The following is a 72,089-nucleotide window of genomic DNA, read 5'->3' on the forward strand; positions in this document are numbered from 1 at the left end:
AAAACTCAATTACAAATTTTTAACTTATAAAGACTTAATTAAAATTTTGACAAATTATAAAGTCAAACAAAATAATTAAGTTTTTTTTTGTTAAAAAAATTAAAATCACTATTTAGTGGAAATGAGTATTTTAAAAAGGGCAATCTAAGAAACTAAAGGTGCATCTAGTTTGTATTTTTTTGTTTTTATTTTTAATATTTTATATTTTTTGAATTTTGTAAAAAAAAAATAAAAAAATAAAATTTATTTTTTATTTTCACATCATTTTTTTTTTACAAAATTCAAAAAACAGTAAAAATAAAAACAAAAACAAAAAGTAAAAAATGCAAACCAAATACACCTTAAATTTGACATCAAAACGAGTTTATCTCCCTTTCTAATATCATCTAAGTGAAAAGATTTGAAGTACTACTACACTATAACATTCTAATAATTTAAAATGTGATACTTTTTCAAGGTGATAATTTAAATTACCAATAATTTTATGGATAAAAAAAATACTAAACATTTAGCAGAAATAGAAGGGCTAAAAGAGTTGAATTAATAATTTTTCTTTTTTCCTTCACTTCTTTTCCACTCAGTATATATGATGAAATAAAAGACCAGAGACATTATGAGCATGCATATTGACAAAGAGAGAGTACTAAATCCAGGTTGTGAATGAGTCCATGAGAAGAGTGTAATAATTATGAAATGTGAACAATTAATCGAGTTAATTTGTCCTAAGAATCTTTCTTTTGTGGTCCACCATGTGAAACTCTGGAGTCATCAAATCTTTGAGGCACACTCAATTTGTTTTAAAATAAAGATAAGTGCTATAAGGAAATTCGTTAATACAACATCATAAGAAAAAAAAATCTTAAAAGGTTGAGTTATTTTGAGATTCTTATACTCTTATGAGGAGGAAAATGAACATGTAAGGACCTATGTTTTTTACATAATTAAAAATTAAAATAATTAATATGTAGTAGAATAGATCAAAATTTATTTATTTATTTTTTTGAAAGATATTAAAATGGTCTTTTTTTTTGGGTCAGAACAAAATAGTCTTAAAAAAGACATACAAGTTCTTGTAGTTTTGTTTGATTCAACAAAACTGACATATTGAAATTTTGGTCTGATTGGCCAACTTAATGGGCCTGAATATAATCAAATTTGAGGAATATCTTGGTTGGGTTAAACTATAGTGCCCACTCACCAAAAACAAAATATGTATGCCCAATTTTCTTTTCAGACCACACTTGTTTTTTATATGAGCTAACCAAAAAGAAAACAAATGGGGAATTAGCTTCAAACAAATTGCTCCAACTATATATCAAGATAAAAAAAAAGGTGCTAACGCCAATAAGTCAAATAATTAGTTCATCCATCCGTTTAAATAAGTGTTGAAGATTCAAATCTCGCGTCTTATATATGTATAATTTATTAGTCAACGACAAATTTTTAAATTGAATTTAAATCCACGAGTTTTGTCTTTAACCTGCAAGATTGAGAGATATTATGAAAAAAATCTTTATCTTCTTTTTCCAACACACTTTATTTGTTCTAGTTTAATTTTTTAGCATAGGTGCCATATATTTGCATGTAGTACATACATCTAGATTTGTGATTATCCTTAAAGACTTGTTAAGAAGAGTTTAAATTCCTTCTGCAACATTAATTTTCCTTTGAAAAATATTTGGGTTGGCATCAATTGTAGAAAGATCAAAGAATTACAATAATTTAGATTAGAATCTAGATTAAAAGTAGGCCTTGATTGAACAATGTGAGAGAGAAACAGAACATACTTTATAAAAATATAGATACATTTCTCTTATAAATATCTTTTAATAGATGAGTATGAAAAAAAGAATTAAACCCTAAATAAGTGTATAGATCTATGAATTATTATTATTATTATTATTATTATTATTATTATTATTATTATTATTATTTACATGGGATGAGAGTTGAGAATATAAATACATAATTAATTAACTTTATAATGCACATCTAAGTCAAAGATTAATAAACTCTTGATGTAATTTTTTAGGGCTAATTATATATATAAAATGGTATTTTGGAAGTAAAATCAGACTGATCTTTTTTATATATAATAGTGGAATATATATTTAGAGAATTGAGATATAAAGTTGTGGTAAAATTTGTTATTTTAGATGGTAAGAATATATAGAGATTTATTTTTTTTAAATTTATTCTTCGAATACTATAAATAATAAAAGGCTTAATACTGAAAGAGCCTAGTAGCGGAAACGATATAAATGTCCAACACAAGAACAATATGGAAGCACTCACAACACAAAATGGCAGTAACTATAACAAGCAAATATAGCAAATAAAGCAATAACAAGAACACACCAAGATTTTAACGTGGAAAACCCCCTCAATGTGAGAGATAAAAACCACGGGTCATCCAGATCAATGAAATAGCTCCACTATAATCAAATGAGGTACAAGAGAGTCTCAAACAAAGCACAAAAACGTGCATATAACCAGCCAAAACATCAATGCACCAAAGCTCACAAATAATAGGCAAGAAGATGAAATATACCCAAAAAATAGAGCTAATGTCGAAGCCAATTTCTCCCTCTGCAGATCTCCAATTAAAATCTCCACCATTCAGAATGAAGAACAAGATGTGAAAAATCTACAGTTTAAATTTTATGTCGATCCAACGGTGAAAGAATGAGAAACTGCCATTCCGAAATTTCTGCTCTGTGTAAAAACGGGAAACCTAATTTCTCTCTTGCGAAACCAATTTCTCCTACTGCAAACATCCAATCAACATCTCCACCGACCAGAATGAATAAAAAAACGATAGGAACACGCATTTTAAATTTCAAGCCGATCCAACGGTGAACAACTGAGAAACTGCCATTTGAAATTTACTGCTTTGGGCAAAAACGGAAATTCTGTTTTCCCTCCTCTCTCTCACTTGGTGGCTATTATCTCTTTCTCTCAAAAGACCTCAAAAACTGAATTAAGGTTGTGACACTAGGGTGAAAGAATATACCCCTAAAATGTTAAACTTGAGTCTCACAAAAGAGAAAAAAAAAACCCAACAAATACATATTTAGTGTTTACTATTTTTAATTTTAATATTTCTTAGACTGTTATTGATTTAAACATCATAATCTTTTATAAATATACTCTCATTCTAGTAAAGATGTTAACTTAGAATAGAAAAATTTACTGAAATCTCATGTCTCGATCCAATAAATTTATGTTTTACTATTATAAAAATAATTAGAGAATTTTTTCTAAGGTTATTCTTCGAACACTATAAATAATAAAAGGCTTAATACATATCTAATATCTTTTAGACTATTACTAATTTGAATATCAAAATTTTTTATAAGTATACTCTCATTCTAATAGAAATGTTAACCTAGAACAAAAAGATCTACTAAAATTTTATGTCACGATCCAATAAATTTATGTTTTACTATTATGAAAAATAATTCTAATTTCACCTCCAAAATAAAAAGAAATTTATTGCACATTATTCTAATGTGAAATTTACTGAAAAATATAATAAAATAAAATAATTTGTAACAATTTATTTTTTTGTCAAATAAATTGGATAACTTTTGAATAATTCACAATCTTAAGTATTACAGAGACTTATTATATTTTTTTATTGTTCAGTTGTAACCAGTAAAATTTAAATTCAAAACCTTTATATAAAAAAAAGAAACCATACTATTTCAACTATAACTCATTGGCTGTAAGAATTTACTTAATTATGTACTTCTAAAGTTATACTAATATACTATCATTATTTTTTCTTCATTTTAAAGTATTTAAATCCAAAAGATCCCAACAACTAACAACACTTCTCTCTGATATCTGAAACTGCAAGCTTGTTATAAAAAAAAAAAAAAAAAAAGACCCAATCCACTCTTATGAATGCCTAAGCAAACATAAAGGACCCAATTCTACCAACCTCAACCAGAAACCCTAATACACATACACCTAACATATTAATATCTAAAAAATTGAAAATAAATCAAGAAACAACCTCTGTCTACGGTTAATTTTTTTATATATTAAAAAAATTTGGGTGTAATACTTAATCATTGGATTTTATGGTGTTTTTTAAAATTGTGGGAACAGTACAATACGCCCCCCTTGTATTGTATATTTTAATTTAAAATATACAATACAAGGGGGGCGTATTGTACTGTTCCCACAATTTCGAAAAACACCATAAAATCCAATGATTAAGTATTACACCAAGATTATACCAATACGTAACAAAAAAAATCTCTGTCTACCGTCTCCCATTATAAAATATATAAATTTACATTAGCTACATTATTTTTATTAGATATACTATGGTGGTTAATATAATTAAGGAGTTGATAGTTAGTTCGTTGATCACTAATTTTAATTTGTTTTCTCCACAATTAATATTCAAAATCAAACTTAAAAATACTTCAAATGCAACATATATCTCTCTTTATATAATGGTAATTTTGTTCAATGTGATAGGTAATATGATAATTTTGGAATGATTGTCTTTTTTTATAAAAAAGGATAATGTGAAGCATGAGATGAGTCACATGCACAGCTGGTAAAAAGAATAATACACATGATATATAATATGATATGATTTTTAATTTATGAGGGGACGGTGGTTGGCGGCATTTTGCCTTCTCACCCCTTGTCTCTTAATATACCCAACATATATATAATTTATATTTTTTATAGACATAAATTTAACAAAAAGAAAATTATTTCGATATTCTTTAAAAATTAGAGAATAAAATATTTTATTTCCGTATTATTATATAAATGGTATATTTTTAATCACTTTTAACATATAAGATAATTATATATTTAATTAATTTAGAATATAATTAAAATTAGAGTAATTATAAACCTTTAATAAAACACGTATTAAATTACAGGATATTCTAAAATTAAATATGTTTCTCAAGTTTTATAGTCATACGAGAATAGAAATAGTTAATATTATTAATTATCTAAAGTTTAATTTAAACATCATAACTTTTAGATATGCATGCATAGAATTAGAATTATTAAACAATAATATATGAGAGAGGATAATAAAAACTGCTAACTTTTAAGAGATATCAGGAGAGTAATTATCTTGGACATATTTTTTTCGACATATATACTCAATTACTTAAATAAAAATTAATAAAATAGATAAATAATAAATATATTTTTGATAAAACTAAGAAAGTTTAGAGCAATTTACGTATACAAATTGAATAAAAGAATTGTTTACTCAAATGTAATAATACAGATTTTATTACTTGTATATCCTGAACAAGTTTATGTAATCCGTAAAACCCTCCCATGTTTTACAAATTGTATATAAACCGTGAAAGCCTCCCACAGTTTATGAAAGAATCACACTATAAAAAAATCGTAGTTCCTTACTACGGATTATAAAAAAGAGAGCTTGAACATAAACCGTATCAGCCTCCCACGGCTTATGAAGAGATCGCATTAAACAAAAATCTTTGCTCAATACAATGGTTTATGAACAAGAGACAAGCACACATCAACCGTAGTAAATTTGTGTCAAAGTTTTGTGCATGTTATATATATTCCTTAGTTATAATATCTTAGATGTAAAAAATATAGGATTACATATTTGTTGACGGTATCTTTAGAAATGTAAAATGAAAGTAAATAAGAGAGTGGAGCTATCAGCACTTTTATTATAGTGATTTGTTTGGAGATTATTATTATTATTATTATTATTATTATTATTATTATTATTATTATTATTATTAGAGAAAATATAAAACAAAGATAAGAAATAAAAAATGTGAAATTTCAATTATGAATAAAAATATATATGCTCAAGCTGTATGTTTATACTATTTTTTATATTATAGTTAATCATATTAATATTGCAAGTTTTATATTATAGTTAGTTTTGTGTCAAGAACTTGCCTGTCAAATTCTCATTCTGGTTGTTGTACTAGTGCTTTTGACGGTGTGCTTAGATCGGGACTTTGGAGTCAGTTATTTTCTGAGGTGTTTTTTTTTTATTGAAGTTTTCATCGGCAATCTCCATTCTTGTATGTTCTGGGTCCATTACGTGTTGAGCCTTTTGTCCTTGTCAACCTCTGGGCTCCGTGAGGCATCTTTCTCTATAGATGGTAATGTAACTGCTTTATGTGCTCGATCTCTAATAACTTGTAATTTTTTTATCTTGTTGACTTTATTTGTAGTTTACAGTAATGGATACACTGAATGCAAATTATCATTATAATGATTCACCTTTGAAAAATTAATTATGTTTCGTTTCGTGTATTATTTTTGGATTGGCTATTGGTTATTTTAATAATTTAACGCAATTGAGTGGATGAACATATAAAGAATAAAAGAGTTGTCATATTTTATTATAAATTCAGGTTTTTTTTTAAAAAAAAATTGTTACTCGACATTTGGCAGCGGTTTTAAATCCGCTGCTATATTCATGAGAGGATTAGTAAACGTATGGCATTTTGCAGCGGTTGACAACCGCTGCAATCTCCCTTAAATCATATTTTCACGATTTTGTAGCGGATGAAACCGCTGCAAAATACCATCTAGCAGCGGTTATACCAGCGGTTACTAATAGCCGCTGCTAAGGGTTTAGCTGCACACTATCTTTCAGCGGATTTATCAACAGCTGCTATCCGTTTGGCAGCGGTTAAAAACCGCTGCTAATCCTGTACATAACCGCTGTTATCTGCCGGATGTGGTGTACTGCAAGAGCAAGACTGGGATTGAAATCCATCGAGATCGAAGCAAATGCGCGATGAAATAAGTGATTAGATGGCAGCGTGAGTGAGATTTGGATGTGAAGAGGGAGAGATTTTGATTTTGTGACCTAAAAAGTTTGTTTGTTACTGTAAATGTGAATAAATCATTAGGAATAGATAACATTTAAAAAAAATTGTGTATTTAGTAACATTTTAACATAAATATTACTTAAGATGTAATTTTGTTATCATTACTAACATTTTAATAAATGTTAAGAGATAAATGTTACTAAATGTTTATAATGTAGTAGTGACTAAAGCAACCCAATTTAATTTTTTCAACTTCTATTATAAATATATTTAAAAAATGATATATTAAATTTATGTTTAGTAGAGAAAATTCTCTCTAGAATAAAGTTTACTCTTACCCTTTACTCCAACAAGCAAAATCACGAGTTAAATATTATAAAGTTAAATTATCTTAACTTATAAGATCGTATTATTATTTAAAATGTTAAGAACATGACTTTAATAGTTTTTATGAATATAATTTTAAAATTTTATTTAAAATTTATATACACAATAATATTACTATACATATTACAAATTTTATATCTATCAAAAATAAAATTTTTAAAGAGTTAATAAATGAGAAGTATCTTATTTTATGAACTAACTTTTAGAGTTGAATTAATTTCACTTCATCTCAATTCTAATATAGTATCCAAACCTATCCAATCTAAAGTTTGAAATTCAATCTTTGTTGACTTAAAAAAAATTAAACATAAGACAAAAAAAAGTCTATGTAAATTTTAGGTTAAATTACACAGTTGGTCCCTACACTTTTAGTAAAATTATAAATTGTTTCTTACACTTTAAATTTTTGTAATTAGGTTCCTAAACAAAATTAAATTTATAATTTAGTCTCCATCGTTCAAAAAGTGTTTGATTTAATAGAATATTCTCAACATATTTTCTATTTAATAGAATATTCTCAGCATATTCTGAGAATATTTTGTTAAATCAACATTTTTGAACAGTGAAGACTAAATTGTAAATTTTAATTCTCTTTAGAGATCCAATTACAAATTTTTAAAGTGTATAGACTAATTTATAATTTTATTGAAAGAGTAGGAACCAACTATATAATTTAACCTAAATTTTACGCAAACCTAAAAGAGACTCTTAGGTGAGAGAACTTGTTAAAAATATAATCATTTATACCTTCTCTTATTAGTTTAAATTTTTGAAATGAGTAATTTTATAAAAGTATAATTGATCGATAATAACATAAAAATGTAACAAAAAATTTATTTTAAATCTTCAAATATTTTGTTCCATGAGGATTTTATTTTTCGTAGGTAACAAATGACTTAAAATTGTCATTGTTAATATGCCAATCATGCATAAACATCGTTTTGAATATCATTTGTTTTACTTTACTCTATCAACAAAGAGGTTTTAATTTGCAAATCATGATGATGTGTTTCCAGAAAGAGAATTGCTTTTAGTGATGATTTCAGAATTTATATGGCAATTATTATTATGTGCTAATGTCCCTTTTTAAGTTGGTGTAAAATCGTTGTTATAAATGTTTTCAAATGACCCGCGTATGAAGAATATTTCTCATTTGCCTTTCTTTGACTTAAAGCAACGAATCGAAAGTTCCTTCACTATAACTATTCGAAGCCAGTTTAAATTTTGACCATTTTGTTTAGAATAAAATAATAAAATAAAAAATTAAAAACTATTCATGTTTATTTTCTAAACGAGGAGGTGTTAATTAAAATATGTATAAATAAATTCCAAAATGAAAAAAGAGACTATAATAAATAGTTGAGAATAAATTTTTTTCTTTACTAATAATCAACCAATAATTTTATAAAAATAATTTTTGTTTTTCTCTCTACAATGACAAATTAACGACATAAGCATGAAGTAATATATTTGCTTTTTCTCTTTCTCTCTGTAAAGCAGTTTTGATGTCCTCTCTCTCTCATCTGAAGATAAAAAAATTGTAAGGATGGTTGTCGTCGTTGGCTCGCTGCTGCAACCAATTTACAAGGCAGAGAAAAATATAGGTATTTGTTGGGTTTTTTTTCTCTCCTTTGTGAGGCTCAAGTCCAACATTTTGGGGGTGTATTCTTGCACCCTAGTGTCACAACCCCAATTCAATTTTTTGAGGTTTTTTGAAAGAGAGAGAATAGCCACCAAGTGAGAGAGAAGAGGGAAAAACAGAATTTCCGTTTTTGTCCAAAGCAGTAAATTTTAAATGACAGTTTCTCAGTTGTTCACCGTTGGATCGACTTGGAATTTAAACTGCATGTTCTTATCATCTAGTTCTTCATTCTGATCGGTGGAGATGTTGATTGGAGGTTTTCAGTAGGAGAAATTGGTTTCGCAAGAGAGAAATTAGGTTTCCCGTTTTTACACAGAGCAGAAATTTTAGAACGGCAGATTCTCATTCTTTCACCGTTGGATCGACGTGAAATTTGAACTGTAGATTCTTCACATCTTGTTCTTCATTCTGATAATTAGAGGTCTACAGAGGGAGAAATCGGCTTCGACATCAGCTCTATTTTTTGGGTATATTTCATCTTCTTGCCTATTATTTGTGAGCTTTGGTGCATTGATGTTTTGGCTGGTTATATGCACGTTTTTGTGCTTTGTTTGAGACTCTCTTGTACCTCATTTGATTATAGTGGAGCTATTTCATTGGTCTGGACGACCCGTGGTTTTTACCTCTCACATTGAGGGGGTTTTTCACGTTAAAATCTTGGTGTGTTCTTGTTATTGCTTTACTTGCTATATTTGCTTGTTATAGTTGCTGCCATATTGTGTTGTGAGTGCCTCCATATTGTTCTTGTGTTGGACATTTGTGTCGTTTCCGCTGCTAGGCTCTTTCATACTGGCATTAGAGCTTGTTGGTATTTTTCTGGGCTTGTAATTCTGTGAACAATGGAAGCTAATACTAATACTAGTAGGATGATCACTCTTAATGGTCCTAATTATGATTTGTGGAAGTCAAAGATGGAAGATTTGCTTTATGTCAAAAATTTTCATCAACCAGTTTTTGGTACAGAGAAGCCTAATGATAAGTCTGATGATGATTGGATTTTGTTGCATAGACAAGTCTGTGGATATATTAGGCAGTGGGTTGACGATAATGTGTTGAACCATATTATTGGAGAGACACATGCTCGAACCCTTTGGATTAAGCTTGAACAGTTGTATGCTCGAAAAACTGGGAATAACAAGATGTTTTTGATCAAGCAGTTGTTGGCTTTGAAGTATACAGATGGGACATCAATGACAAATCACTTGAATAATTTCCAAGGAATTATGAATCAGTTATCTTTCATGGGCATCAAGTTTGATGAAGAGGTTCAAGGATTGTTACTTCTTGGCTCCTTACCAGACTCGTGGAAAATTCTCAGAATGTCATTGTCCAATTCTGCTCCTGATGGTGTAATCTCTATGGATCTTGCCAAGAGCAGTGTTTTGAATGAAGATATGAGAAGAAAGTCACAAGGTACATCGACTACACATTCAGATGTTCTTGTTTCTGAGTCTAGGGGGAGAAGCAAAAGTCGAGGTCCTAAAGGTAGAGATCAAAGCAGAAGCAAGTCTCGAGAAAAGTATAAGAATATTGAGTGTCATCATTGTGGTCAAAAGGGACATGTGAAGAGATTTTGTTGGCAGCTAAAGAAGGAGAAAGCCAAGGCAAGTAAAGATAAGAGCACAAATAAAGATGATGGTAGCAAGGAAGACAAGGTTAATGTAACTCATGATGATTTTCTTGTTGTTGAGGAGTTTGAATCTGTTAACCTTGTTGATAATAGCACTAGTTGGGTGATTGATAGTGGTGCTTCTATTCATGTTACATCTAGGAGGGATTTGTTTACATCTTATACTCCTGGTGATTTTGGTGATGTGAAAATGGCTCATCAAGGTGTTGCAAAATGTGCTGGTGTTGGATAGGTTTGCTTAGAAACCTCCAACGGTACCAAGTTGACTTTGAAGCGTGTGAAGCATGTTCTAGATATTCGATTGAACTTACTTTCTGTTGGTAAGTTGTGTGATGAAGACTTGGATAGCTCATTTTCTCGTGATAGTTGGAAGCTCACCAAGGGTTCCATGGTTGTTGCTAGAAGTACAAGACACTCTACTCTTTATTTAACTCAAGCAAAGATTATGAAAGATGTTGTTATTGCTGCTGAGTTTGTTGATGAAACTGATTTATAGCATAAGAGATTATGTCATATGAGTGAGAAAGGCATGAATATGTTATCCAAGAAGAATCTTTTATCTGGTTGTAAGGTTGCTTTGCAAAAGTGCAATCATTGTTTTGCTGGAAAACAAAACAGGGTCTCTTTTAAGAGCCATCCACCTTCAAGGAAGGCGGAGATACTTGACTTGGTGCATTCTGATGTATGTGGGCCGATGAAGACAAGAACACTTGGAGGGTCTATCTATTTTGTAATCTGTATTGATGATCATTCTAGAAAATTATGGGTTTACACTTTGAAGACCAAAGATCAAGTTTTGAATGTGTTCAAGCAATTTCAAGCTTCTGTTGAAAGAGAAACTGGGAAGAAGTTGAAATGCATTCGTACTGACAATGGTGGTGAGTACTCAGGTCCATTTGATACTTATTGTAAAGAGCATGGTATAAGACATCAGAAGACTCCTCCAAAGACTCCTCAGTTGAATGGCTTGGCTGAAAGGATGAACAGAACACTGGTTGAAAGAGTTAGGTGCTTGTTGGCACAATCTAGATTGGCAAAATCCTTTTGGGGTGAAGCTTTGAGCACTGTTGTTCATGTCTTGAACTGGACACCATGTGTTCCCTTGCAATTTGAAGTGCCAGAGAAGGTATGGTCAGGTAATGATGTTTCTTATGATCATTTAAGAGTCTTTGGATGTAAAGCTTTTGTTCATATTCCTAAAGATGAGAGATCTAAACTTGATGTAAAGACTAGGCAGTGTATTTTTATTGGCTATGGCATGGATGAGTTTGGTTACAGGTTTTATGATCCTGCTAACAAGAAGGTGATTCGAAGTAGAGATGTTGTCTTTGTTGAAGACCAAACATTGAAGGATGTTGATCATGCAGAGAAGCCAATGGTTCAGCCTAGTGATGATTTTTCCGAGATGGATATTACTCCCTCTATGCCTATGGTAGAAGATGGTAGAGTTGAAGCTCAAAATAATGAGCATGATACAAGTGCAGGTGAAGATGGAACAGTTGATCCGATACTTGATGAAGTTGGTGATGATGATCAAGATGAAGAACCAGCTTTGGAAATTCCTGCAAATGCACTCAGAAGGTCTACAAGAGAGAGGAAGCCTTCATCAAGGTATTCTCCACATGAGTTTGTTTTGTTGACTGATGGGGGAGAACCTGAATGCTTTGAAGAGGCTGTTGAAGATGAAAGCAAAGCTCAATGGCTTGAAGCTATGCAAGAAGAAATGAAGTCCTTGCTTGAGAATGATACCTATGAGTTGGTGAAGCTATCGAAGGGTATGTGAGTTTTGAAGAACAAATGGGTATTCAGAATCAAGAATGAAGAACACAATTCTAAGCCTCGGTATAAGGCTAGATTGGTTGTTAGAGGTTTTAGCCAGAGAAAAGGTGTTGATTATGAGGAGATCTTTTCTCCTGTTGTGAGGATGTCATCCATTCGCGCTGTGCTTGGATTAGCAGCATCTCTTGATTTGAAGATTGAGCAAATGGATGTGAAGACAGCTTTTCTTCATGGTGATTTAGATAAGGAGATCTACATGGAGCAACCGGAGGGCTTTGTTGTTAAAGGAAAGGAAGATTTTGTGTGCAAGCTTAAGAAGAGTCTTTATGGGTTAAAGCAAGCTCCAAGACAGTGGTACAAGAAGTTTGAATCTGTTATGGGGAAGCATGGTTACCGTAAGACAACTTCAGATCATTGTGTATTTGTGCAAAAATTTTCTGATGATGATTTTATCATTCTTTTGCTTTACGTGGACGATATTTTGATTGTGGGCAAGAATGCTTTGAGGATTAATGAGTTGAAGAAACAGTTGAGCAGGTTCTTTGCTATGAAGGACTTGGGTCCTGCCAAACAGATTTTGGGCATGACTATTACTCGTTATAGAGATTCCAAGAAGCTTTATTTGTCACAGGAGAAGTACATAAAAAAGGTGCTTCAAATGTTTGGCATGAATGATGCCAAATGTATTGCTAGTTCTTTTGCTCCTCATTTTAAGTTGAGTACCAAGCAGTGTCCAACCACTGATGAGGAGAAACAAGCAATGAATGAAATTCCTTATGCCTCAGCTGTTGGAAGCTTGATGTATGCTATGGTGTGTACTAGACCAGACATTGCTCATGCGGTTGGTACTGTGAGTCGTTTTCTCTCTAATCCTGGTAAAGAACATTGGAATGCTGTTAAATGGATTATGAGATATCTCAAAGGTACAACTAACTTGAGTTTGAGTTTTGGTGGTGAGAAACCTTTGCTAGTTGGCTTTACTGATGCAGACATGGCAGGAGATATTGATTCTCGAAAGTCTACTTCAGGTTATTTGGTCAAGTTTGCAGGGGGAGCTATTTCATGGCAGTCAAGGTTACAGAAGTGTGTTGCACTTTCTATCACAGAGGCAAAGTTTATTGCAGCAACTGAAGCATGTAAAAAGTTGTTGTGGATGAAGAAGTTTCTTGCAGCACTTGGTTTCAAGCAAGACCGTTATGTGTTGTTGTGTGATAGCCAAAGTGCTATTCATCTTGCCAAGAATTCTACTTTTCATCCAAGATCTAAACATATCGATGTTAGGTATCACTGGATACGGGATGTGTTAGATTCCAAGTTGTTGGAACTTGAGAAAGTTCACACTGATGACAATGGTGCTGATATGATGACAAAAGCATTGTCAAGAGAAAAGTTTGAAACATGTTGTTTGATCGCCAGAATGGCGAGGGCCTCCACCTAGTCGAGAAGGGGGAGATTTGTTGGGTTTTTTTTCTCTCCTTTGTGAGGCCCAAGCCCAATATTTTGGGGGCGTATTATTTCATCCTAGTGTCACAACCCCAATTCAGTTTTTTGAGGTTTTTAGAGAGAGAGAGAATAGCCACCAAGTGAGAGAGAAGAGGGAAAAACAGAATTTCCGTTTTTGCCCAAAGCAGTAAATTTCAAATGGCATTTTCTCAATTGTTCACCGTTGGATCGGCTTGAAATTTAAACTACATGTTTTTATCATCTTGTTCTTCATTCTGATCGGTGGAGATGTTGATTGGAGGTTTGCAGTAGGATAAATTGGTTTCGCAAGAGAGAAATTAGGTTTCCCGTTTTTACACAGAGCAGAAATTTTGGAACGGCAGTTTCTTATTCTTTCACCATTGGATTGACGTGAAATGTGAACTGTAGATTCTTCACATCTTGTTCTTCATTATGAACGGTGGAGATTTTAATTGAAGGTCTACAGAGGGAGAAATTGGCTTCGACATCAGCTCTGTTTTTTGGGTATATTTCATCTTCTTGCCTATTATTTGTGAGCTTTGGTGCATTGATGTTTTGGCTGGTTATATGCACGTTTTTGTGCTTTGTTTGAGACTCTCTTGTACCTCATTTGATTATAGTGGAGCTATTTCATTGGTCTGGACGACCCGTGGTTTTTACCTCTCACATTGAGAGGGTTTTCCACGTTAAAATCTTGGTGTGTTTTTGTTATTGCTTTACTTGTTATATTTGCTTGTTATAGTTGCTGCCATATTGTGTTGTGAGTGCTTCCATATTGTTCTTGTGTTAGACATTTGTGTCGTTTCCGCTGCTAGGCTCTTTCAGTATTTACAGGTTAAGTTGGTTCAGATTTAAAAAGAATAAGAATCGAATCGATTATATTTTAATCAATTCAAATAATTAGGTATTTGATTGAACATGAAATTTATAAAAATTAAAAATATAAAAAATAAGAAAACATGTAAATAATATGTAATAGTAAAAAAATAAAGAACAATATATCATTGAACTTATACTTAAATAATATCATAATTTAAATTAGAGGAGATAAATATATATATTTTAAAAACCTAATTCAGTAATCAGGTTGGTTTGAATTCCACAATCCTAACTAAAATCATTATTTGAACTAATTAAGGTTGGATTTAATTGTGTTCGATCCAATTGTACTTAACTATCTCGTCGAGTATAAAACTAATATAATCAGATTAATTTGATTATTTGAGTAATCGAATTATCTATACTTGTGAATATCCTAAGTCGTGGTGGCGCTATTTCAACCCTTTCTTTCCTGCTTCCGTTAACTCTTTTTCTCTTTCTTTATTTCCTCTTGCATGCACTTATACTACAATAAAAATTATTTTTAGCGACAAATTTTTAACGATAATAACATAATGGCTATTATATATCTTATTTAATTTATGTTTTTATGTCAATTAATATTTTTTATTATTATTACATGTTATAATAGTAATTATATGCTTTTTGTCACTACTAAAAAAGTTTTTTCTATCAATTATATAATAGCCACTAAAATTTTTAGCAACAAAATATAAAATGATTAGTGTTTAAATATCACTATATATATTAGTAGTTATTTTTATTATTACTAAAAATAAAATAAATAACTATTAAAAATAATTTTTTTAGTAGTATTGATCTTACTGGCGCTATTCTAAATCTTTTAAATTTTCAGATTCAATAACTTTTTATGGTATATTTCTCTCTTTTTGTGGTGTTTTTTGTTTTCCTCAATAGATATTTTAGGTGTAGATCTCTCATATTTTAAAGATTTTTTCATGAAAAAAACTTGCAGATCAAGAAAATACTTGGGTTTATCAAGAAAAAAAAGAAAGAGTTTACAATGTTGCAATAGAATTTATGAGGATATAGAAATTAAAGAGGCACAAAATTGTCTTTATTTTTATAAGTTAAAATTTTCTATAATCGAATTTTATATTTATTCTTAGTACATAGTTCAGCACAATAAATATTTTATTTTCATCTTTCGATGTATACTTAATATTTTGTTTCATCTTATAAGTGTCTTTAAATTTTTTTTATGAATGAATTATTTTTTCGGAAAAAAAAAAACTAATATAAGCATCATTTTTCTCGAATCAATTGTCTATTTGTCTCTCTCTCACTCTCTTTTTCTCCCCGTCGGATTTTTTCTCACATAATCAAAATAGTGATGGACAAACGTTAAGAGAGAAATAAAATTTTAAAATAAATAAATAAATATTGATTGATTATTGACAAAAAAAAAAGTTTCCGATTTTTATTGTTTATCTATTTATATTATGTTAAGTTAAAATAAGAGAAAAGAAACTAAACAAATTAAAAGTAATAAATTACTTTTAGATTCTTCACTTAAATATATATATATATATATATATATATATATATAAAGATAAAAAAATATTATTTTCTAATATTTGGATTAAGTTCTAATTTTACTTTTAATATTATATTATTTTTCCTATTTTAGTCCTTTTGTTAAAATTATTTTTTAAATATTTTTTTATTATACTTTTCTTTAACGGCAAAATTTATAATTATAATAGTCATAGTGGCAATTCTAGTAATTTGAAAATAAAAATAAAAAAAGAATAAAATAAATAAAAAGATAATAATACAGGTAAAAAGATAATTTTGAAAAAAAAATAATTTTAACTGAAAAACAAAAGTAAAAATAATAAAATGTTTAAAATAAAAGTAAAATTTCTTAAATATTATAAACAAACAATAATTTTAAAGAGACAAATAAAATTATTAAAATTAGTCTTATTTAATATTTATTAATTATTATAATAATTAATTAATGTTAAATAAGATAAATTTTTGTTTTTGACTAATTTATTTTATTAGTTACTAAATATTTTCTAAGACAAAGTAGAACTTAGCCAAAACACTAGGCGCTAAAATATACTTTACCAACAAGATAATAAATGCAAGCTTATATAATGTAAGTTAACTACATCTTACAAGTAAATGACTCAAATCAGACTAATTAGCAGCAAACAAATTCATTGATCTGACTTAAGTTGATTTGTCTTCTTTATATTTTGGTAAAAGATATCCATAATGACATTGTTCATCAACATAATGATTCATAGTTCTAAAGCTCTAGCTATGAGAGATTTAGGTAGGATTTGTTATATATATATATATATATATATATATATATATATATATATATATATATATATATATATATATATATATATATGTAAAACTAAATTTATGATGAATTAATAGTGTATGTTAGAAATTTTTAGGTTTAGATAATGTGAAACATGATATATTTCCTCATATTCTGGCATGGACAAAGATTTAGAGTATAGACTTGAACTTGTATACAAAGTAAGTGTGATCAATAATATATATTTCTAAAATTTTATTCTAATATTATATTAAAAATAAAAAAAAATTTAATTTTTTAATTGAAAATAAATAAGTCTTTGACTAGTTAAAAATATGAAAAATGTCTTTCATGTATTTGTCTTCATATATTTTAAATGGAACGATTTAAATATTTCGTATTTTAGAAGATGAGAGAAGTTTTTGTATTTTTAATTTATTAAAAAAGATTTTATTTATTATCAAATTAAAAGTTTATTTATCGTTTTCTCTAAAAATTATGCGATAAGTCTAAATATTTTAAAGTTTATTTAATTTCTTATAATATGATCGGATCGGAGTTGAGTAAAAGTTTAATTAAAAAAACTTAATAAAACATGGTAAATTAACAACCGACAGCTTCAATCAAATCAATTTAGTGGTAGTAGTGAATTTATATATTTCGAAAAGAACAAGATTTCCTTTATAACATGAGCAAATATACCATGTCATCATCAAAACCTTATCCTGAAAAGTGAAAACATTAAAAAAGGAAATAGTATTTGTGGTTGATATAAAGGACAAAAAAGGGCAAATTAAAGCTACTGTTTGATAATAATAATATTAATAATAATAGTAATAAAAAAATATATGAAAAATTGACATTGAAACCAATCTTGAATCACAGTGTGGCAATTGATGCTGATTGCATGAAATCCAGTTCATTACGCGTAACATAATGCTGACTTTTGTTTCCACTATTAACTTTGCATTGCATACACGTTATTATTATTATTATTATTAGAATTAAATTAGAATAGATTGGATATCATATGTAAACTAAACTATATACATGCTCATATCATGGTCTCCACTCTCCATTATTATCATTTCAATTCAAGTCACAAATGATTTATTGACATTTCATAGTTGTTGTAGAAGGGACAGATAGAATCCAATCAATCCATTATATATATTAGAAAAGCGACATTAGTTACTTAAGACTCTTTACCTATGATACTACAACAATTAAATTTTAATTAAGCTTATTACCTTAGCTTACTGAATTAAGAAATTGTTATATTAATTTTTAGAAATTTTAATTATGGTTAGTTTCTATAGTTTTATTAAATTTTTAATTAAGTTTTTATATTTTTTTTAATTAGGTCTTTACACTACTTTTAATTTTATAATTATGTTCTTAAAATTAACATAATATTTTTATCAAAATAAATGCGATAAAAAATTTAATTAAGTTTTTAATTATAAATACTTTCAATTTAGAAAGAAATATTCAGTTAATTTTAATATTTTTTTATATTAAAAAGGACTTAATTACAAAATTAAAATAATATAAAGACTCAATTGAAAAAAATATAAAAATTTAATTAAAAATTTAATAAAATTATAAAAACTAACAAAATAATTAAATCTTTTTAGAATTTAATTTTTATATACTACTGGTGTAAAAAAATTTAGGATTGTTCTACTTTTAGTAAATAGTTTATCAATCCGTTTGAATAAGTGTCACTGTATCAGTGTTTAGATTTTACTTTGTGTATATAATAATTCATTGACCAGAAACAAGTTTTTAAATAAAATTTCAATATGCAATAAATTAATTTTTAATCTATCGAACTAAGAGATACTGTAAAAAATAAAAAATTTTACACATATGTAATCGTATATTATTATCTGAAAAAGTAATTAATTTTTAAACTTATTATTTAAAAAATTATCTAATTAAATACATAAATCTAATTAGTAAACGAGTAAAAAAAATAATAATTAAATACATTAAAATTAAATTTTAAAATATTTATTATTACTCAATTTTCCTCTATGGTAATTTTGAGTAAATGATGTTTCTTTGACTTTTTTGACGTAACCGTTGGCATGAAATTGAAAAGCCACGTATAACAGTTTACAGTTCTAAAACTATAGCTTGGTATGCTTAATGACGATTTTGTAAACTAACGGTGACTTTATTAGTAAGTAATTGAAAACTTCATCAACTGTACAATTAGAGATCAGAATGACATAATAATAATAATAATAATAATAATAATAATAATAATAATAATAATAATAATAATAATAATAATAATAATAATAATAATAATAATTTTATTATTACAAGAATTAACTAGTTTCTCATTTATATCAATACAAAATTAGATATTTATTTATATATAGATAATTTTTTAAGCGATGATAATCAGAATAAAATCTTTCACTCAAATGTTACCAACTTTACTATTTTATAATAAATAATGAAATTACACATGTTAAGATATAATACAACCTTTGTTTCAAATTATATTTTTGTCACCAAATAATTATATAAAATTACATCATTAAAACTATTTAATTTTTATTGTTATTAATTAACAAAAAAAGCTTATACTAAAAATCAATTTTGTTATTAGAGAATTAATTATTTAACAAAAAAAAATCAACTAACAAAATAGTAGCTAAATAAAAGTCAAAAAGCTAAATTGTTAATATATTAAAAAGTAAATTAAAAATAAAAAATTAACTAGTGGTTAGACGAAAAAAAAAATTCAAATCGTTTATCTTATTTAAATCAATACAAAGGATTTTTTTTAAAAAATATAATAATAAAATAGTAGACGAAAGAAAAATTTTAAATTGTTATTATAGAGAAAAAAATAAATTACAAAAATGTTAACTAATAATTGTAAAAAATGTTAATTCTAATTCTTTTTCCAATACTATATATACTATATATGTCACATATTTTTCAATAATTAATATGATTAATAAATGTTATTTGTATAGGAAAGTCAATAATCAAAATTAATTATTATGTATTTATATAAAAATATATATTATTTAATTTATTTTTAATATATATTTTATATTTTAATATATATTTTATATTAGTGACTAATAGTTAATTGTTTTTACTTTTTATCTTACTTCCCCAAATTAATCTCAAGTAAATATATATGTAGTAATGATACATGATTATTTTCTGAATTATTTTTATCTTACTAATCCAAATTATAAAAGTTGATTTCATAAATCTAGTAATTAAATTCACACTTAACAAGTAAGAGTGATAAACTAAAGTAAGTGGTGGCTTTGGATTCTTCTGGCGATTCGTGCTTGCCAGCTTTGCTTTTACTCGGCAGCAACAACAAACATATATAGCATCTCATTCACATGAACACCCCATCTAATATTTAATAATAAAAATCCATTTTTGACAAAAAGGGGTTGATTTCACAGCCAAATTGGATTCTGGGTTGGAAGAATTTCACCAAAAAAGAACAACAATTGGTTGATTCAGATGATGGAGGATCGAAGGCTGGTGCTGGTTCTCATCAGCACCTGCATTCTCTGTTTCTTGGTCATTGGCATTAATGGTGACACAGATCCAAATGATGGTCAGTGATGCTGTTCATTAATAATTCAATCATGTTCATTTTTTTCTTTTTTCCTTCAAACTTTATTTTTTCAATGTGTGTGTTTCTTTTGTAGTTGGATGTGTTAGTTGTATACAGTGTTTTAGTGAAGAGTACTTCTTGCTATAATTGTCTTATGTTCCAATTTTCTGTTTTTGCTTTTTTATTTTTTTTAATTATTTGAAATTTATCTGTATAGTTCAGCTGATTTTCCAGTAGACTAGTTAGATTTGGATTTTGGAACAAAGTTTGTAATTTTTTTTAAAATTAATTTATGAGTTTCTGTTCATCTGAATTAATGTAAATTCTATTACCATGAATAAATGTGGGTGTTTAATTTTCTTCTTTTTTTTTTTAGTTGATGTTTTTACTTTTATTTTTAATTATTGTGTTTAAGCCATGTTCTATCTGTTATGAGTGGTAATAGTAGTTAGTTGACATACAATTCTTGCTCTCTTCAGTAGGAACAAGGTTGCTAACAAGTGATCCAAAATCAAGTACTTTCTGATGTAATAATAGTATGATTGGCATGTTTTTTCTCATGATTTCCTGTGATATGAATGGGAATCTTCATCTTCCAATTTCATTCCTTTACTTTTGACTTCAATGTTTGTTTCTGTGTCCTCAAAACTTTGTTATCCTGAATGTTTGATGCAGCTAATGCTCTAAGGAGCTTGTATCAGAATATGAACTCACCATCTCAACTAAATTGGCCTCAGAATGGCAACGATCCTTGTGGACAGTCTTGGAAAGGCATTAGTTGCAAGGACAATCGCGTCACTGAGATGTGAAGACTTAATCTCCTAAATCCTAATCACTTTGTACATGTTTCGATTATTACTCTTTTCGGCTCCAATGTCTGATATGTGTGTTGTTGTTTGGTTTTTTTCCGATCATTTACTTCTTATCAGCAAGTTACCTGGTCTTCAACTTGGTGGAACTTTGGGTTACCAGCTCGAAAGCTTGACATCTGTGACTTATTTGTAAGTTAAGCCTTGTTCGGTAACTGTTTCAGGACATAAAATACAGAGACACGGAGAAAATCTGTCCTGTACTGTGTCCTGTGACAATATCCAAATGCAGCCTTAATGATCTTGTTCATTGTATATCCAGTTTTGTATGTATTGTTACTGTCGTCGTAAATCGAAAATCTTTGCAGTGACTTGAGTAACAACAATCTTGGTGGCAGCTGGTACCAACTCCCTCCAAATTTGCAGCACCTGTATGTCTTAAACTTCTGTTTATTTTTGTTTCTCGGACTTTTGGTAGTCGAATTCTAACATACTTAATACGTCTTTGTATGCAGAAACCTCGCTAATAATAATTTCAATGGGCCGATCCCATATTCGATCTCTCAAATTGCTTCGCTTAAATACCTGTATGTAACTATATTCTTGAATTCTTATATGCTTTTCATTGTATACCTATAAACCTCCTTGCTAAGCCACTGTAGTAATATGCAAAATTAACATTGATTCTGTAGGAATCTTGGTCACAACCAGTTCCAACAAGGATTGACTGTTGACTTTTCAAAGCTTACTTCCCTCTCTACACTGTAAGATTCCCCCAATTCCATATACCTTTCAGCAACATTGATGTTATGACTTCTTTGTTTTTCTTGTGGATTCATTAAAATTTTGTACTTAAAAATTTAATATTACTTCTGATTCCATGCTAATTCATATTCTTTATTTGTTTCTGCAAAAAGGCTTCATATACATTGGCTATTTTGTGATATTTACATGCATATGATTCTTGTAATCTAAAACTTTTGAGTTACTGATCCATCAACTATAATATCTGTAACCTGTTGTAGGGATCTTTCGTCCAATTCGCTGACAGGGGATCTCCCTCAGACAATGAGCTCACTTTCGAGCTTGTCAACCTTGTAAGCATCGAGTTTTGTATTCTTTCTTTCTTTTTTCTTCATGTTTGCATGGTATTGATTGCATTCTAAGTGGACTTATTTGTCTTTTTTTAGGTATCTGCAAAACAACCAGTTCACGGGCACCATCGATGTTCTTGCTAACCTGCCACTTGACACTTTGTGAGCCTCTTTTATGTCATTTGCTGCCATGGAAAACTTCTTTCCTATATTTATATAATAACCTTTCAAGTTCTAATTATTTTCTGAATATTTCTCTCAGGAATGTGGAAAACAATCATTTTACAGGCTGGATACCGGAACAGCTGAATGGCATAGACCTACAGTGAGTATTACCATTATCTGCAATTTTTCAAACTAAGAATATTTATTTGTTTATTTCATTATATAAATCTTGAATGATAAGCCAAGGTTTAAAATGACAGAAAGGGTGGTAATTCATGGAGCTCGGGGCCTGCGCCCCCTCCACCTCCTGGGACACCTCCAGCAACAACCAGCCGTCACCACAAATCCGGTGGGCACGGCAGCTCATCAGGTGGTAGCTCTAGTGATGGGGGTAAAAAATCTGGTATTGGAGCCGGTGGCGTTGCTGGAATAGTGATCTCCATATTGGTTGTTGGGGCAATAGTAGCATTCTTCCTGGTGAAGAGAAGATCCAAGAAGTCGTCGTCATTAGACACGGAAAAGCTTGACAATCAGCCGTTGGCTCCTCTAGCTTCAAATGAAGTGCACGGTTTGTATCTTGGTTCTCGCATACTATTGAAAATCCTTTCTTACCTTTTTCCTTTATGATTAACTTTATGCTACTTATTTCTCATTTTAAATAGTTTCACATTTCATTCTCTTCTTGAAATGTGTTTGATATAGACCTTACTTTATATGCTTAATTCTACTTGTGGATTGTGATGAGTTAGTTATCAGAAGTAACATATTACAACATTTCATAATGCAGGATTGAATTCTATGCAGAGTTCCTCTGTGATTGACTTGAAAACATTTGACACTCCTGTGGAACCAATAAATGTTAAACCCCCTATTAAACCCCCACCTCTCAAATCATTCGACGAGGAAGAAATTCCAAAGAAGCCAACTGCTGTCAAGAAGACTGTCGCCGCTCCCGCAAATGTGAAAGCATATTCTATAGCTGACCTGCAGATTGCTACTTCAAGCTTCAGTGTGGATCAACTCCTTGGTGAGGGGTCTTTCGGACGTGTATACCGTGCACAATTCGATGATGGAAAGGTACTCCTTATCGCATCCTTACTTTACAAGTCCAATTCTATGTCTTATTCTGCGGGCAAAGATATGGAAAATCCAAAAATAATGCCATGCCCTTGGAAATGTCTTAAAAGTGACTCACCTGAGTCTTTCTCAATATATATAAGCATGCTAAATTGCTAATACACTTGATGATATATGTCAAAAAATGTTAACATATCTTCTGAATCCATGCAGAGGCTTATTAATGGTTTTGACTTTGACATGAATTATTGTAGGTTCTTGCAGTAAAGAAGATAGATTCATCTATCATTCCCCATGATTCATCCAACGATTTTGTGGAAGTAGTCTCAAACATCTCCCATTTGCATCATCAAAATGTGACAGAGCTTGTTGGTTATTGTTCGGAGCATGGACAACACCTCTTGGTCTACGAGTTCCATAAAAATGGATCGCTGCATGACTTCCTTCACCTACCTGATGAGTACAGCAAACCATTGATATGGAACTCTCGTGTCAAGATCGCTCTAGGGACAGCTCGCGCCTTAGAGTGAGTTAGTTGTTTGCAAGTGTAAATAGAATAATGACCTCTTGTTTCTTTCCCCAAAAGTCAATAACCAACCTCTTCTTTCTCTTTTTTTAAGGTACCTACATGAAGTTTGTTCGCCTTCGGTTGTTCATAAGGATATTAAGTCAACCAACATATTGCTTGATTCAGATCTTAACCCTCATCTTTCAGATTGTGGATTGGCAAGCTATATTCCAAATGCAGACCAGGTGATTTTAATTTTTGGAACAAATATGCTGTGAATTTCAGTTTCAAATGGATGCTCTCTTAATGAATGCATTTTTTCCTTTTATCTTGTGTCACACGGCTTACATATGAAATTTATTAGTTCTAAATATCGTCTCATGTTCAGGTATTGAACAATAATGCTGGATCGGGATACGAAGCACCGGAAGTTGGTATGTCCGGTCAGTATACGCTTAAGAGTGATGTCTACAGCTTTGGAGTTGTCATGTTGGAACTTCTTAGTGGAAGGAAACCGTTTGACAGGTAATTGAAGCATCTTTTAGGTGGTTACTCGTGAAAATGTCTTCATGGGAAGATGATAGCTGAGATGTAAACACGTGTTATGTCAATAGTTTAGTAAAAAATATCAAACTATCTAACGGTTTTCAACTATTATTTTCACATGAAGACATCTTCATGTGACTAGTTTTAACATTCGCATGCTCTCCAAAATCAACAGCGCATTTAGTAACATATATAGTTTAATCTATAATATAAAACCCTTCAAAGTAGTTAGGGTAGGTAGATGCACCAATTTCTTTTGATATCATTTGTATTTTGTTGTTTAAAAAACTCCTTCGGCAGCTCAAGGCCAAGATACGAGCAGTCTTTGGTACGGTGGGCGACACCACAACTCCATGATATCGATGCATTGGCTAAAATGGTTGATCCTGCGCTGGAAGGGCTATACCCGGTTAAGTCGCTGTCCCGTTTTGCCGATGTTATCGCACTTTGTGTTCAGGTAATGTCACACATATATGTCTCCTTTTTGTTGTCTTAACAACCAAATAAACTACATATATTCATATGCGTCTATGTGTATGTGTGTCTTTGTGTCCGTGTCTTATTGTTTTGAGAGAGTAAACAAACACAACCTAAGTTACTTGTTTAGCTACTACGCACTTAAAAAAGAGGTGGGTACTCCAATGAAGACTATAATTGTCTTTATATGAAGATGCTTCCTTTTGACAATCGGGTGGTGGATTGTAGGGTTTGATTTAGCATGTGGATTGTAGGGTTTGATTTAGCATGTTAGAAGAGCGTTGCCTTTATCTAAAAGCGTTGATATTTCCTTTAAATCGTTACTTTTTCTTATAAGTCACGCTTTTAAAGTGTAACAAAACAAATATCTTCATGGAAGGATGTTTTTGACATATTGGAGTAGATGCCTTAAAAAGAAAAAACAGCCTAAATGTTAGGGTGATCCAAATGCCAAAACTCATGTCAAAGGGAGGATTTATATGTGCTTTTAATGTATTTATCATTTCAGGAAAAGTAACTAACTAACTACATGATTGTTGTAATATAATGTAATGATTGTTTTGGCAGCCGGAGCCAGAATTCCGACCACCGATGTCGGAAGTGGTTCAAGCATTAGTTCGGTTAGTGCAGAGAGCAAACATGAGCAAAAGGACATTTGGGACTGAGCAAGGAGGAACACCAAGAGCGGGTGATGAGCCTGATACACCAGACATGTAAATTTTATTGCAAATAATAAGATCATTGTGTTTAATAGAATGGCTTAAAAATGGAAAGGAAAAACAAAATAATATTATTCTCTCTTTCTTTGAATGTACCTTCTATTATTGTTTGAGATTGAACAATTTTTTTCGTGTAATATACAGCGTTAGTCCTTTCAATTTGTTGGTAATATAAATAATTATATTATTTTGCACAATTCAAGCTTTGTTTTATCTTTTATTATTTTATTTTTTTATTTTTTTTGTAAATTTATTTATAATATACAACAATTAATAAGTTATGATAAGGTAAGAAGGTTACCTGATAACGCACTCTACAGATACTAATTCAAATTACGCGCGTTTTCAGTTTTTTTCCACTCTCATTCCGAAATATTTTCTTCTACTCTCATTCCAAAACTATTTCATCTTCATATTCAAATTTAAAATCTAAAATCGTTTAACAATTAGAAATTTCTCAAATAAGAGTATTACTTTTTTTTATTCTCATTTTAAAACTGTTTCATCTTTAGATTTCAAAATCCAAAACCGTTTAGCAATAAGAAACTTCTCAAATTAGAGCATAAAAACTCGAACCGACAATATTTTAAGTAATAATGTTCTACATCCATATAAAAAATATATCCAAGTTATCTAAATCTATGAAATAAGGACATTTTGCTGAGTTGCTGTGTCTGCGTGTCGGACACATTTTGGATATGACACTCGTCCGACACGCGTGTTTGCTGTGTCCAAACCGTGTCTCAATAAAAAATAAAAAATTTTTCTCCAAACACACTTGGACACACCTAAATACCATCACGTGTAAGCGTATTCGATCTTATTCTTAATATATATTCTTAAAATAAATTTAGATATAGTATATATTATTATTTATTAAAATAAAAAATATTTTAAATATTTGATATAATTAAAATAAGACATTAAAAATAATTTAAAAAATTAATTTATATTTTAATATCAATAAAATATTAAAATATCGTTACGATTTATCTAAAAAATACTTTATATTTTATATGTATGCGTGTTCCCGTGTCATGTAAGATTTTAAAATTCACGTATCGACATGTCCGTGTCAGTGTGTGCATCATAGATCCAAGCAATATTGGTTAGACATGCTCCCTTTCCCCCTCACTTGTTTGTCATACGCGTGCTACATATAATCTGTTGCAACTTAAAGCTTTGCTCAACATAAATCTAGGACTGCACATAGATCAGATAATATCTGTGAATATTATCCGATCCGCACTAGGATCGGATAGCAGATTTGGCAGTGATACCCGCGGATCCATCCGCATATCCGCACATCATATAAATAGCACTGTTTCAAATAAATCCTAATGTAATGTGACCTAACCCTAAATCCCTAATGTTACGGCGCTCCTCTCTCACTCTCTGTCTCTGAACTCTCCTCTTCTCTCAGACTCTCAAACTCTAGCTCTCTCTCCTTTACCGGCTCTACCTCGCTCCATCACCGGCGTTATCCATATCCATGCCGTCATCACCACCATCAGATAAAAACTAAAATTTTTTATTTTTTCAAAATCTCTTAAGCAACTTTTCGAAAAGTTAAAAATATATTTAAAAAAATTTTACAAAACAACATTAATGTGACTTTTCATAAGTCAAGAATTTTAAAAAATAGCTTTTGAAACTTTTTAAACGAATAAAAAATTCAATACACCAAATAAATATAATTTAATAATTAAATAATTCATAAGAATTATAATTTGAATCGATTGGATTTATATCTCCACGGTAATTATTTTAGAACTATTATTATTATTATTTCAAAATGGTGAATACAATACAATACAAGCATGTATGGACTTAAGGTCAAAGAGATATTCCAATTGCATCTCTCAAATGACTTCATGCATAATTGCAGATACTTGACTACCTCATTGAGCACGCGATCTTAAATCCTCAATCAAAGAGTTGAATTGCGAATAAGACGATCCACCTTCCTCCACAGCTTCTTTAGCCTTCTTCCCAAGCTCCTTCGCTCTTCTCCTCATCTCCTCTGCTTCCTCACCTTCCATTACCCTCTTCACCGCCTTCTCTATCACCTCCTTCTTCACCGGCTCACCCCCCATCATCCCCACCCACGTTTGAACCCCAACACCAACCCCAATCCTCACTATGTCCCTCACAAACATCGCATTATAAAACTGCTCTGCATACATCGGCCACGTCACCATCGGCACCCCGGCACAAACACCTTCCAGCGTCGAATTCCAACCGCAATGCGTAACAAACCCGCCAACTGCTTCGTGCTCAAGAATCATCACTTGCGGCGCCCAACCTCTTATGATCAGCCCCTTCCCTTCCATTCTCTCTTCAAACCCTTCTGGGAGCCACTCTAACTTCTTCTCATCTTGTTCCTCGTTCTTTTTTGATCTTTTGTTCACTACCCAGATGAATGGATGATTCGAAGCTTCTAGACCCATCGCGATCTCTTTAAGCTGAGCGTCTGGGAACGTTGTCATGCTTCCAAAGCACACATAAATAACGGAGTTTGGTTTCTTTGTCTCAAGCCACGTCAAGCATTCCTGCTTGTCGATCCCTGCTTCGCTTCCTCTGCATAGAGAAACTGGACCCAACGACCATGCTCTTCTACCAAGCTCCTTGGTGTAATGATCGGCGTAAACTGGTTCCAGTTCGTAGAAGCTGTTGGCGATCACACCAAAGCTCTTCAACTCCGATTCGTTGGAATCATCAAGCAACTTGCAGAATACCTATGTTGCACAAATACTACTAGTGAGTACTGAATACCAATTACAATATATTAAACAATTGAAGAAGGTGAAGATAGGTAGAAACTATGTGGAGTTATTTTGATATCAAGATGATAGTTAAAACAGTTAGATGATAATTTATTCTAATACGTTGAATTATTTAATGGCTTTGATCAAAATAACTGGAGTCTCCACAGTGAAATTAACAGTAAGAGACCTCGTCATCTCGAGGGATTTGTGGCAACTGCATCTTGGTCAGAGTTATGTCGCCGGGAAGGTTGGGAACCAAGAAAGGTTCTGTGTAGGATGAAACCTTGTCTTGTGGCTTATAAGTTCTGATGCAAGCGGAAACGCACAAGGGGAAGAAGCCCAACCCATGGAACACGATCCTTGGAATCCCGAATTTGGCGGCGGAGTCTGTGGCCCAAGGGAAGAACATATCTGCAACAACACAATTCGGATGCAGTTCTTGCAGCACTTGCTCGAGTGGGTGTTGAAGGAGCACGGTGGCTTTCATGAACTTGATGAGCTTATCCGGTGCGAATGCCGACTCTGAATTCTCGCATCCTTCAGGCAAGCCAGTTTCCTCCGGTGGCGGGAACTTGATGGTTCTGAGGGTAATTTGGGATTTTCCTATCGTTCTTGAGATGAAGGGTGCGTTGTGTGTGGTGGTGACTATGGTGGATGTCACTCCTCTTGCGGCGAAGACTCTGGCTAAGTCAACGCATGGGATTATGTGACCGTTAGCAAAGAACGGGAAGAAAAGAACATGGAGTTCGCGGTTCTCCTTGCCCATTGTTGTTGTTGTAATGTTGGTAATTTTACTATAGAATTTGGCTATGGTTTGTTCTGTATATACATAGTAGAAGATTAAAGATTGAAGTTCCAGGGCGCGTTTTGCACGAGTTCAGGTTAAATATTAAATCAATTATGCTACGTCTACATTGAAATTCATTATTAAAAATTTAAAATTTATTATTAATATAAAATATATATTAAAAATAAATTAAATAATATATATTATATATAAATATATAATAATTATTTTTTTATTGATTTTAATATATAAATAATATTTTTAATATTTAATATTATTGTTTTTATTTTGCTATAATTTTTAACAACACTTGGCATAGCAGCAGGGCAGAAGCGCCTTGATTCAGGAACCTCTTCGGCATGCGTTGCACGAGCATATATTAAAATATAAATTCTTGTTAACATGAAAGTTTAGGGGTAGTAATTTTTGTATTTTGTGATTAGCATTTAACTATCAAAAGAAAAGTGAGTGATCTTCCACCATTGGATGTAATCTCACATCATTAAAAATATTATTGATGACCAATTGATAGTTAGAAAACACAAAAGTTGCTGGCCCCATAATACTCCTCTATTAAAATATGTCGTTTTGGACTTATAGTCTTTAGACGGTTTAATTATTCTATTAGTCTCTATAGTTTTATGAAATTTTTAATTATATTTTTTTTAAAAGAAAAAGTTTAACACAACAAAATATAGCAACTAAACAAAAAACACATACTAATCAAATAAACAAAGATCCCTCCATAGTCATATCTAGCAATGCTGTCAACTACTAAAAGGAAAAACCCTCATGAGTGAACCAAAAATTTAAACTCCGGAACAGCTTCGGACTCCCTAGCAATCTACTGTTCTCCACAATCAAATGACAATGATCAGATAAACCTCTTTACCTGCCTTTCAGCATCATCTCAGAAAACTCTTCAATCCATCCCACGCTAACCAATACCCGATCAAAGTAACTGCACGATTGGTCCCGAAACCACGTAAACTTCCGATCATTCATCTCTAGAACCACCAGCTCCATATCTTGTATCCATGTTTTAAAATCTACTGTTGATACTGTAAACATATTAGCTCCTTTTCTTTTTTCCACTTGCACAACCTCATTAAAGTCACATATGTAGCAAAAAGGGACTTGACACAAACCATAGATAGAACTTAACGAGCAGAACGCACAATAAAAATTCTTGTTCGTCAATACCCCTTCCACACACAATCATCTCTCCCCTTTATAGCAATTACGCAAGTCAAATATCAGTACGTCCCACAACAATAAAAAACCTCTAAAAGCACCGTCCGAAACTTTTAAGAACCCCACCCACTGCATCATTTTTCCAAAATTACACTGTATCAACTTTGTATCCACTTGCTTTTTCGTCTCTATTAAACCTAACATGTTCAAACTATATTTTGTCTTAAATTTTTCACCATACTCAATCTTTCAACACCCCCTAAGCCCCTCACATTCCAAAAACTAAAAAGCATTTAAAAACTATATTACACACCTTATTCCAATTTTTAGGACGACTCCTTCTTGCTTTCTCTTTTTGTTTTGCTTGCTTCCTTTTTTGTGCAATAATTTCGTTCTGAGTTTGAAGAGCAGCCATAATATCATCTTCTTCATCATAAGGAACAGCTCCTGATTCTATCGCCAAATCTCAAGCTACTCTGTTTTTCTCAAAGTTTGCAACCCAACTAGCACCTTGCTCTACCTGGTACAGCTCTCTGTCAATGTCATTATCCGAACATCCTGACTTCTCTAAGCCCCTTATAGCCCCTTCCTCTTGGACACAAATTTTCTCCAACAAAATAGTTTCACCCCCTGAATCTAATTCCTCCGCTTCACCATCCATCATCGAGCTTGCTCCAGTGTTCCTTTTGTCAGTCACATTCACCCTATTTGCTCTGGCACAGGATCCATTCAACTCTCCGAGCTCATTCCTAGCTACTGTTTTTCCTGCCTCTCCTGCACTTACAACGTCACCCTATGCACCAGCCTCATATATCTTCTTTGTTAGTTTCTCATCAGAATATGCCATCAACCCGACACCATTTACTTTTTTGGCTAAACAGTTCTCCGCTAGACTCGCCTTTTGTCTTGCACCACCGATCAACTCCTTCCCGACGCCGGTCAGCTTAGTAGTGGTTCGACAAGCTCTTCGCGATTTACTACTATCCACGTCATCTTCCTCTACCCGACGGTCATCATAGCCGCCGCCACCAACAACCAGCCCTCCTGCTTCCTGCCCTCCCGTTTCCTCACCATTCTCCTCGTCGTTGTTGGGCCTTACAAACTCCACAGCCACTGCGTGAAGGGCAGCACCTTCCACCCTCTTCTCTCCCAAGATCGCGTAGTCCCCTTCACCGGAGTAGACTTAGGAATATGCAGAACAATGTACGCACCATCGCACCCTACCTCACACTCTCATATGGCGCAACCGAAGCCATGAGCATCCCCAACAAGAAGCTGCGGGCCTCTTCTATTCGTGTAAAGTGCCGCTGGATTGCTTCTGGTTGTGAGTACACGACCCGCCAGGGCTCTAGGGCCTGTTCCATCAAATGAGCCTATTTGGTATTGGCCCATATCATACCATTTTTCTTTGTCATGCCGAGCACTTCTATTGGGCCCTTTATAATTTAAACAACCCGTATTAGAGTTCAATTTTACTAAAGTAGTCTCACCAAATCTTACTCTCCCATAACCCCAGGATACCATTTTTTCATACGTGGCTTCATCACTGCTTAATAAGGATCCCAAAGAATTCGGGACACCATAACTGCCTTCCTAATCATAAGATTTGCCGTTTTTTTGTTTGAATTCATCCAACTCCTCAATTGCAAAGACCTTTCTACCCTTATCATGATCTTCCCCTCGTGGTACCTATGTCAACATCTCTGCTGCCATGTCCCAACCTAGCTTCGAAGGTTCCTCCCTTCAACAGCTTTGTTGTATCCTTGTTCAAAGGCAACCCCACTCTTATTACCGGTCCTGTCTTCTGCAAAATATTCACCTTGGCTACACGATTTTTTCCACGGTCGATGTACTCCTTCTCTAATGGACTGTTACTATCTTCATCCTCTTTATCCTTTTTCGCTTTAACGTCAATGTGCCTTCTGTACTTAGCCTCTCCCACTAGGGGTGTAATCGGTTCGGTTTGGTTCGATTTTGGACCGAAAACCAACCGAACCATCCTGTTTGGTTTTACAACAATACCAACCATTCGGTTTGCTGTTTTCTAGACAACCGAACCGAACCGAACCAACAGCGGTTTGGTTCGGTCGGTTTTTTTAGTTTTTTTAAACCTAATAATCAGAATTAAATCATTATAAAATGAAATTTAAAATCGTCAATCAACTAAAATAACAAGAGTACATGACATCCAAATTCAATACAAATTCAACTTGTCCCAACAATTAAACATAAAATAAAGACAATTAAAAATGTCTAGCAAACAATAAAAACAAACACACTTTAAAAAGTGAAACAACCACTTTAAACCAAATAAAAACCAAAACAGCCACCATGCTTAATCTGAATCCACACTAGACTCATCATCATCTTCTCCGGTTAATGCAATTTCTACAAATACAAAACAAAGAAATCAATATAGATTATAAAGATAAACTATGAATACATAACAATGAACAACAAAGACAGCAATTTTATTGAAAATCAGCATTCAAACTTGTTCAAAAAGCCACTTTCCAGCATTTATGCAACAACAATAAATTATGAAATATACTAAGTTCAAAACACATTAATTAAAGCAAAATAAAGCAACAGAAACATATTAGGTCATTAAAGCAACAACAACAACATATTAGGTTATTAAAGCAACAGCAATATATAAAGATAAAAACAATCAAAGGCTAAAAAGATAAAGTAGCAACAGCATTTAAAGAATATTTTTATCGAACAACTTAATAATTTATAGTTCTTTTATATGTTCCTAATATATTGTTTTTTCTTATGAAAGAAAAAGATAAACACAACTAAAAAGATAAATTCTTCCTAAACTTTTACAAGAAATATTTATCACCTGCACTCTCTCCATTTCAAACTTCATCTCAATAGATTCTTAAATATTCTTTTTGGTATATAATATTTTTGGCATAAATTATCTCTAACTTGCTCTTCATTTCAATACATTTCAAGACTTTTTGGCATATAATATTTTTGGCATAAATAAAATTATTTGTGAGATCAGCTTCCAAGATGCCAAAAAACACATTCATTCACCATAAGATACGAAACAAAATAAAATAAAATAAAAACATATATAGAAACGGAAAAGCTCTGCATACAAGTCATTAGGGCTTGTATGCTTTACAAGTTCATTAAGCAATAAAACAAAAAAACGCGCCTCTCCACATACGTTGTATACACGCGCTATATAAGATCCCGCGTATATCTAACTACCAAATTTAAAAGATTCGTTTTCGTTATTTTGAGATTTGGTTGTTCTTCTTCTCGTGCCTCTTCCCTCCTTCTTCTTCTCCATCGTTCTTTTCCTCTCCTTTTCTCACTGGTATGTTCTTCTAAAAATTATTTTGTCATCATCAGAAAGTTTCTTATACTCAACTTTCTCAGAAAATAGATCTTCTAGAAAAAGGAAGACAACAAAGTATCAAAGTCGGTTCAAATACACCCAAGCATCAACTTAAATACACCCAAGCATATACACCTGTAATTTTGAGGTAGTTACCTGTTGCGTTGATGCCAAGCGCATGACCTATTGTTTTTGGTGTTATTTGGAAAGTACCATATCCTGTCTTCAGTCTGTTCTCCCCAAGTTTGAAGTTGTTTGCCAGCTCCCTTAACAGTTGGTGATCCACCCTTAGTGGTGGGATGTGCATCAACCCACCGAATCCTAGATCCCTCACAATCGCCTTCTTCTCCTCGGTCATGTTTCTGAACTTATCACTTAGAAGATGTGTGGCACACTTAAGGTCTTTTGTTTGGTTTCTTGCTGCCATTTTCTCTGAAACAAAAAATACACCCAAAGATATCAGTAAGATACACCCATATATATGAGTCAGATACACCCATTAATAACAGTAAGATACACCCATTGATAACAGTAAGATACACCCATATATATGAGTCAGATACACCCATTAATAACAGTAAGATACACCCATTGATAACAGTGAGATACACCCATAGATATGATTCAGATACATCCATATATATATCAGTCAGATATCACTCAAACATGCTTCAATATCAAGCAACATTACAATGTCAAGCAGTATACACCCCCAATCTACGGAATATACCCCCAAAAATCAGTTACCAGAAGATCTAGAACAACAAGAATAACAGGAGAACTTAGAACAACAACGTAGAAGAACAGTGTAACAAAGAAGCAAGAATAACAGTAAACCCTAGAACAACGACGTAGAAGAAAAGTAAAACCTAGTTCGTAATGAACTTACCTTGAGTATTGTTGCTTTGTTTTCTCTTCAGATTGTTGATGGAGAGTTTGATGGTGTTTTGATGGAGGTTTCGAAGGTTAGCAACGACTTGTATGTTTTGAACTTCGATTTTCGCTCGAAAATGGAAGCGTTGCCTTGTTTTCGAATCGTTTTGAGAAGTGGAAGAAGTGGAAGAGTCTGCCATTACTCGTAGGATACGTAACCGTTTGAGTTATGAGCGCGTGAATGTGACGCTCCGTGTAATGCCTCTTCATGCGCGTGAGTTGTATTTGGGCTGGGCCAACTTGTAAGCTTGTATGTGTAGCAGGCCCGATATAGAAAATGCAACGCGTGCTTTTGGCAATAGAATGAAAATTTCTCCATCATGTATCATGTATGTATGCATGTGAGGGGCAAATCTTATCACAAAGATTCGATTTTGTTGCCAAATTTTCACCAGGTACCAACAGACATGCATGAACAACCTTGTGACAATGAATTTTTATGAGAGCAACGAGAACAGACCAGCAACAAGAACATCTCATAAATTACAACAAATTGTGAAAAAATCAAGTTACTAACCTCAGAAGAAGACACTGAGTTGCAGGAGAGGGCTCGGACTAAGGGTTTGTTCGGCGACGGAGACTGTTGCTCAGCGACAGAGAAGAACGGATCAGACAAAGATCGACGACGGCGTGAAGACTGCGGTTAGAGATGGCGCGATGGAGATCGACGGCGTCCTTCACGGTCACGATGGACGACTTGCGACTGAACTCTGAAGGATGGCGGCAACTCTCTGGCTCACTGGCTCTCTCAGGCTCTCATCCTCTCAGAATCTCAGGCATGGAGGAGAAAGAGGGAGAGTGAGTTTACTGAAGCTTTGTGTTGTGGGTTGTGTGTGGCTGCACTGAGTGGTGTGGTAAGTTAGGGATTTGGGGGTTTAGTTATTAGGTTAGAGGGCAAATTTGTAAAAACGAGTATTTCTGAACCTATTATTCGGTTCGGTTCGGTTCGGTTTTTGCCGAACTAACCGAAAACCGAACCGAACCGATCGGTTTAATTCAAAAAACCCAAAAAAATCGATTTTTTCGGTTTTTTAATCGGTTGTTGTAAATTTCGGTTCAGTGTTGCAGTAAATTTCGGTCCGGTTCAATAACTTACACCCCTATCTCCCATAGATTTCTTTTTCTCGCAATTGCATTCGAATAATCTCTTTTATTGCTTTCAAAGTCCCTTCTTTTGTCGTGTACCTTATAAAACCAAAAAAGTGAATTCTTCCATGTCTCTCCTTACGTGACAGATATAAGGTATAAGTAGTTTATCCGGCCTTCCCGCTTAAACAGATGAAACAATTCTTTTTTCGACGCATCATTAGGAAGGTTATCCACAAAATTCATAAAATCCACTGATCTCTTACGTGATATGGTTGCCTAACTCTATCTCACCTGTGTTTTTCACCCTGCCTTTCTCCTATGATCTCTCATTAATAGAGTACAGGAGTTAAAAGAAACTTTTTTTAATTAGATTTTTATATTTTTTAATTGAGCTCTTATATTACTTTTAATTCTGTAATTAGATCATTTCTATATAAAAAAATGTTAAAATTAATAAAATATTTTTTTCAAAATATATGTAGTCAAAGATCTAGTTAAATTTTTAATATGAATACCTTTAATTTGCATAAAAATATTTAGTTAATTTTACTATTTTTTATATTAAAAAAGACTTTATTATAAAATTAAAAGTAGTGCAAAAATTCAATTAAAAAAAATAAAAACTTAATTAAAAATTTGATAAAAATATAAAGATAATTAATAAGTCTCTTTAGATCTATCTCAATCTCATTGATACTATATATATAGGAATAGAAAATAAAAATTGGATTTTGCCACGACTTTTTGGTGTTTCTAATCCAAGCACAAGAATATTGCTCATTAAGTGTCACTGTATTCACATTTCACACAAGTAACTGCCTATTAACTACTATAAATTGTAAATGCAGTTAAATTTTTTTGGCCAAAATAGATAATTTTTATTTTAAATCTATACTAAAAAAAAGTTACTATTTAATAAAACAGAAAGAGTATAATATATTCATAATGGGAAGAAAGGTGGAAGGAGTTTTAAGATCTAAATTGATTAGTTTATCTATGGATGTTAGCAGAGTTCAAGAGAAACTCTGATACCATAATAAAATAAAAAGAGTACATAAAAAGTACACAAAAATAATAAAATTGTGAAAGAATAAAAAAAGAAAGAAAAAAGATGAAATTTTATTGATTGTTGATTGATTCAAAATGTAAACTATAAAGGTAAAACTAAATATATATAGAAGATTAGCCTATGAAAGATAAAGATAAGATAAAGATAAATAAAGATAAGATAATAATAAATACTAAAATTATAACTGAATTTGTATATTTTGTTGGGTCGAATTTATGGACCGTGAGACTTCTTTAGTGTTGTATTAAGGTAAAAGAGTGGTTTAATACTATTGATAAGCATGTACTAGTACAACCATATACCAAAATCAATCACTACTATAAAATACATATTAAAATATAAAATAGACATTAAAAATAAATTAATCAATACTTGTATTTATATAAATATATACAAAAACTAATTATTTTTTTTGGTGACTAAATAGAAAAGAAAGAAAAAAAAAGAGACAAAACCAAATTAATTGGCTAGGGTCATATCTAAATCTATTAGATGTTGAAGCTCACTCCATGGTTGGCTCCAATTCGAGTGAATGTCTGCGACAGCTGCTTTAGCCATACAATCTGCAACACTATTTGCAGTCCTCTAAATTAAAAGAATAGAGACTCTCCAATTCCAATTCATAACCTCCTGAATATGCTTTGCCAAATCCCATTCCGGAATATCCTTACTAAGCATTCTTTGGTTTACCAAGAAAAGAGCTTCTAACTGTTTCACAAATAACCTCACGAAATCTACTCTCCCAAGCAAGAAGTAAACCTCTCCAAATTGCATACAATTCAGCAAAAAGAACACTGCACACTTCGACTTTTCCAGTGCAACCTTTCAACCAACATCCATCAGGATTGCGAATAATACAACCAAAACCAGCATAGCCAGAAGGAGCAAACCAACTAGCATCACAATTCAATTTAACAGAATGAACTGGAGGTGGAACCCAATGCAAACAAAGTGAAGGAGGAGACAGAGATTGATGCATAGCAAAAATAGTGTGAAACTCCCTTACTGAACTACGAATCAAACTCACCACTTTACTAGCACTCCATGAATCATCTATATTAAATAAGTCATGATTCCTGCTTCTCCAAATTCACCAGATGGTCGAAAAGAAAAGAAAAACATCTCCACTCCTTGCACATCTGTAGAGCCAATCATGTAAATTCGAGCTATCTGAATACAGGCCTAAAAGGGTCCAGACCTCCTTGGCACTAGGGCACTCCCGAAGACAATGAAAAATGGATTCAGAACCATTCTGACACCGATGACAGGTGCTAGATAAAGCTAAACCACGACCCAAACGAAACTCTGCCGTAGGAATAGCATTATGAAGACTGAGCCAAATCAAGAACTTATACTTCTCAGGAATATGCAGACGCCATACCCAATTATCATGCTCATTCCAGTCAAACTTTCTTTTGGCTAGCCAACTGTACCCACTCCTAGCTGAGTAGAGTCTAGAAGATGCCACACCCCACGACCAACCCGAACTCTCTCCAGCATTCAAATCCGGATTATAAGCATTCAAACGCTGTTTGACATCTTCTGGAATGATAGAGAAAATATCATGGAGATTCCATTGACCATCTTTCCAAACGTCTCTAATAGTTAAATCAGAGTCAGATATATGTACAAAAGGGACATCTTGAGCAATTGGGCCCTCAATACTCCAATTGTCAAACCAAAAAGATTGATCAAGTGACCCAACGCACCGAGAGAAGGCATCCTTAAGAGCACCAAAAGCCTTTGAGATACTCTTCCAAGCATGAGAAGCATTGCAAGGGACAGGGCCATCTAAAACTCCCTCATTCCTCTGATACTTCGCCCTCAATAGAGCAACCCAAGGCTTGTCCTGACAATGAAAAAGTTGCCACACCAATTTACCAAGTAAAGATATATTAACACACGCAGGGTCTCTAACACCCAGGCCACCAAATTTTTTTGGAGTGATCACGGTCCTCCAATTAACAAGAGAAAGACATCTACCATCAACTTGACCCTTCCAAAGGAACTGTCTCATCATAGAAGATAATTTATCGCAAACCCAATTTGGAAAAAAAGATACCTGCATATGATAGACAGGAATAGATGCTGCAACAGAATTGATCAGGCAAAGTCTCCCTGCTTTATTTAGAAGCCTTCCTTTCCAATTAGCTAATCTTCCCCTCACCTTTTCAATCACCGAATGAAAAGAAGCCCTACTGGTACGGGAATGATTAAGGTTAACTCCAAGATATCTTTCTAAGTCCAAAGCAAAACGTATTGAAGAAACACTAGTAAAAATATATCTTCTACGAGCAGTCACATTTTTAGAACAAAAAGTTTTAGACTTTTCAAGATTCACTTTCATGCCAGATGCCTTGCAAAAAATGTTAAGAGAATGCATGACTATTTGGACCTGACTTTTTGTAGCCTGGCAGAAGAGTAAGAGATCATCTGCAAACATCAAATGAGAAAATTTTGGGCCACCCCTAGTGACAGAAACTGGTTTCCACACACCCTCGACCACCTTATGAGATATATAGCAGGCAAGTCTTTCCATACAAAGCACAAATAAGTAAGGAGACATTGGATCGCCCTGTCTAAGCCCCCTTCTAGGAGCAAAACTATCCAATTTATTCCCATTCCACATAATACAAAAACTAATTTAAGTATATACATAATATTTTTGCACCTAAATTGACAAACATTCGCTTTGTCTATTAAAAAAATCACTTCTTAAGACAAAAATTATTAATCTTTATATTTTATATATATATATATATATATTTATTTATTTTAATTCATTATTGACTAATGTAAAATTTAGGATAAAATATTATTTTAGTTCTAAAATTTAGATCAAATTTTAATTTAATACGTAATATTTTAAACGTCCTATTTTAGTTTTAAAAAATTTTAAACGGGTATAATATTGTCTCACGGTTAAATTTGACATAAATATTTAATAAAATGAGTGAAGTGAATATTAGCAACATTAAGAGGAGGAGGAGGTGGTGTTGGTGACAATGATAACGAGAGAAAAATAAAGAAGAAGAAGAACGTGACACGAAGAAGAACAAAGACGCGTGAATATAAATTACTTATATAAAAAAACGCTTGTACGTAAAAAATAATTAATTTCATAAAGACTAAAATCGTATTTAAACCTAACTTATTTGATCATTGTAAGTTGTATATTAACCCTATTTAGACTTTTCATATAATACAAGTCCTTCTTTCAAAATATCTCTAGCTGCTACAATGCTCAATTTTTAATTCCCTATTTTATAAATATTTAAATACAAAATTTAGAAACATGTCAAGTTTTAATAAATAGTATGCACTGTAGAAAATAATTTAAAGTGGATAATTTAAATCTACAAAGTCTAACTCAGTACATGATACATTAAAATAAATTAGTTACCTGATGAAAAATATTAATATGATCTTAACGTGATGAATTATGCACTAAAATTAATCATAACGTTATAATTTCAATGTTAAGTTTCTAAGCTCCTTCCATCATGTAAATATGTGCAATTGCACACAGAAATTTGATACCAAAGTAGATTCCAAATCGAATTTAAGTGATAATTTAAATGATGATTCTATGCTAGATGGCTTAGGCAATATTCTTCATGAATACGCTATTGGATTCTCCAAATCTATACTGTAACCTTTTGTTTGTTTCTTGGGACTCAGAAAATAAAGAATGCTTACATAAAACAAAGAGCCAAAGAGTGAAAAACAACATAAAATTCCTATGACAACTGGAAGATCTAAGATCCATTAATCCATACTAATGGTGTTTGTACAATTTTATTCAAAAACATGCATAGACACTCGACACAAATTATGAGGTGACTATTATCTATTATTCTCCAAACACTTCGGACAACAAAGAAAAATATCCCACCTTAAGAACAGCATGCATGTCTCACGTCCCATCAATTCCATCTGGGCAAAAGTAGCAGTTAAGTTATCTACCAACAGTATACTTATTTACTATAAAAAGAAAATCTGATTTATATAAATTTTAGGCCAAATGTTCTCATCCTAGAATCAGGTTGTTCAATAACTGTCCTTGATTATCTATTCAACATTTTCTTTTTTGATTTCCCACAGTATTCCTCATCCCAACAGTTCAAGGACTAATCTGTTAGGAATTTGAGTCCATTTAAGAATTTTTCGCTGGCCAATGAATTGCTGCATGCACAAGCCGAGATTTGAATTCCCAACACTTGTTTAAGTAGACTAGTGAGTTAACACAAAGAAGATGTGGGGTAACCATCTCCTAATTACGGAGGAAATTTATACCAACAAATCAGTAACACAAGAAAGATGTGGGGTAACCATCTCGTAGCCTGATTATTTTATTAATTTGAAGAATTACATATATGTTATTTGTTAAGGTTAAGGAGCAGTGGAAGTATGGTAATAAATTGACCTCACAATGAAAATTTTGGAATCTAATTGTATCCACCACACCAGAATCATCATACTAATTAATGGATGGAAAAAACATTGCAACTAGTCCAATGGAACATCAAACCAAAATACAACAACTACCACAATTACTAAGTCTGGACTCTTGACCCAATTGGTGAGATTGGCAACAAACAATGATTAGATGACGCATGAAATCCTGTTCATATTTAGATTACTAAGTTCTAAATTGTTTTGATAGTTTCTTCCATGGTTTCCAAGTCTCCCTCCACCTCCTCCATTAGACTAACATTCATCTTATCCACTCTCCTTCCTCCTTACAAGGACTTCTATAGGCCTCCTTAACACATCAAACTGAAATAGATTGCCAAAAATGCCCCCATCTAATGATTTAATTGTTCATCACATTTGCTACATTTAAGTACATGAAAAATAGCAAAGAACTAGTCATTTGGGGTTTTCTAAAGGAAATCACCAGACCTCTTTCAAAGAGCAATTAATTACAAGTGCAAGATACTCAACCTCAAAGCCTTAGCAAGAAAACATTGAGCGAAGAAAAAGGAACGAATGTTGTCAATTACTCTAGAAATGATGCTAAAATCGACTTCACAATTTTCATTCGTCAAACATCCGAATTCCACTTTTCAATTCCAAAACAAAAGAAAAGAGGAGGGCATTACTGCACATGAAATCCATTCTTATCCTAACATACATTGGTGAAAAATCAGAACATTTTTATGAAACAGATACGGCTGCATTATAAGATTGCTAAGAGATTATTATTAGATGTTAAAAGAACACTTAATCTTTTCATACTTGGTAATGAGGCAGTAGGTCAAAAGTGACTGGTCCCGCAAGCTCCCAATTAACTATGTGCCTGCAGGAACCAAATTTTAAAGTTAGTTGATAACATCACATTCACTTTGTACTTTTTGGCCTTCAAACTGTTTTATACACAAAACCAACCTACCCAGCTAACAATGCCCCCACTATAAATTAGAGTCAAAATAGACCATGCGCGAGGCTGTTCCACCTTCCAAAACATTTAAATGTTCTAGATAGTATTGAGCAGAGACACACTACATGCCAAGACTGTGCTACAAACCAATAAGAGGATCCAGTGGTTCAACAAAGTCCAAAAACCCAATGCAACTTTCTATCAACTCAGAGTACAAAATCTCAATTTCATCCGAGCAATCTATCTAACCCTTTCGATGTAACTACTGTTGGTTCATCCGTCTCGTAGTAGTTCGATTCACCCTTAAATAATAAACACACATTCCTTTAGTCCATATATAACAATGTTTTTTCCACTTCAAGAGCTTAGTGTGTTTTCAGATTTCCTCCTTCTATGTTTAGAGCAGCATATATTAGGAATGAAAAAAATGCATCTTCCATCAAAGCTAATCCAATATCTAAACATGTTACTCAGTACAATTCACAGAGAAACTTCAATCTATGAAGCAAGGAAACTAGCAACTCACAGTTGAAGAAATTTTATGGAGGAAAAAGTAAGTATTAGAGGCCGGGAGAGGTGCAGCAGAGAGTACCCTGTGATAGCGCTCGGCAGCTCCGAGATGTTGTTCTCAGGCATGACGTCATCCTCGCCGTCGCAACCGCACTATGCAGTGGCAGCATCGACTGCGCGCATCTCAGTTCCGGAGCAACCCTACAACAACAATCACAACACTTGAGGAATAAAAATTTCGAGCTTGGGAACTTGGAAATAACGTCACAGTGGAAAAAAATAAACCTGGTTAAAATGGATCGGCGAAGAGGAGAAGTAGTGGTGGCGGTGTTGGTGGCTGAGTTGGAGAAGGATGAAGAGCGAAGAGTGGATTTGATGGTTGATTTTATAGAAGAAAATGAAGAAGCTCTTTGCGCGATTCTGCTGCACGCTGAAGCCATTTATGAAGAGGATCGTGAGAACGGTAACAGCGCGATGCAAAGGGTTTATGGTTTTCACTTTTGACTTTTGCGTCTTGCACCACAACCTTATGCTCATTTTTTTATTCCTTATTATACAAATATTTAAAGGGATTTATTTTAGCAATCACCTATTATGTATTGTTTTATTTAGCAAAGATAGTAAGGGAAGAAATTGGAACTAGAACACACGACCACTAGGTTTAATTTGGATAAACAACTTAAATAAGTTCTTTTAGAAAAAGAGCTTAAAATATAAGAACTTTTATTAATAACAGCTTATAAATAAATTATTTTGTATTTGAATTTTTTTGTTATAGAAGTACTTATTTTAAAGTTGTAGTGTTTGAATAAATAATTCAAAAAATACTATTTTTTTAAAAAAAAAAAAAAATTAAAATAACAATGATAACAAATATTTTTCAATATTAAATATTGATTACAACCGTTTAGACAATTAATTTTTTATTTGCTCTTATTTAGTTCTATTTTTTAGACAATTAGTTCTTGTCACATAATATCATTAGAAATTGATTCTTCTACTTCACCTTCACCCATAATGGTATTCTTCTATGTGGTGAATAGTAATAAAATTTTAATTCAACAATGTCAAAAAAATTATTGTATAGTTAGTATTTGCAGTTTTATTGTGTGTGATACATTAGGTGAAAATAAAAAACAAATATAAAATGTTTGTCAATGTATATTTCGTTGTTGTTTTTTATTTTTTATTTTTTACTCCTATTAGCCTCCTCCTTTATTGAGGTCAAGACTTGTTATAACTAACTATAAAAATAATAGCAAACAATTGAAATTACACAATCGAAGATGAAGTTATTCACGAGTAATATGTCCTCAAAACTCTCAACCAGTTAGTATCTCTGTAAAATCCTACTTACAAAAATTCATATAATTACACTTAAAAATGTAAATGAATTCATTGGTGAAGAAAATATCATGTTGCATTACAAAACTGTGCTGATCAAAAAGTAGACTTCTCGTATTTTAGAACATCTTTGGTGTTCAATTCATATATCTTGCAAATTTTTGTGATGGCTTTTTGACTCAGGCCATCTTTCCCGTCTTCAAGTTCAACAAGATCATCAAGTTCTTCCAATGGCCGCAGTTTCTAAGTCATATGATTATTAAAAGAAAAAATAAAGTACAAAATGAATGTTAGCATACACAATTTTTTTTTTTGGGATATGATATGAAATTATATGATTAAAAAATCAAAATTGTAGCATTAACTCAAAAGTGGTTCATTAAGCAAAACAATAATATGATTGCACTCTTGCACATCCAATGTATCAAAGGCTTTTAAAAATAGTTCTAGCCTACAAAACTATGAAGCATGCATTCTAAATATAATAACATTTTGCAAATTGTTAAATCAATTACACTTGACAATGTCTTACTTGATGCTATCAATCAGATTGCATGAGACACTTACCAAGTGTGGTTCATCTGAACTATTATGGGTTTTATTGGTTGAGTCATTATGCTCAGTTTCCTTCTTATGAGTTGATGTATTAGACATCTTGCTGCTATCCGAGGCGAGTTGGAATAGCTTCTCACTTCCCTAAGAAGGTAACAAAAAACATAACAGAAACTTATGCACAACTCAAGATAAATCAAGTCAGAAGCGAAGCTCGAAACCTTATACAAAAATACTAAGAATCTACTATCCATTGGCCTAATTGAAAGTGAACATCTACCAAGAACCATGCAATTTTCAAAGTCCTTCCAAATCAAATGATGCCCCTTCCAAAACATACTTCCGCATGACAATAAAACATGGCACTATCATATGAAAGTAGAGAGCTAGGACAAACATGAGCAGTAGAGACATCTCTGGCAGCAAAACAGACAGATTACCATAAATTATTATGGAGGGAGAATAATAAACTCCAAGTGCATTGCAGATCTAATAGTAGTACAAACCTGAAGGGCTCTCCAATGAGAATAAGCCCGAAATGAAACCCAGAAGAATGCAATATTAGGCAAAGGTAAAACCTACAATGTATAATTAAGAATGGGCATCAATTGAAGCCAAGATAAATAATTAAATATTAAAGAGCAAACACAAGTCCACCGAGCACATACATACCATCAGTGCAGAGGAAAATGGAATCAATGAAACTGTAGCATATAAGTATTTCCGGTGGATAATTGTTCCCCTGTAAACGAGACAATAGTTCATATGCCAATGAAGATTTAAATACAGAATTAAATTGGAAGCTACACTAACAGATCCAGATTAAAATATTGTTCCAACATCATCAACTTTGGCTGCTTTTTTTTTTTTTTCTTGGAACAGGTGTTTGAGGGAGAATTACCTCATAGCAATATGTCTTAATCTTCGGCGAACAAGTTGTGCATTCAGACTGCAATAATAAACATATCAACCCCATAATAAACATATATAGAAGGCGAATCTACTATTAAGAGTAGTAAACTACTAAACTATTCCGAAACCAAGCAAGTATGCATCAAAACAAGGCTGCGGCACCAACCTTGAAGGGTAAATGACTTCGACGCTAGTGACTTCATTCGATATAGATTTCAAGAAAATCTCGGAGGGCTTAACCTGTGACAAAAGCCATGACCCCCACCTGCAACAACTCAAATCACATTCGAGCATATTATGCATAGCGTAATCAACACTTTTAAAAGACTATCATTCAAAACCAACAATGTAAAAAACTAACCCATGAATCTTCTTCTTGATAGACCCATCCGGTGCTTTTTCCAAACCAATCCAAGCTTTATTCATCTATTAACCGCAACCACAACCAAATAAAGCAATTGGTTAAGAAAACAGTACACACAAGAATGTGACAACCCAAGAAACAGAAATTGACAAAGAAACAAAGTTAATACAATGATCGAAAAAAAAAGGCACCTTGTTGCCACAGTAATCAGCAAGAAGCTCAGCTTTGGCATTAAAGGGTTTATCAGCAACATTAACGCCCTTCCACAGTTCTTTGAACGTTGGAGGAGAATGAGAGGAAGAAGTAGCTGAATTCTTCTTAAGAGAATGATCAATGGCTCTGCTGAAGCACCAATTTCTCCCTCGTATTGGGAACACAACCAATTTGGCTCTCATGTTGACTCTTTTGGCGGCAAGAACCCTAGAAAGTTTCCAACCAGAGAAATGTTCAGTCTTGGCGGTGATGTGAAATGAAGCAGACTCCGAATCTGCGTAGTTTGAATATTCAGTGTCAAACTCGCTCCTCTTGCGGCGAAAACTCTGGCCAAGTCAACGCATGGGATTCTGTGACCGTTAGCAAAGAACGGGAAGAAAAGAACATGGATTTCGCGGACCTCCTTGCCCATTGTTGTTGTTACAATGTTGGTAATTTTACTATATAATTTGGCTATGGATTTTTCTGTTTATATATACTATATAGTAGATGATTAAAGATTGAAGTTCCAGGGCGCATTTTGCACGAGTTCAGATTAAATATTAAATCAATTATTAAATTAATTATGTTATATGTAAATTGAAATTATATATTAAAATATAAAATATATATTAAAAGTAAATTAAATAATATATATTATATATAAATATATAATAATTATTTTTTGTGATTAATTTTAATATATAAATAATATTTTTAATATTATTGTTTTTATTTTGCTATCTATAAGGTTTTTATTAATTTAATTTTTAACAACACTTGGCATAGCAGCAGGGCAGAAGCGCATGGATTCAGGAACCTCTTCAGCATGCGTTGCACAAGCATATATTAAAATATAAATTCTCGTTAACATAAATTTTAAAATATATTTTAAAAAACATTATTATAAAAAATAACATTATTATAAAATATTTTATATTTTAAAATATGTCATTTTGGATTTATAATCTTTAGACGGTTTAATTATTTTATTAGTTTTTATAATTTTATAAAATTTTTAATTAAATTTTTATATTTTTTATTTGAGTTATTATATTATTTTTAATTTTATAATTAAATTATTTTTATATAAAAAATATTAAAATTAAAAAAATATTCTTTTTAAAATATATGTAATCAAAAATCTAGTTAAATTTTTAATATAAATATCTTTAATTTATATGAAAATATTTCGTTAATTCTATTATTTTTTATATTAAAAAAGATTTTATTATAAAATTAAAAAAATGTAAAAATTTAATTAAAAAATATAAAAATTTAATTAAAAATTTAGTAAAATTATAAAGAGTATCAGAATAATTAATAAGCCTTTTAAATTAGAAAATGAGAATTAGATTTTACAATCACTTTTTGATTTTCTAGACCAAGCACAAGATCATCAAGTGTCAATGTATTCAAATTTCACACAGCTAATTACCTATTAACTACTATAAATTGTAAATACATTTAAATTTTCTTTGCCAAAATAGATAATTTTTATTTTAAATCTATACTAAAAAAAAGGTGATTATTGATAAGCACGTACTAATACAATCATATTAGATATATATCAAAATTAATCATTAATATAAAATATATTAAAATATAAAATAGACATTAAAAATAAATTAATTAATACATGTATTTATATAAATATATACGACAACTAATTTTAATATACATACCATTTTTGTACGTAAATTGACAAACATTCATTTTATCTATAAAAAAACATCACATTTTAAGACAAATATTATTAATTTTTATATTTTATATTTTTTTATCTTAATTCATTCTTGACTAATGTAAAATTTAGGATAAAATATTATTTTAATTCTAAAATTTGAATCAAATTTTAATTTAATCCGTAAGCTTTTAAACATCTTATTTTAGTTTTAAAAAATTTTAAATGGATATAATATTATCTCGCAGTTAAATTTAACATGAATATTTAATAAAATAAGTGAAATGAATATTAGCAACATTATTAGTATTATTAGTTAAGTTATATCTTTTTATTTTTGCGTATTAAAAAAATATAATCAAAATCCTTCTTAAAACACTTCTTCTTTTTGTTCTCTTTCTAAACAAAACCTAAACCCTAATAATCAATTATCAACTTTTCAAATATTGACGATTAAAATAGTATTTTATCTTAAAATTTATTACTCGGCATTTTTTAGTTGGTGAAATAAATAAGAAAAAAAAACATATATATGCATCTAAGAAGTGTAATATATATTAGGCTAATTTTGATGTATTGATAGTGTAAAATATTTTATATAGTTATACAACTATTATATTCGTTATTTTAGATGATCATTAAATAGTTAAAATAAAAAATAATTATTTTTATTGATGTATTATTACGTAATTAGATATATATATAAAATTATTTTACACTGATAATACATTAAAATTAAAATATTACCATAATAAATTACCTTTTAGGAATTAGGTAAAATAATTTTTACCATCAAATTCTTTTTAAGAGAAAATCCCATCTCAATAATTCCTTCGAGAAAGTCAAACAGGCCACAAGTGTTAGGAATTTGATTAAACTAATGAAATGTCAATTACATTGAGCGCTTTTAGATCAATATTATTTTAGAATATGTGTGTATCCACTATCCAATTCATTGCTAAGTTTCTAGACAATTTTGCTACATAGTCTCAGCCCTATTGCATAAAATCCCTATTTTCAAAAGACAGTAAATTGTTAGCTTAACTAAGTTTTTGGTTCTTATACAATATTCATTTTTTTATTTTGATTTTTACAAAAACAAATTGTTCTATGTTATAAAATAACTAAATAAATAAGAAAGAAGTAACAAATAAAATATGAAAATATAATTAGATAACCCAAGTAGTAATATTTACTAGAATTACTATCTCAATATAATAGAGATAATTAATATATTTACTAATATTAAATATAAAAGTAAGAGAAAAGAGTACTTAAAATACTTGTAAGGAGAGAGAATATAAAAGAGAGAGAAAACGTTGTTATTATTGATTGTGTGTTGTGTAAAATGCATCAGATGATGCCTTCTATTTATACATGTAAAATGTATTCATTTTCAACCTTCATTTAATTAAGTCATCCTTGGTAAAGAGAGGTTCTTTGAAAATGGGCATCCAACTCATCCCTTATCACAACACTCCCCCTTGGATGACCATTTAGGATTATTGCCTCGTTAAAACCTTCCTAAAGAAAAACCCAGTGGGAAAAAAACCTTAGTGAAAGAAAAAGAGTACAATATCCTTTAGTGATGGGGACTGCCTCATTAAAAACCTTGTCAAGAAAAACTCAATAGAAAAAAACCTGACCATGGAAAAAAGAGTACAGTCTCCCCCTCTTGCCGACATTATTTTATATCTCGAAATCGGCGCATCCCAATCTGATGTACCAATCTTTCAAAAGAAGATTTTGGGAGTGACTTTGTGAATAAATCTGCCAGATTATCACTTGAGCGGATCTGTTGGACATCAATTGTCCCTTGATTTTGAAGATCATGAGTGAAGAAGAATTTGGAAGAAATATGCTTTGTTCTATCACCTTTGATATATCCGCCTTTAAGTTGAGCAATGCATGCTGTATTATCTTCAAACAGGACAGTTGGAGCTATCTTATGATCAATCAGTCCACATGATGACAAAATATATTGAATCAGACTCCTCAGCAAAAAACACTCACGACTAGCTTCATGAATCGCCAGTATTTCAGCATGATTGGAGGAGGTTGCTGCTATTGTTTGTTTCGTGGACCTCCATGATATAGCTGTTCCACCATATGTAAACAGATATCCTGTTTGAGATCTCCCTTTATGTAGATCAGACAAGTAGCCAGCATCTGCATAACCAACTAGTTGTGACTTGGATCCATAGGGATAAAGCAATCACATATCAACCGTTCCATGAAGATATCGAAAAATTTGTTTGATTCCACTCTAATGTCTTCTGATTGGAGAGGAACTATACCTTGCTAGTAAATTCACCGCGAATGATATGTCAGGTCGCGTATTATTAGCAAGATACATTAGCGCTCCAATGGCACTAAGATATGGTACTTCAGGACCAAGGATATCTTCATTTTCTTCTTTAGGGCGGAATTGATCCTTTTTCATATCCAAAGATCTTACGATCATTGGGGTACTTAATGGATGTGATTTATCCATATAAAATCTTTTCAAGATCTTCTCTGTGTATGTCGCTTGATGAATAAAGATCCCATTTTTTGTATGCTCGATCTGCAGGCCGAGACAAAATTTAGTCATTCCAAGATCTTTCATCTCAAACTCTTCTTTCAGAGTTTTTATAATTGTTGGAATCTCTTCAGGAGTCCCAATGATATTTAAATCATCAACATACACAGCAATTATAATGAATCCAGATGTGGTTTTCTTTGTGAAAACACATGGACAGATATCATCATTCTTGAATCCATTTTTGGCTAGATACTCAGTAAGACGATTATACCACATTCGTCCAGATTGCTTTAGACCATATAAAGATCTTTGCAATTTGACTGAGTATAACCCTTGCGAATATTCATTGGATGGTTTAGATATCTTTAATCCTTCAGGGACTTTCATATAGATATCCCTATTTAATGAGCCGTATAAATAGGCTGTTACCATGTAGTTTATGATATGCAGATAAACTGACCAAATAACACAATGTTATCGCATCCACTACAGGGGAATACGTTTCTTCATAATCTATACCGGGCCTTTGTGAAAAATCTTGTGCCACAAGTCAGGCTTTATAGCGCACAACTTCATTTTTCTCATTTCGTTTTCTCACAAATATCCACTTATATCCAACAGGTTTTACATCTTCAGGTGTACGGACTACAGGTCCAAAGACTTCACGTTTTGCAAGTGAGTCTAATTCAGCCTTCATGGCTTCTTTCCATTTTGGCCAATCATTCCTTTGTCGACATTCTTCAACTGATCTTGGCTCAAGATCCTTACTTTCATGCATGATATCTAATGCCACATTATATGCAAATATTTCATTGACAATTGTCTTATTTCGGTCCCATTTCTCTCCTGTAAAGACATAATTTATCGAGATCTCGTCATTTTCACAATTTTCAGGTACCTGAACGTCTTCTGGCGTTAACATTATATCAGAATTTTGGACAACTGCAGGTGTCTCTACTATGTCTTTTTCAACAGGAATAGTATTTACCTCTTTTCACTTTCGAGGATTTTTATCTTTGGAACCGACAGGCCTGTCACGCTTCTGGCGTGAATTTGCTTCAGTGGCTACTTGTCCTACTGGGACATCAATTCGAATGGGGGCATTTTTTGCTGGTATATAAGATTTGGTAATTCTCTTTGTATCGGAAAATGCATCAGGCAATTCATTTGCTACTCTTTGCAAATGTATAATCTTTTGAACTTCCAGTTCACATTGCCCTGATCGAGGATCTAAATGCATCAATGATGATGCATTCCAGTTAAGTTCCTTTTCAGGAAGCTTATTCTCTCCCCCTAATGTTGGAAATTTTGATTCATCAAAATGACAATCCGCAAACCGGGCTTTAAATACATCTCCAGTTTGTATCTCAAGATACCTCACTATAGAGGGAGAATCATATCCAACATATATTCCCAATTTTCTTTGGGGTCCCATTTTGGTGCGATTAGGTGGTGCAATGGGAACATATATCGCACATCCAAATATTCTTAAATGGGAAATATTTGGCTGCTGGCCAAAAGCTAATTGCATAGGAGAGAACTGATGATAACTCGTTGGCCTCAAACGAATAAGTGCTATGGCATGTAAAACAGCATGCCCCAAACCGAGGTTGGGAGATTTGTTCTAATAAGTAAGGGTCTAGCAATTAATTGGAGTCGTTTAATAAGTGACTCTGCTAACCCATTTTGTGTGTGAACATAAGCTACTGGATGTTCAACACTTATTCCATTAGCCATACAATAAGCATCAAAAGCTTGGGAAGTAAATTCACCAGCATTATCAAGACGAATTGCTTTGATTGGATTTTCTGGAAATTGTGCTTTTAATCGAATAATTTGAGCCAGTAATCTCGCAAACGCCAGGTTGCAAGAAGATAATAAGCACACATGTGACCATCTCGAAGATGCGTCTATTAGGACCATAAAATATCTAAAAGATCCACATGGTGGATGAATAGGTCCACATATATCACCTTGAATCCTTTCTAGGAATTCAGGCGACTCAAATCCAATCTTTACTGGTGATGGCCTTAAAATTAACTTTCCCTGAGAACATGCAGCACAACAAAATTCACTAGTTTTAAGAATCTTCTAGTTCTTTAGTGAATGTCCATGAGAGTTTTCAATAATTCTCCTCATCATAGTTGTTCCCGGATGACCCAATCGGTCGTGCCAAGTTATGAATTCATTTGGGCTAGTAAACTTCTGGTTTACAGTGGCATGTGATTCAATTGCACTAATCTTGGTATAATACAACCCAGATGAAAGTGAGGGTAATTTTTCTAATATAACTTTCTTATTTGAATCATGAGTTGTGATACATAAATACTCATGATTTCCCTCATTCATCGTCTCAACATGATATCCATTTCGGCGAATATCTTTGAAACTCAACAAGTTCCTCAGAAACTTAGTAGATAATAGTGCATTATTTATTATAAATTTTGTTCCTCCAGGAAACAAAATTATAACTCTTTCGGAGCCTTCTATCACATTGCCTGAGCCAATAATAGTATTAACATATTCTTCTTTTGGCACAAGATGGGTAAAATATATATCACTTTTAAGAATAGTGTGCGAACTTGCACTATCCGCAAGGCAAATATCTTCAGAATATGACCTTGCCATTTTTCTTCAAAAACAAATGATAATAATAATAAAATGAGTAGAAGTACATGCACATTAAAATTATTCATATGAATACTTAGCAAACACACATATATATATCAAACTATTTCATCATTGATCAAATAGTCAATATTTTCTTCAGAATCCTTAAAGAAATTAGATACATTATAACGAGTGGTGGAATTTTCATCATTTGAAACAAAATTTGTTTCCTTTCCTTTGTCATCCTTTTTCAAGGATGCTTGATAAAGATCAACTAGGTGCCTTGGGGTACGACAGGTACGTGACCAATGACCTTTTCCACCACAACAGAAGCATTTATCCTCAATTGATATACTTTGCCCATTATTTCTTTATTCATCCCACTTCTGGTGAGATCTTTCTTGTGAACATAATTTCTTTTTCCTTCCATAATTTTTCTTATTATCAAAATCTTGCCATTTACCTCTTCTGGGGTTAATTGCCGCATTTACTTCAGGAAATAGGGCGGCACCAACTGGGCGTGCTTCATGATTCCGTAAAAGTAACTCATTGTTGCGTTCAGCAACAAGAAAGTAATAAATTAAATCAGAATATTTTTAAATTCTTTTTCTCAATACTGCTGCTGCAGGAGCACATTCGAGACATGGAAGGTCAAGAAAGTTTTCCCTAACATATTGGGCTTGAGGAAGTATCACATGATTGTACATTTCTTCAAAGTCTTTCCACAAATCTGCATGATCTATTAATGTGGGATATTCATTTTTCAATCATACATCAAGATGACGACGAAAGAAAATTATGACTTTGACTTTATCCTTCTGAGATGTATTATTTTCAGCCTGAATGGTATTTTCAAGATCCATTGAATCAAAATGGATTTCAACATCTATATCCATGATAAATAATTATTTCCAAATATATCAAAAGCATTATATTCAAGATGAAAGAGTTTCGACATAATAAAAAAAATTGTTACCTGAAGTCTTCCTAAAGATTTGATCAGAGTCTCGTGCTGATAACGTGTTATAAAATAACTAAATAAATAAGGAAGAAGTAACAAATAAAATATGGAAATATAATTAGATAACCCAAGTACTAATATTTACTAGAATTACTATCTCAATATAATAGAGATGATTAATATATTTACTAATATTAAATATAAAAGTAAGAGAAAAGAGTACTTAAAATACTTGTAAGGAGAGAGAATATAAAAGAGAGAGAACGTTGTTATTATTGATTGTGTGTTGTGTGAAATGCATCAGATGATGCCTTCTATTTATACATGTAAAATGTATTCATTTTCAACCTTCATTTAATTAAGTCATCCTTGGTAAAGAGGGGTTCTTTGAAAATAGGCATCCAACTCATCCCTTATCACAATATTCTAGTCCAGTGAAAATTAAAGAGTCTCTATCTTAGTTTCTGTCGTTGGCTTATTTAATTAAATACTTAAAATTACAAGTTAAGTAGAGTGGGTCCCGTGTAGTGTAATGTGTGGAGAGATAAATTACTTATATTATAAATAGATTTTAATAAATGTTATATTAAAAATATTTTAAAAAATATATTATAAATAGATTTTAAATTTATTTATTTTTAAAAAGGACAGATTATTTATATTAAAATTATACAAAACTGTATTTTTATTTTATTTTTTAATTTGCATTAATTGCTATTTTTTGCATTTTTTTTGTAAATAATTAAAAAAATGAATGAATGAGAATGAAAAATATATAAAAATGTTATATTAAATTTAAGAAATTTTTTGACAATTAGTATGAGAGATTAAGAAATGAAAAGTAGTAAGAGTCTTAATATGCATAAGTTGTAGAATTTGAATATTTATAACTGAAATTTTTTATAATTATTATTATTATGACACTTTTAATGTATGTTTATTGCATTTAATTAGTACTTGATATTTTAATTGAATAATAATAGATAAGAGTTTTTTGTTTTAAAAATTTAAAATATTTTACTAAATAGTGATTGGTTGATTTTCATCTTTTGCCAAGTCATTTGCTGATGTGACATCATTAGTAAAGAAAAGATGGCTTAAACTCATTGTAAAAAAAGTTAGAATCAGTTTTTATAAATAGATAAATAGATAGATTTTAATAAATGTTATATTAAAAATATTTTAGAGAACATATTATAAATAAATTTTGAATTTATTTATTTTAAAAAAAACAGGTTATTTATATTAAAGTTATACAAAACTACATTTTTATTTTATTTTTTTATTTTTCGATTTGCATTATAAATAGAGTATTGCTGCACATACAAATCATACAAGTTATTTACATAACGTGCACGAATCACGTTGTTTCTCTTTGTATCCCGCGTTTCTCTTCCTCCTCTTCCTTCTTTTTCTCCTTCTTCTTTAAGTTTCTCCTATTTTTTCTTCGCGTGTTTCATCTTTTTCATCGTTTTTTATTATTGTTATTGTTGCTGTATTTTTTTCCTCATTTTCTTTCTATTTTTTTTGCATATTTTTTTTGTTTGATTTTTCTCTCAAGAAGAATTTTGCAAATATGAAAGGAGAAGGAGAAGGAGAAGGAGAAGGAGAAGGAAGAGAAAGAATTTTGAATTATGCACAACTTATCAACACACATACACCAAAAATTCTTAAATAATACACCCAAATATTTTTGTGATATACCCAAATTTGCTACAAATACAAAAAAAATATTTTTCTTTAATACTGTATTTTTTCTTCTTCTTTTTTTTAGTTAAATGAATATAAGTTCATCCTCTTCCAGATAATTTTGTAGCATTATGTGTTTTTTTATCTTCTTTGTTTGGTTTTTTTATTTTTATTATTGTTAAGAGGGTAAAACAAAAAGAAACTTGAAAAGATAAAACAAAAAAAAGATGAATAAGAGAAAAAGAATAAAAGATGGTGATGATGAAAAAAAGAAGAAGAAGCAGCAGAAGATGAGGAGGAGGAAGAGGAAGAGTTTTGAATTATGGAGAACTTATCAGCACACATATACTGAAAATTCTTAAAAAATGCACCCAATTTTTTTCGTATTACACCCAAATTTATTGGAAATGCAGAAAAATGTTTCTTCTAATGCTGCATTTTTTCTTCTTTTTTTCTTATTTATTTCTTTCTTTTAGTTGAATGAATGTAAGTTCATTCTCTTCCAAGTAATTTTGTACCATTATGTGTTTTTCCTTTTTCTTGTTTGATTTTTTTGTTTTTATTCTTTTTAAAAGATTAAAACAAGAAGAAACTTGAGAAGATAAAACAAGAAAAAAAAGATGAATAAGAAAAAAGAAGATGATGATGATGATATAAAAGAAGAAGAAGAAGCAGCAGAATGTTAGGATTTGGTTGAATTAGTCCCACATTGCTTAGGATAGCAAATGGAGTGGGTGGCCTAGGTTATAAATATGAGGCTAAGTTCTCCATATTTTTTGCACCAGTCGTAAACACTTAAATCTTGTATCTGACTTTTCTTTTCCTCTATACTCTTTGATTAGAGAGTGTTGTGAGGTGTAGTTAAATATTTGCTTTGTGAGAGAGTGTGTGTACGGGGTGCCGGTGTTAGAGAGAAAGAAGTCTATGTGTTGTAACAATTTTCACATAGTGATATTCTCTGGTTGTCATTTGACAACGGCCGTAATTTTTTCTCCGGTAATTGGAGTTTCCACGTTAAATTCTTGTGTTGTGATTGTGTCATTTTATTTCTCTGTCAAAGGTGTTTTCTCAAGGGGGAATGGTATCTTATTCCCAACAAGTGGTATCAGAGCTTCGGTTCGGTGGGATTTATTCTTAGTATGCTCTGTGGTTACAGCCTAGTCTGACCTTCCACATCAGAAAAGAATTTTGTCCTGTGACTTGAGGTTGATCTTTGGTTGCTGTTGTTGTTGCTGGAAGGCAGTGTGACACTGTGAGAGTGCAGTTTGGAAAGGTTCTGGCTAAGGAAAGACTTGGTATTTAAGTGTGTACATTGTGACCCACCTCTCTTTCCTGGGGACCCTTCCTAGTACACGGTCTACAGTTGAGTTATACTATTCCAGTATACGGTTGCAATAATGTCAGGATATTCAAGTGCTGTGAAGCTTGAAATAAAGAAATTTGATGAAAGAATCAATTTTGGCTTGTGGCAAATACAAGTCAAGGATGTGTTGATACAATCAGGTTTGCACAAGGCGTTGAAAGAGAATATCTCTGGTTGCTTTCTCTATGAGAGAAGATGATGTTCTCTAGAAGACAAGAAGTATCCTCATGGTATTACCGCACTGCCATGGATAAGGATAAGTTGTGGCAATCGGGTCCACAATTGCACACGGACATTGGTTGGCGTTGAGATGCAAGGTGTGTGGCGGAGTTAGGTCGATGGCTGAAGAACTTCCAAGAAAAGCCAATTTGGAAGTTGCACCATGAATTTTCAGCAAGGTTTCGATCTGTACCAAGGCAAAATGCTTGGAGTGGTCTAATTCCAAGTGAGTATACTTTCATGGTGGAGTATGATAGTTCTCTGAACTATGATTGTCGGTATAGACAATGGCAGCAAAGAATTGTCGGTGTTGACAATGGAAGCTGAAGATGTGTGACTATTTCAATCAAGGTGGAGATTGTTAGGATTTGGTTGAATTAGTCCCACATTGCTTAGGATAGCAAATGGAGTGGGTGGCCTAGGTTATAAATATGATGCTAAGTTCTCCATATTTTTTGCACCAGTCGGAAACACTTAAAGCTTATATCTGACTTTTCTTTTCCTCTATACTCTTTGATTAGAGAGTGTTGTGAGGTGTAGTTAAATATTTGCTTTGTGAGAGTGTGGGTGTACGGGGTGCCGGTGTTAGAGAGAAAGAAGTCTATGTGTTGTAACAATTTTCACATAGTGATATTCTCTGGTTGTCATTTGACAACGGCCGTGGTTTTTTTTCCGGTAATTGGAGTTTCCACGTTAAATTCTTGTGTTGTGATTGTGTCATTTTATTTCTCTGTCAAAGGTGTTTTCTCAAGGGGGAATGGTGTCTTATTCCCAACACAGAAGAAGCAGCAGAAGATGAGGATGAGGAAAAAAAGAGTTTTGAATTATGTAGAATTTATCAGCACACATACACCGAAAATTCTTAAACAATACACCCAAATATCTTCGTGTTACACCCAAATATTTTCGTATTACACCCAAATTTACTGCAAATATAGAAAAATATTTTCTTTAATGCAGAACTTTTACATTACATTCAATTCAAACCATCAACGATGAAACATTATTCACCCACAGAATCATAAACTGCTAATGAAAAAATTAATTAGAATCGAACAACACCTCAGATCAGCGATTTGATTGGATTCAAAATAATAATCAACTTCGTTCTGATTCAATTAACAATTTGAATTTGAATTATTCATTATCTTCAACAACGAGATAACTGATGATGGAGGAGAAAGAAGAAAAATGAAGGAGAAGAAAAAATTCCAATAAAAAAAGAAGGAGAAGGAGGAGGAGGAGGTGACGATAACGAGAGAAAAATAAAAAAGAAGAAGAAAGAATGTCGGCACATAAATATAAATAATTTTTATAATTTGTATAAAAAACGTTTGTATATAAAAAATAATTAATTTCATAAAGGCTAAAATCATATTTAAACCTAACTTATTTAATCATTGTAAGTTGTATATGAACTTTATTTTGACTTTTCATAAATAGTATGCCTTGTAAAAAATAATTTAAAGGGGATATCTTAAGTCTATGAAATCTAACTCAGTACATGATAAATTAAAATAAATTAGTTATTGAAATCTGATGAAAAATATTAATATGATCTTAACGTGATAAATTATGCACTAAAATTAATCATAACGTTATAATTTCAATGTTAAGTTTCTAAGCTCCTTCCATCATGTAAATATGTGCAATTGCACACAGAAATTATTTGATATCAAAGTAGATTCCAAATCGAATTTAAGTGATAGTTTAAATGATGATTCTATGCTAGATGGCCTAGGCAATATTCTTCATGAATACGCTATTGGATTCTCCAAATCTATAATCTAACCTTTTGTTTGTTTCTTGGGACTGTATTGTAATTTTGTTTTAGGATATGTCTAATAAGTTATAAACCAATTAAACTATTAGAATCCTTTTGTTTTAAAGCAAGTAATCAAGAACTGAAATATTTGTACGTCGTCGTTGCAACAATTAGATATAGGCCCATATTTTTAAAGTTTAAGCCTTTTTGTAACAACTTTACGTGATCACTGTCATCAGGTAATAAGTAATAACTATCGCTGGAAATGAGTCAAGCCAGCTCATGAACTAGCTCGAGTTCGATTCATTAATAGCTCGATAAGCTAAGTTTGTGAGTTAGTGAGCCAAGCTTGAGCTGGGAATTGAGCTCATAAATTAAATGAGCCGAACTTGAACTTGGATAAGCTCAGCTCATTAGCTCGTGAACTGACTCGATTATATATAGATAATTATTAATACACATATCCTATATGCATTTAATCTATATTTTTAATATTATATACATACATATGAAATAGTACTATATAACCATATATATTAATGATCTTAATTATTTAAAATTTAAAATTTATTTTTTACATATAATTTTGATGTAGGACATAAATAAAAAAATTATTTTATTGATAGATAACAATATATAAAATTGATCTTTTTAAATATTTTAAAAATATATAAGTTATAATTTATTGATATAGAATTATAAATTATGTATTTATGTTTCTATTATTTGAGCCGGTTCGTAAGGTCAAACCAGCTTGTGAGCTTTTGGTGAGTCGAGTTTGAGTTTAAGAAATAGACTCGATTGTTAATAAGACGAGCCGTGAGCCAAGCTCAATTTTTGTGAGCCGAGCTTGAACTTAGTCTAACTCAACTCAGCTCGACTCACTTCTAACCCTAATAATAACAAACCATGCATAGTTTAAAAATAATATATTACTTTTTGTCAAAAAAAACTTATTACTTAAATCAATATACACCCTATAAAAGTTTAAAACTCCAAAAGTAAATTAATAATAATTTAATTTTCATGATAAATTATTTTTACGCCGTCATTGAATGGTACATTATCACACTAATGAAAGTAACTATTTTTTAAATCTATTATCTAAAAAAACAATTTAATTATATAAATCTAATTAAATAATTATATAAAAAATTTTATATTCACAATATATTAAAATTAAATTCATTTAATAAATAATAACTGAAATTAGTAGATATAACAAACATTTTAAATTTATATTAAATTTAATTTTAATATATTTTTAGTATAAATAAAATAATTTTATATATACATCTAATTATCTAATAATATATCAATAAAAATTAATTATTTTTTATATTGACTACAAATAATTATCCAAAAAAATAAATATAATTAAATAACTCTATATAATATATTTCATATAACTAGTTAGTATATTAAAATTAAACTTTTTTTTAGCATTATTATATTAGTCTACAATGAATTGCATTATGATGCAAAATATTTTGATGTGACATATTCTAGTGACAATTTGCATACTTTTTTTTTCAATCATTTTTTTAAAATATTACGTAATCAATTATAGATATTAATATTTAATAATTATTTATGTTAAAATTTGTCAATAATTCTAATATTCTATTTTATATCTTTTTAGTTATTAATAATAATAATAATAATAATAATAATAATAATAATAATAATAATAATAATAATAATAATAATCTACTTCTACTTAATATATTAAAATTAGATTTTTTCTCTAATTAATGAAAGTGAGATAATATCTCATAAATTCATTTTTTTTCCAAAATGAAAACACTATTCTCTCTTTTAAATTTATTTTAAAAAAATATTTTTATTATAATTATATTACAATTAGCATTTAATAAATAATGCATGATTATACTAATTTAAAAAATATCTTTATTATAATTATATAAAATCAATATTTAATACATTATCAACTAATGAAAGTGAGGTGTCAATTTTTCGTGAATTTATTTTCTCTCTAAAATGAAAGTACTATTCTCTCTTCTAAATTTATTTTAGAAAAATTATAATTCCACATTGAATATATGTGACAAATTAAAAAAATTTGGCGAGTTAATGTAATCAAATCATATTTCTATAACATATATAAGAATGTATATTTTTATTATATAAAAATTAGATTTCTGCACTTAATGATGGAGCTGATGTGAGCGTGTTTCTTAATTTATTTTTTTATAACTTATTGAATATAATTTATTATAGTAAATTAATGATATCAACTAATTGATTTGATTAGATATTTAAATATCACATGATTTATTATAATTTATATCAATCAATTAATTGTAATTTATTATATCAATTATTTTAATTCATTAATTTATAAGGTACATTCTGATATAACTATGCAGACAATTCAACAATTAAATTGAATGAAAGAAGTATGAGGTGTGGTATAAAGGTTCAACAATCAGGAAAATGAACCAATTCACATAACAGATAAAAAAAGGGGAAGTAAAGTTGAGGAAGAGAGAGCTTCCTACAGCAGAGAAGAAGGAAAAATTGGTAAGGAAAAGAATTAACAAGAGAAGGGTAATTTCAGAGGGAGAGAGGGTCAGAGCTTATAACTTCCATGCCATCTCCTTGGTGCCTTTCTTCCTCTATATTTTTTGTTATTCGAAGGGAGTTTGTTGCTTCCATTTTGCTAGTTGAGTTGTTATGCCAGCTGCCCCATTTCTCTATCCTTCTATGAACAGTTTCCCCGTTCAAATTGACCTTGTCCTCAAGGTCGAAGTTGGGATGCATCTGCTTCATGTCTTCATAAACTTCCCAAGTGGCATCCTCCACAGGCAAAGCTTGCTACTTGATCAATACCTCTTCATGCCAGCGGTTATTCTTCTTGACCATTCGGTGTCCTAAGACCAGTTGAGGCTGCAATTCAAGGCCCTGGCCATCCAACAACAACGGTGAAGGGTTGCTGGATTCTGGGGATTTGCTGGTACATTTCTTAAGCAATGATGACACATGGAAGACTGGGTGGATTTTAATAGTTGCAGGGAGCTGCAACTTATATGCAACTTTTTTGATTTTTGTGATCACTGGAAATGGGTCAAAATAGCACATGCTAAGTTTTTTATTACTGCGCAACGCCACCGATTGTTGTCGATACAGTTGGAGCTTCACATAAACCAAATCCCCGATTTGAAACTCCAATTCAATGCACTTCTTATCAGCGTTTAGTTTCATGCGAGCTTGTGCTCGTTGTAAATAGCTTCGAAGAGCTGTCAGCACTTGGTCTCATTGTTGGAGGAGTTCTTGTACAGCTAGCGGGTCCGTGGACTCAACATTGTAACGTATAAGAGGAGGGAGATCTCTCCCTAATAGGGCCTTGTATGGAGATATACCTGTAGTTGAGTGGACTGCGGTATTATAACTAAATGCTGCCCAAGGCAGTAAATTGTTCTGCTGAGTATAGCAGCGTATATACATTTCAAGACATCTATTGAGGACTTCGATCTGGCTGTCAGTTTGCGGATGCCAACCAGAGCTTCGAGCCAACTTGATGCCCTATGCATTGCACAAGTGTTCCCAAAATTTGAAAGTAAATACCTTGTCTCAGTTAGAGACGATGGACTGGAGAACCCCATGGATGCTAATGATGTGCTTGATGAAAGCATCAACAACCTTAGAAGCTGAGAAGTCTGATGAAAGGGGAATGAAATGAGCAAATTTAGAGAGACGATCGACCACCACCATGATTGTCGCAAAGCCATAAGAAAGGGGAAGACCGGTAATAAAGTCCATTGAGATATCTTGCCACACATGGGAAGGAATGGGGAGTGGCACTAAGAGGCCTGGGGGTGGGCGGGTGGAGTACTTTGCCTGTTGGCAAATGGCACAAGACGAAATGTATTTCTTGATAGAAGTTGCCATGTGTTTCCAAAAGAATTGACTTGCAATTCTAGCCAAGGTTTTCTGAATATCCGCATGTCCACCTAACGATGAATCGTGGAAGTGCCGCATAATGTGTTTCACCAATGGAGAATTGGCTGGAATGATGATGCGGTTGTCCCAATACCAGAGCTCTTGCCTATTGTGTAGCTGATTTGAGGATACCGCTGACTCAGATAATTCCGATTTGGGGTCAAATTCCCTGAGGCCCTGTCGGATTTGAGCCATCAACTCACTCTCCATAGTAGTCAAAGACATAAAAGCACGAGATAAGCCATCTACACCCTGATTCTCGGACCATTTCTTATATTCAATTGAAAAATTATAGCCCAACGGCTTCGACACCCACAGTTGTTGCTCTAGAGTTTGAATGGTCTGTTGTTGTAGCTCCCGCAAGCTTTTATGATCTGATCGAATAATAAACATATTGCCGAGAAGGTAGTGGCAGAACTTGGCCATAGCTAAAATAATGGCATGCATCTCCCGAGCGTAAGCTGACCAGTTCTGGTTGGAAGTAGGGAGTTTTTGGGAGAAATATGTAATAGGGTGGTCGTCTTGGCTGAGGATTGCACCAATTTCGGTTTCTGAAGCATCAGTTTCCAGCACGAAGGGTTTCAAGAAATTCGGTAGTGCCAGCACCGACGCTGTTCTAAGTGCATATTTAAGGTTGATGAAGGCTTTGGAATTCATGAGGCTTTGGAAGGTCGCTGGTGAATTAGATAATCCAAATGGCATTACTAGCCATTCGTATAATCCCTGGTGTGTCCGGAAGGCTATCTTATGACGATCATCCTCGCGGACCCTGATTTGGTGATAGCCCAATCGGAGGTCCAATTTGGAGAAGAATTGCGCTCCAAAGAGCTCGTCCAATAACTCGTCGACGGTTGGCATGGGAAAAGAATGTTTTATGGTCACTGCGTTGAGAGCCCAATAGTCCATACAAAAATGCCATGTCCTGTCTTTCTTCTTAACTAACAAGACTGGGGACGAAAAATGGTTGGTGATGGGCTACACCATACCTTCTGACACCAACTCAGCCACAATACGTTCAATCTTGGCTTTCTGGCTATGTGGATACCGGTATGGGCGCACCTTGACCGAGGAGGAGTTGGGAAATAGGGTGATAATATGGTCATGGGTACGCGGTAGCGGGAGGCCGTGAGGGATCTGAAATACTGCCACAAATTCGGTTAGAAGTGAGGCCAGTTCAGGCGGCATAGTGGAGGGAGAATCCAATGGAGAAGGAACAGGGGTCTCGGGTGGCTGGACTTGAAGAGTGTATAATTCAGCAATAGCAGACACAGAGAGGAGACGTCAGAATTGGCTAAAGTGAGCCTGGGTTGGACCCTGCCACTTCTTGCCCTGTAGGGTGACCAAGCGATTCCTAGCTAAGAATGTGATGAATTTATCTTTGTAGTTGACCAAGTGAGTATCTAGTGTCTCTAACCAACTGTCACCCAAAACCAACTCCTTTGAAGCGATTGGCAGCACAAAAGCTGAGATATAGAGAGTGTGACCCTGGATGGTGACTGGAACAATGCACACTTCGCCCTCACAGTGTAGTAAGGCACCGTTGCTGATCTGCACTACAAATTTTGGGGCCGCAAAGATGGGGAGAGCAAGCATAGTTGAGAGGTCAGGGTGGATGAAGTTGTCAGAACTGCGCCATCCATGAGAATCCGAAGTTGTTTCCCTGCAATAAAGCCAGTGAACCGAATTGACTTCCTAGAGGGTACTCCTAACAGAGCATTAAAGGGTAAGTGGTGAGGTTCCTCAGTGGTGGAATCCTGATCAGGGGTGAAAACAGGTGGGCTAAGGGGCTCCTCTGGTGAGTCTTGGTCCGGTGGGAGTTCCTCCACTAACTAGATGATGAAGTAGTGTTTGGAAGAACATTTGTGGGAGGGGGAGAATTTTTCGTCGCAAGTAAAGCACAAACCCTTGTCACAGCGAAATTGAATCTCAGCGGGGGAGAGCTTATGGGGATTTGATTTGGGCCGGGTTGGGAGGAGCGGGGGTGCTGAAGGCGTGCGTGTGGTTGGGGTTGGGGTCTCCGCGTGAGATTTGCTCGCCAAAGTAAAGGGGAGTTTCTGGGGGTGACTGAAGAAAGGCGTGGCTGGGGTTCGAGAACGGAATGAGGCTAGGAAGAACTTCCGTCGAATAACTTGGCCAGGGCGACCACCTATATCAATGAATTTGGCGAATGCGATTTGACTTCGCATTTCAGATCCGGGTGTAATCCACCAACAAAGCAGTCAAGAAGAAGGGCATCATCCATACCGTATGCCCTTGCGACAAGATCGGTGAAGGTGTCGAAGTATGCATTGAAGGTGGAGGATTGTTTCAACTTCAGCAAATCCTCGCGGGGGTTGTCGAACTGGGACGGACCGAACTGGATTTGCATCGCGGTGCATAAGGTGAACCAATCTTGGATCGGGCTTGTTCTTTCGAGCAATTGAAACCAGGACAGAGCCTTGCCTTCCAGGCTCACGGTAGCGAGGTCAACCTTCTGGCCCTCCGGGATGTCGTGGATCTTGAAGAAACGGTCCGCTCGATAGATCCACTGGAGGACATCATCGCCTCCGGCGAAACGAGGAAACTCAAGCTTCACGTGTCGTGGTGGCGCAAAGATCGAGTGCGGCTAATTTGCTGACACCGACCCCTCAGCGCGTTGAGTGGCATGGGCCTGGAGTGAAGTCAGGGATTGATTAATGGCAGCAAGTTGTTCTTGGTGGGCCTTGGAGAGTTCGGAGAGTTTGTTGATAGCGGCTTGCATTGTTTGCAGTCGAGTATTGTCGGCCATGGAAATCACAATGAAAGCACCAGTTGATAAAACTATGCAGACAATTCAGCAGTTAAATTGAATGAAGGAAGTATGAGGTGTGGTATAAAGGTTCAACAACCAGGAAAATGAACCAATTCACATAACAGATAAAAGAAGGGGAAGTAAAGTTGAGGAAGGGAGAGCTTCCTGCAGCAGGGAAGAAGGGAAAATTGGTCAGAATAGCTAAGGGAAAGAATTAACAAGAGAAGGGTAATTTCAGAGGGAGAGAGGCTAGAGCTTACAACTTCCATGTCATCTCCTTGGTGTCTTTCTTCCTATATATTTGTTGTTATTCAAGGGGAGTTTGTTGCTTCCATTTTACTAGTTGAGTTGTTATGCCAGCTGCCCCATTTCTCTATCCTTTTATCTCATTCATAGATGATTTGTTACTTATACTGATTATATATAATAAATACAAATTAATTTAGTTAAAAAAATCATTATCTACTACGTTTTTTTATTTATTCTTTTAATTCATTAAATCCATTCAATTATAATAAATTATTTATATCAAATAATTAATTCAATCAACTATTTTTTAATTTATTTTTTTGAATTCAATAAATCAAATAAAATCAATTGTACTAATTATTTGTATCAATTAATTGATTTGATTAATTCTTAAAAATATTTTTATTTAATTTATTTTATTTATTTAAATACATGAATTATAACTAATTAGTTATTTAATTTTATTAGAATAAATATCAAATTCTATTTCTAATATAAAAATACAAAATTTTATTTCTTCTATTTTTATTTTACCACTATGAAAGACCATATATGCTAAAAAAATATCATTTGTTTACCAATTACTTTTTCATTGGGTAGCTTTTACAATAATTCTTTTTCTTTCTATGAGGCATCGTCGCAAAAAGACAACTATCGTGGATACAAACTATCACACACTCTCTAACTCCCGTGCTCATCGTTCAGAACAATATATGATATATTATCTATGAAGTATTTATTGTAACACCCTGCCACACAGAACTTTACACCTAGGATGTAAAACAGAGGTGGCGAGGCGCTACGACCTCTAAATAAAATACATACATATAATAGCCGAAAGAATATAATAAACTAGGAGCCTTGAAAAACAGGTAAAACTAAATCGCAAAATAAAAAGTCCAACGTTCTGGAAATGAGATTTCTTGCGTGCCAAGAAACCTGAAGATCATAGGTATAAATAAATAGACAAAAGAGAGAATAGAGAGTCAAGGCTATAGAATAACTAGCTCGTAACTCAACCTGCGAAGCCAAAACTGACTGGAGAATATTTACATACTTATATACATATCACAAAATACCCAAAATACAAAGATAAAACTTAAACTCTCCTTAAACTTCTAAGAAGAACAAAATAAACAAGTTAGTCGGAGAGAAGGCTAGGTACATATATACATAAACCAAACAGCAAAAGAAACCCAGAAACTACTCCACTTCAGAAGTCCAGATGCCTACCGAGGAGCTTCTGACCTGCATCTGAAAACTAACAACACAATATGGTGTGAGAACCGGAGGTTCTCAGCATGGTAAAGGTGTCACACACATAATATATAAGGTCCTGAAAATGCTAAAGGCAATCCTAGAACGCTGACACTCAAATTATAAAGCTTAAGTACTAAACAAAAACCACAAAGGGATATGTGTTCTAAGGAAAATCTAAACTCAGCTTAACTTAATATTAACCTTATTCTGACCACCTTTCCTCCGTTATTTCATCTCCAGTGAGTTTGCACAGACAATCAAACAGACAATTGCAAGCACAAGTAGCAGACAAATAGTGCAAGTAATAAATATAGCAATCAACAAGACATATACAGTTAGGCACTCACAAATAATGCATAGCAAACAAAAATAAACATAATGCACATGATGTATGCTTGTCCTATGGCTGACGAAGCTCATTTTTCAGTTATCCAGCCAACCTGACAAGTCCGAAACCCTTAGACTATCCCCTTGTCGCGCATCCCCATGAGTCTATGCATAGCTTTTTCTCATTTCATTCATATTTTCATATATAACTTACTCAATGTGGGATATCCATTTCCGAGAATTTATACGTGTCCGATCACCCTTACAACGTAGGGTCAATAGAGTATCGAGTCTCAACCTGGAACACGTGGTGGCAAGCCACGACTCTATACCCAGGAAAACTTGTATCTCAGATAACATTAAATTCATAAGCCGCATAATATTCATAACCATTCATATTCATTACATAATCATTCATCATAGCCATGGCATCATATAGCCGTCATACATACACATCTTTCTCATACAACTCATCACTTTTAATCTTTACTTTATCCCCAAGTTACCTCTATTTCCTAGCTTCAACTAACTACTAGGCTTATTATTATATTTTATAACTAAAAGAATGAAAATAAAGGTTTAGAAGTTTGAAATTTCGTTTAAAAACACAAAATTCAGTTTTGCAGAAAACAGAGACCACGCGCACGCGACACATGGGCGTGCAAGTTTGGCGCATGACGCGTACGCATTGGCTTGTTCGCCTGCGCATACATGGGAGGCAGTAGCCACCACATGCGAATGAGGGTTCCGCGTACGCAAAAGTCTCATGTCACACGTACGCGTGGGCATACGTTTTACCAAAAATTTTACTAAGTCTGAAATCTGTAGGTTTGCCATTTTAAACTCTAAACTTCCGACGCGCGTAACTTTTTTGTCTTAAAATATTTTTCATCTGTTTTTCGAACGGCATAAAATTCACAGGCCCAATTTTTATACAAACCAAGTTTGAAATCATTTGAAGGTTCGGAAGCCAAGTTATGACTCGTCAAAGTTCGGCCAAAAATTAATTTTCACAAAAACTTCAAAACATCATTTTCATTAAAACCAAACTCAAATCCCACTTCCTATACATATATCCAGCATAACAACATACCAATTAAAATACTAAAACTTCCAAATCCTACCTCAATCAATTTTAAACTTATATACACATTCTCATCCCTAATTTCATCACTTAAATCAACAAGTTTCATCAACAATCCATCACAAAATATATATTCACCCTCGTACCTTAGCAAACATCAATTCTCCATATAGTATTTTATCGCCAACATCAACAACAAGCAATAACCACCAATCCATTCTCATACTCATTCAACATCCTTCATAAGTTTACTAAGAATTAAGTACAATCATGCATTCAACCTATCCTATGGTTATCTAGCCTAAGTTTTCACAGAACATTATATATTAAATACGTAAAACTTAAACCATACCTTAGCCAATTTCCACGTATTTTTTCCAAGGCACCACCAAAGGAACCAAACACATCCCCATAGGTCCAAAGTCACCTAAGCATTGTCACCAAACCTCCACCAAGTCTTCAACATATACAATCAAGCTCCAATTTACATATACACAAACCTAATTCACATATATGACACATACATACTCAAAATCCAATACCTAACATACTCAATTAAAGAATTAGCTAAGGTTCTAGAATTCTCACATTACCCAAGCGCCATTTAAGCAAGAGTGAATGTTTTTCTCAAGTTAATTCGAACCTTAACACCAAAATTATTTAACAATTTTCAATACCTTTGTTCATAGATTTCGAAATTGAAAGTAAAGAAATTAAGGAAGAAAACGTGGCTTCCTTACCTCACAAGGTTTCGGACTTTGTAGAACTCGACGACGCAAATGCGTAGTCGCAAACGATGCGACAATCGAAACTCCAGATCAAAAGTTACATGAATTTGAATGAAATCAAGGGTTTTTGTGAATTTGATTTCCTTCTTCTCCCTTATGCTGAGCTTCAGCGTTCTTTGCATGTAGAGGAGGGATAAGTGAGCCGAAGCTCACCTAAATGAGTGGATTGATTGGACCCGAGTTCAGTTCGAACGGTTTGGTCTGTTCGGTCTAATTTTTGGCCAAATTTTTTGAAATTAATTGCAAAATTCTCATTTTAATGAGCTGTATCCTATTTTAGTATAAGATTTACATTTCTAATTTTTCTTATTAAAACTTAATTTATTGACTAATTATTTACTAATTTAACGGAATTTACATTTTTAGACCATGGTGTTAACATATCTGCATAAATAAAAAAAATTAAGTATTTAAACTTAAGTCATTTACCTGTTTGTGTGGTATATTGTAGTGTGAAATTACTTTTAATTTGTGTTGTGCAATGATATTATGATCTAATTTAAACTTTTACTTTAGAACTGTGTTATGATTTTATCTCATCATTTTCTCTTAAATATCAAGTTGACGTAGTATTTTTATTTATCATTATTGAAATGGATGTGATATAAAATTTACAAAAAAACCCTCACACTCAATTTATTTTATTGTAGTCTTTTATCTCTTTTATTTCTTTTTATTTCTTCTTATTCATTTTATTTTCTTTTTAAATATCATATAATTCATTATAATTTATACCAATTAATTAATTATAATTCATTATATCAATTGGTTTAATTTATTAATTTATAATATGCATGATAAAATAAATTATTTGTTACTTATAACGTTAATTCTTCTAAAATCTAAATCTGAATAATTATATTTTTACTTTTTGTTATGAACAAAATATTATTAATAATAAATAATAATTAACCACACATATTTTTAATCAAAGTGTTTGGATGATTTTTATATTTATTAATATTAATTGTTGATTATTTTTTTGTAAATAAATTGTGTTATAATTTTATGTTAGTTCATAATTGATTAACAATTCATGTTCATGAAACTATGTTACTCTAAATTTTATATTTTATAAATATTTTATTTAAACATAATTTTTAAACATAAAAATGTACTATTTTTAATAATATCATACTTTTACTTTTTTTAATTATTCTAAATGAATATTTTATCGAATACTAATTCATTTTTCTTCCAAAATGAAAGCACTATTCTCTCTTCTAAATTTATTTTAGAAAAATACTTTTTATTATAATTATATTACAATATTACAATTATATTACAATTAGCATTTAATGAATAATGCATAATTATAATAATTTAAAAAATATCTTTATTATAATTATATAAAATGAATATTTATTGCGTTATTAAACCAATTATCAATCGAAAATATTTTTAATCATTTTAATTATATTGATACAATTCTAATTCTCATTTATTATACAAGAATTTTTTCAGTGACAAGTTGTTACGTCAATGGTGACCCATTTATATTGATATCAATTATTATTAATAATAATAATAATAATAATAATAATAATAATAATAATAATAATAATAATAGATATCAATAATTAAATGCTAAAATAATTGACAAACATTGTCTACCTAGCTTCGATTAGTTAACAAATTTAATTTTAGTTATGTTTTATTTTCTACATAATTATGTTAATTGTCAATCATTATACATCAAATTAGCATTTAATACATAATTATGTTAATTATCAATAATTATTTTATAATTATATATCAAATCAGCATTTAATACATAATTATGTTATGTGTCAATAATTTTAATTTTCAATTATTATAATATAATTTTAAATTAGTCATAATTTTTGGCAAGTTGATATTGATATCTACCTTAAAAAATTAAAACAAAAATTTATGATTCTAATTATGATAAAAATGTATATGATATGATAATGGCTTATTCAATCACGGCAAATATATAATTTATAACGTAAATAATAAAAAATTAACTTAATAATAACTAATTTATATAATTATTTTTGTTCTAATAAAGTCTATGTATAGTATTTTTGTGGTTTGTGAGCCTAGATCTAAGAATTAACTCTTTTTTTTAATTTATTATTCTTCCTTGACTACTTCATAGAATAAGAATGTATTTTTCGTTTTTCATCAAAGTTGATCCTTTTAAGGTATAATTTATAATTTTTTATAGTATTTTTTATATATTCATTCTATTATATTATTCTTTTGATAATTTAATGATTGTTCTTACTCCAATTTATTCTTTTTGTCTAATGTTCCAATGTGATTGTATTTTCATTTAACGTTCCAGTGTGATTGTCTTTTGTTACAATAATTTACAATGCACCACATCCATCAAATACCATCTCAAGTTGTATTTACTGATTCAGATTCTAATTACATGGATGTAAGCGTCCAACGAAGGGGCAATAAATTCTATTTTACCGAAAGATGGTTGGATTTACTCACATATTATGACCAACCTAATGCAATTTCAACGATTGG

At 32.0% G+C, this 72,089-nt stretch overlaps 4 protein-coding genes across 8 annotated transcripts; 1 reads left to right on the top strand and 3 right to left on the bottom strand.

Moving 5' to 3' along the window:
• The first annotated feature begins 20,124 nt into the window (after positions 1–20,124).
• On the top strand, positions 20,125–26,070 carry LOC112734831 (protein STRUBBELIG-RECEPTOR FAMILY 6). Its single transcript, XM_025784313.3, has 16 exons — positions 20,125–20,478; positions 21,154–21,283; positions 21,408–21,479; positions 21,656–21,718; positions 21,803–21,874; positions 21,980–22,051; positions 22,313–22,384; positions 22,478–22,543; positions 22,644–22,706; positions 22,807–23,114; positions 23,334–23,623; positions 23,878–24,149; positions 24,244–24,376; positions 24,520–24,656; positions 24,978–25,134; positions 25,722–26,070. The coding sequence occupies exons 1-16, from the start codon at positions 20,382–20,384 to the stop codon at positions 25,869–25,871; spliced, it is 2,154 nt and encodes a 717-aa protein (XP_025640098.1). The 5' UTR covers positions 20,125–20,381; the 3' UTR covers positions 25,872–26,070.
• A 1,565-nt stretch (positions 26,071–27,635) lies between these two features.
• On the bottom strand, positions 27,636–29,498 carry LOC112734834 (probable UDP-glucosyl transferase 73B6). The gene is made up of 2 exons (XM_025784326.3): positions 28,829–29,498; positions 27,636–28,611 (listed from the first exon to the last, which is right to left on the bottom strand). Exons 1-2 carry the CDS (start codon positions 29,405–29,407, stop codon positions 27,775–27,777), a joined length of 1,416 nt encoding a protein of 471 aa, XP_025640111.1. The 5' UTR covers positions 29,408–29,498; the 3' UTR covers positions 27,636–27,774.
• Positions 29,499–40,685: 11,187 nt separating this feature from the next.
• On the bottom strand, positions 40,686–43,529 carry LOC112734844 (protein NONRESPONDING TO OXYLIPINS 2, mitochondrial). 5 transcript variants are annotated; one of them, XR_003168451.2, is made up of 4 exons: positions 43,250–43,529; positions 43,047–43,165; positions 42,313–42,373; positions 40,686–41,007 (listed from the first exon to the last, which is right to left on the bottom strand). XR_003168451.2 is itself a non-coding variant. In XM_025784345.2 (3 exons), the coding sequence occupies exons 1-2, from the start codon at positions 43,402–43,404 to the stop codon at positions 43,015–43,017; spliced, it is 306 nt and encodes a 101-aa protein (XP_025640130.1). In that variant the 5' UTR covers positions 43,405–43,529; the 3' UTR covers positions 40,686–41,007; positions 42,981–43,014. The 5 variants fall into 5 exon arrangements, 3 of the variants coding, with proteins under 3 accessions (XP_025640130.1, XP_025640147.1, XP_025640125.1); XR_003168450.2 differs by having other exon boundaries at positions 42,981–43,165; XM_025784345.2 differs by lacking the exon at positions 42,313–42,373 and having other exon boundaries at positions 42,981–43,165.
• Positions 43,530–44,236: 707 nt separating this feature from the next.
• On the bottom strand, positions 44,237–46,859 carry LOC112734867 (uncharacterized). Its single transcript, XM_025784377.2, has 8 exons — positions 46,328–46,859; positions 46,134–46,198; positions 45,939–46,037; positions 45,762–45,809; positions 45,533–45,602; positions 45,367–45,438; positions 44,876–45,004; positions 44,237–44,551 (listed from the first exon to the last, which is right to left on the bottom strand). Exons 1-8 carry the CDS (start codon positions 46,529–46,531, stop codon positions 44,405–44,407), a joined length of 834 nt encoding a protein of 277 aa, XP_025640162.1. The 5' UTR covers positions 46,532–46,859; the 3' UTR covers positions 44,237–44,404.
• Between the last annotated feature and the right edge of the window lie 25,230 nt (positions 46,860–72,089).

The sequence above is a fragment of the Arachis hypogaea genome, chromosome 2 (genome assembly GCF_003086295.3).
Source record: "Arachis hypogaea cultivar Tifrunner chromosome 2, arahy.Tifrunner.gnm2.J5K5, whole genome shotgun sequence".
In the NCBI taxonomy this organism is placed as follows: Eukaryota; Viridiplantae; Streptophyta; class Magnoliopsida; order Fabales; family Fabaceae; genus Arachis; species Arachis hypogaea.

Coding starts and splice junctions, on each gene's coding strand:
- LOC112734831 (XM_025784313.3), top strand. CDS start 20,382: ATGATGGAGGATCGAAGGCTGGTGCTGGTTCTCATCAGCACCTGCATT. Junction 21,284..21,407: donor GACAATCGCGTCACTGAGAT/GTGAAGACTTAA, acceptor ACTTCTTATCAG/CAAGTTACCTGGTCTTCAAC. Junction 22,544..22,643: donor AACCTGCCACTTGACACTTT/GTGAGCCTCTTT, acceptor TATTTCTCTCAG/GAATGTGGAAAACAATCATT.
- LOC112734834 (XM_025784326.3), bottom strand. CDS start 29,407: ATGGGCAAGGAGAACCGCGAACTCCATGTTCTTTTCTTCCCGTTCTTT. Junction 28,612..28,828: donor AAATCCCTCGAGATGACGAG/GTCTCTTACTGT, acceptor TGTGCAACATAG/GTATTCTGCAAGTTGCTTGA.
- LOC112734844 (XM_025784345.2), bottom strand. CDS start 43,404: ATGGCTTCAGCGTGCAGCAGAATCGCGCAAAGAGCTTCTTCATTTTCT. Junction 43,166..43,249: donor CGCCGATCCATTTTAACCAG/GTTTATTTTTTT, acceptor TTGTTGTTGTAG/GGTTGCTCCGGAACTGAGAT.
- LOC112734867 (XM_025784377.2), bottom strand. CDS start 46,531: ATGAGAGCCAAATTGGTTGTGTTCCCAATACGAGGGAGAAATTGGTGC. Junction 46,038..46,133: donor ATCAAGAAGAAGATTCATGG/GTTAGTTTTTTA, acceptor GAGTTGTTGCAG/GTGGGGGTCATGGCTTTTGT. Junction 45,439..45,532: donor CATTTTCCTCTGCACTGATG/GTATGTATGTGC, acceptor TATACATTGTAG/GTTTTACCTTTGCCTAATAT.